Raw genomic sequence first — 60,948 nt, forward strand, 5'->3', positions numbered from 1 at the left:
GAGGTGATACCGATCCATCCGTATAGATAATAATAAAATCGGGAAACTGTATATTAAGATCGTTTGAAAAAGCTGCATTTACCATGGAGTAAGACATCGATTTGAAATCATTGGAGGAAAGGTCAGAAAATTGATGACCCAATTGAACATGAAGGGAACATAGTAATGAATCATATGGAAGCTCATAAAGAGGAAGTTTAACTGAGTTGATGATGAATTGGTGGAAACACGAAACGAAATTAGCGATAATAGATAAGACTGGAGTGGATTTGGGGACATAGCGCCAATTTAGATATAAAGAATAGTAAATGTCAAAAGTTAAGTGTTTACTATGAGATAATGATTTCAAAATAAATTTACCAGCGAGCCAACAACATCTAATATTGAAGGGCGGGCAAATAGATTCGACTTCAATGGCAGGGCATGGAGTGGAATCTACATAACCCATAATGGTTCTGAGGCAGGAAATTTGAAGTTTGTTAAGTTTTTTCCAATTAAAAAAAGAGGCTGACCCAAAAAGGAAACAACCATAGTCCAATTTAGAGCGTATAATTGAGAAGTAAATGGATAATAAGCATGAGGGATGAGAGCCCCACCACGTACCAGTTATTGATCTAAGAAAATTAGACCAACGAGAGGCGAAAATTGTGAGTGACGTAATGTGAGGTGACCGACGAAGTTTGGGATCAAGGATGATACCTAAATAAGTGATAATTGGTACAAAAGTTAAGAACTTACTAATAAATAATAATAAATTAGTATTAAACATCGGAATTTAATATACCTATTAAATCCTTTATTGAAATAAATATTATACACCTCAATTAAATACGTATTTATAATTTATGTAGGTACATATAAATACATTATGTCATATACACATGGTATATCCATTAAAACACGAAAATTCCATCATGACTACGCTATCATGTAAAATCTAAAAATATTTATAACAAACACAATTCTACAAAGCAAATGTATAAATATGAAATATTAATCCTATTTTAATTTATTAATATTATATTATATTTAATGTTAATTTTATACATATTAAATTATAATATTAATATTCTAAATTAAAACAGTCCTAAAATGTACTTTTAAACATGTGTTTATTTCCTAAAAATCTAATAATATGCATTTAAGTAATTCAATGAAACATCGTCTAACGGACATCTCCCAATAGCGGACACTATTTTAATATTTTCTTTTAATGACTTTTTTCCGAGTTCTATCCAAAAAAACTATGGCATTAAAAAAAAAAAAAAACATGCAGTGGGGTGGTAAAGTTTCGAATAAACGATTGACTGTACTTTTATGTAGTAATATCATAGGTGAGTTTGAACGTCCTCTCGTCATAGGTAAAGCTAAGAGACTGCGAGCTTTCAAAAATTTAGAAATTTATTCCCTGTCGACTGGTGTTGGAATAAAAAGGCATGGACGACACAGATTATGACAGACTGGCTTACGAAGTTTGATAAAAATACGACTCAATCGTACTCAAAAGATGTGCGTAAATAAAATAACGAAATTAATCGTTACTTATATTGAGTTATTTATTATATTTATTTATATATAATAAATGTATTACAAGTACTCCGATGTTTACGGATATAACCTACCAAAAAAAAAAAAAGTCCAAAAATATAAATTTAAATACGTAATGCCGCATGCATGTACAGTACAAGTTTATAAATAATTTTATAATATTCTGCTCCGAATGTATTCAGACAATTGTCAAGGTTATAACCAGTCGTCGAAATGTATGTACTTTTGCATAATAATCCATAATGTTTGTTTGTTGATTTTTATCCAAGAACTAGATCACAATTTTCAAAATAGATATTGTAGTTGGCTATTACGAACAGCATTTAATGTTTAATATTAGAATCAGAATAAAAACATTTCGTTTTATCTAGATCGCTCCAAACAATTTAAACATTTATGTTATAATAATAACATAATAATATTACTATTATATCATATGTTAACAGTATTATAATAATACTATTATATTTTGTTGTATTATATTATTATCTCATTATAGTCATATTATTTGTGACACCTGTGGTACGCGTTAACTATCGTTAATTCGCACAGAGTTCATTCGGGATTTCGGACAAATGTATGAAATGAATCGAAATAATAAAATTACTAAAAATGAATTAATTACTTTAAAAAGTAATAATAAAGTAACTACAACTCCGGGATTAAAAACATGCATATAAACTGCAGCTTAATGCGAATTAATATTTTCAGCGAGAATTTCAAAACGCCAAATCAACCTGTCACTTCAAATATTTATGTATTTTTTAAGGTCTTACGATTGACCTTAATTATATAGTGTTGGTAATAATAATAAAAACATAAACGATCATTATTTTTTTTTGCTGGTTTTCGCATTTCGTGCATACAACTGCCACGATTTAAACTAAATTATCACTTTCTTAAGTTATTAGATTCTGAGCGGAGCGATAAATGTATTGATTTTACAAAGTGTATGTTTTTTTTATTAAATATTTTTCTAGTAGAAAAAATTATTTAATCATGGACTTTGATTGAGGTTCCTGGTAAAAAATTGGATCTAGTTAGTAGTTGGTACTTATAGAAGGTAAAAATTGAAAATTCTCAGTACTTTTTAAAATAGGTAATGTTACAGTCGTAAATTAGGTAAAAACGTAAATGCTTAGCCAATATCATAAATTCCTAACATTAGTAGCTGATATATCGCCAATGTCTAGGCGTTAAGTGACAACATAGGGAAGGTTGTAAAATTCAAATTTTTTGTTAACACATTTACAACTATGACTAGCAAATGACAGACAATGTCGATAATTTTGTTTAGCAAAATATTAAAATTTGGTAAAAATTTAATATCGCATATAAGATAAATTATACTTAATATTTCATGAATAATGCATACCCTGCCAACCCCCTCCAGTGGCGTAGTCAAGGGGTGACGTGGGGGTCAGACCCTCCCCCATTGGCTTTTTATTACCTTGATAGTAAAAACTAAAAAGTTTTGAGAGGGTGGGAGATTTTCCAATTTTCCCTTACCATTTAGATATGTCGTTTTCTTTTTTTGATACCCCCCTTTCAGAAATCATGTCTAAACCACTGACGCCTCCTCCTAAATGACGCCACTACCTGTGACACTTTGAAGGTAGGTACTATAGGTAGATGTTAGATACATGTTGTGCAATGTGCTAGTAGGAATGCGTGTGTAAAAATATTATAATTTAATTAATATAGTTATTAATTAATTATTAGAAAAAATAAGTTATCGTGGTTTATATTGTATACCTATTATATAGTCATAGGCATAGATGACATATCACATATGTATTCGAAAGACTGTTTTATTTAATATTAGAGTTCACCTAACAGCCAGTTTACAATAGATTTGTGATTTGAATTGATTTAACATTTTTGTCAATTATGTCTGAGAAAGCCTGGAGTTATAGTAATTACCTAAGAAATATTTCTAAATGCATCATTGCCTTAAAATAATGGACAATAGCGTTATTTCCTAGTAAATATCGTATACTGTATAGTTTGATCGGAAATATCGTTATTAGAGAGTTTTTGCACAACGCCGGTTAAAAATAACGTATGAACCCGTTAATGTTATTTACCAAAACAAGCCTTTGCGCATGCGCACCAAATATCGGTACTAATATCGAATATTATATATCCGGTAATGCAAAAACTAAAGTTGCAACTATAACGTTAATATATCACCGTATAATTTAACCGAACGTTATTTTTACCGGCGTTGTGCAAAAACTCTCTATTAACGTAAATTCCTTAATTTACGTCTTTGTCGGTAACAATAATTATGAGCTGGCAGTCCATCTACGCTCAGAATCACTTTTCGTATGCAACGATTTATCATTGAATTCAAATTTAACACATACATTACAGTGACCTACTCAAGATGAGGTACACTCGACATCTATTTTACGAGCGGTTATCTACTCGACGGCTTTTACTTTTGAGGTTTGACCCTCCAAAGTACCAAAAACTAGATCCAAATTGCTACCAGAAATCGACCTTGAATTTTAAGAAGCTATTTTACTGCTCCTAAAGATGACATCACGACCAATAAATAAAACACATATAATATTGTAAAACCGAAACATTCATTGCTCCGCTCAGAATCGGAAGTGTTACATATTTTGTTTTTTTTTTCAGTTTATTTCTTGTACAATTTGGAATCTTTACTCGCACATTTTATTTGATTTATTTTAATTATGATATTTACTTAAAAATTAAAATACAAAAATGGTTTTTTTTCATATTTATTTTCTTTACAGTTTTGTTTTTATAGTTTTAGTTGTATTATTTGTAATGAGAAAATAATGCATTTTCCTACAAATTCACAGCTCTAGTATATAATATATAAATTATGTTGATATCCAGGGGTTACTTCCTCGACAGCTTTTTTTTTTTTAATTTGAACTTATTGTAGTGTTTTTTTTTACTTTTCATAACACAGATCTTAAAAATAAACACACGTCTTAAAGTTTTGTTCATGGAAGAACTAATATAGATCGTATAGAATAAAAAATATTTGAATTAACTTTGGGCTTCAAATATAATCTTTAATCCTATTATTTTGGTTTCATATAAACAAGAATGATTTTATGCACTTGACTATTAGGTAGTTGGGTACATAAATTAACATAATATAAAATATTATAAAAATTGAACGTGGTAACTGTTTACTAACTATAACATCATACTGCGTTTTGAAATAATTTATATTATTCTTATTATTATTATAATCAAGCAATACCTATATCTATATTCTACCTAAGTACTGCGATTTGACCACAATGTGTACAAGGTTACAAGCCACACATTCCGTCATCACTCATCTGCTTATAATAATAATTTTTACTATACATATAATTTATCAATCATTATCAGGTGGACGGAGTGGCCGAACGGACTAAGGTGTCGGTTGGGACGCACACCGGCGCTGGTTCAAACCTCGGTTCACGGGCGGCATTTTTCTTCGGGCAAGTCACGGTGTCCGGAGAGAAGTGCCGCCATCCCCCATCAGGGCTTGGCAGATACCCACAGGTGCCCACTAAAAAATCTGCCGAACCTACACACACGTGTTACACCTACAGTTCCCTCCCCTACAAACAAAAAACAAACAGCCATATAGTTGCCGGGCTTCACGATCAATAAAAAAAATAAAAATAATCATTACAATTATTATATTAAGTACAATAAATTACTTTAATTAGGTCGTGCCCAATGAAACCTAAATATATAATTAATTAAAAGACTTGTTATTATTTGACCGTATTTTCAATATCAATCATAATCTATTTCATATAATATGTATAAAGTGTTATACTTCTATACCTACTACAATACTAATTATATACCTAGAATACCCTACCTATATCATTTTTAAAAAACTTTTAAATGTATATTTTAGGGAATGTTTTAGTATTTTACTATTTTATGATGGTATTGTAAGTTATAACAAGATCCTGCAGTAGGTAATATAACACAGTTCGCAGGACCTCGTTTAGAAAATTTGAAGGTATAAGTACCCTAAATACGGTCCTGCAGTTTGCTCATCACTGTTATAATATATATTCAAATCTTTGAGCCTTGAGGAATATATTATTTATTAATTTTCTGTGGTGGGAGGGGAGAAGGGCTTAGGTTATTAGTGGGTCTTGAGTCATGTACCTCTAGAGGACTTAAGTCGGGCTTACAGAGATGTATAGATATTAATATGATAATAAATACTCATATTCACTGCACTCCAAGTCCCACTGATGTACACTTACATGTTTTTTCATTATTATTTACCTACAGTAGATTATAATATTGTTTAATGTTTATAAAACGTTTCACGTGAATCGAAATCGGAGCTTATACCCTAATGGCCAATTCCCAAACACTCGGATGTTATTATAGCCATTTAATATATAATAAGTTTCCTTTTTATTATTATTATACTTCGACGTCTTAAACTCCCAATCCGCTTTATTTTATGTAGGTATATGTATTTTGTGCAGATCACTTAAATATAAGTAGTTTTTTTGGTTAAGTACTGCAGACAATTACATATAACTAAAGTACTATAATGTATGTCTGTATTTTTAACCGACACAGTTTTTAATTGAAATAGTTTGTTTATTAAGTTATAGTGTAGATAATCACTAATCAGGTAGGTAGGTCGTAGGTATGCCATCACATTTGGAAGCAAAATTTGACGAATTGTTGAATGAAATCAGAAATATAATTCTCGTTTTGGCATCTACAAATTATAATAATATGTTGAACATTTTCAAGCAATCGTTATTGGAAATAGCGAAGCCATTATAATAACAACAGTTTTGAATGATGCGGGGAGACCGCATGTGTCTGCACCATATAAGTGTCACTCTCGATATTTGTTTTTTTTTTTATTATTATTATTATAATTTATACATTCGTACCAATATTATAAATATGAATAACACAACATACATACGAGACACGAGTACCTTTAGTATTGTAGGTATATGCTGATATATTTCAATACGATACAGAAATCGTATAATATAATAAATATTATATATTATTATGTTTCAATCAGCTGCCACACATATACATACCGTCTGCAATAACCCGCACAAGTGTGAGCTAGATGTGCCAATGACTTTTTCTATTTTTATTTTCGCAAATTTATTTCTGCGTTGACCGGCTTCATATTATTGTATAATATATTTGTATGGCGTTCATAAAAACCCATATAAAAGTTTCCTTCGATTACTTTGATATTTTAAATATTTTTCACAAATTATCAACTGCTTAGGAAATCTTGTTCAAAGCACCGATAAATAAATTGGATTTCCGATCATTATTATTATACATCTGTATATATACTTTTACCGTTTTTTTACCATCTAAAAATTGTAAACATACTACATTTGTAAACTGTAAACGAAAATAATAATTAATAACTAATTGTTTTTATTGATATACCGAGTGAGACGTGAGTGCAGCCACGGTGCATACTATAGTTGTCTCCTAAAATATACGAATTGTCACCCATCTTTATATTAAATAAAAAGATTAATATATTATATATTATACTCCAGTTGCCTCACATGATCAGATATTTCATAATTAAATACGAGTTGCCTCCCAAAAACATTAGTTTCCTCTCACATAGAAATAACTATACTAGAATTCAATTTCACGTGAAAATTTACCACGTAAATAGACGAATTTACCTATACATGATTTATGAATACATAATCGACAGGGTGTAACAGGAAAACCTAACAAATAAAAAATTGATACTAGTTAAACGTATGATGAAAATTACATGGATAATAATTAAAAAATATACCTACCTCAGATTCTGAGTAGAAACGTTGTGTTCTCCTATAAATAATCCTTGTATTAATTATATTAAGTAATCAAATTTAATAAGTATCGTAAACATTTTAAAATCAAACACTTATAAAAAGTTAATGTTCTATTCCAGTAAACTTATTTTTTTGTTAAAGGTAGACAAACTTGTGTGGATTCTTCTATTAAAATTCTTTATGTTAGCTACCAAAAGAAAAACATTTTATACATTTCTAATTAAAAAATAATTTGCACATTTTCAGAATTTTTAATTTTGCTGAATTTTGTCGAAATTTGAACTTTAAATGCATATAAAAAATAACCATATCTTTAATATTTTTGAAGTGTAATTAAAGAAATTTATGAAGAATTATACATTAAATTATCAAGCTATTATAAATTTTTTTTATAAAATTCGAAAAATTTCTCTATGGCCTTTACAATAGCTGAAAAAGATTTTTATAAAGAAATATTTTGAAAATGTATCATATATGAAAAATACTAATATTTGATGAAAATTTAAAACGTCTACGGTTATTAGTTTTTGAATTAGACCAAAAAAATAAAATACATTATTCAAATACATTTTTCAATTCGTAATTAATTCCCATTTTTCTTTCCTTTTTTTTGTATTTTCCTACGTTTTTGAAATCTTTCTATTTTGACCTCTTAAATTCCTAACCTCCCAAATGCACCATATATTATTCACATTTTTATCAGAAAAGATGTTGAAATCAGAGCATTAATTTTTCTATCCTAAATGTGGATGATAGAAAAAAAAACATACATAATTGTAAATACAAATATAACAATATACATTTGCTGCATTACGCTTGAAATCTAAAAGTTATTACTTGTAAGTTTCAAATTAATTTAATCTGAAAAAATAATGATATTTTAAAAATGGTAAAAATTAAACCACTTGACTTAAATAAACGTTTTTACCATCAAAAATTGTCTAAAACTTAAATTTACAAACTGCAGGCTATTTTGAATTTTTCCAAAACTAAATGTTTATAAAATTTAATGATTTCAGTATGAAAAAATAAAAAATGTTATCTTATTGTATCGCAAGCATCTATAAATTATATTATAGAGAAAAAAAATGTTTAAATATTAATAAGAACAACAGTTAGGTATATGTATATTTCGTTTGTCAGGTGTTTCTGTTACACCTCCTATTGTGACCTTGTATTATGTGTTATAAGTAATAACATTATAAAAATTATAATTTTACAGTATAACGCATATTTAATATAATATTACATTATTTGACAGGCAAATAATAATTATTCACGTAGAATGATTCTATAATATGATTGATGACTGTTTACCATTATAGTATAACAATATATGGATTAGAAAACGCATAACTATTGCCAAGCAAATTCCGTGAGTCCATTAGACATTAGTCGCCATTACCATTATTTATCTTTGAATGTTAAAGACTATTCATGCTATTCACTAGTTTTAATTCTAACGATTTATATCATTTAAATATCATTATAAACATTTCTAAACGCACCTACTACATAACATATATTATCTACGCGTAATTATGGTTAACTTGGTTGAAATCCCATTTAATTTATAACATCAAATGTCAACGTTTTTGAGTTCAATTCGAAAGTACCTACCGCGAGTATTGATCACCAGAAATTATTTCCCCATTTGGAAAAACCACCGCAAATAAATTTAAGATCGTAATATTAAGATTTGTAAGTTGTACAGTTTTTAAACATATTTAAATATGAATACTAAAGTCGGTTTTGATCAAATATTATATACCTAACTATATATCCTAACCATATATATTACGAAAAACAGTACGTTTATATTTTTTGGGAATATAAAAATTAGATTGTATTCAATAAATTGTAATATTATGCAAACATGCAATATAATTTTTGTTTTTAAAAACATTTAATAATATATTACTTTTTTCCGATATGTTTAAAAAATTACGTTAATTAAATATGTATTTATAAATGGTTATTGTAATAACTAGGTATATACACTATATGTAGCATGTTTATTGTATAGGTATAATAGATAAATACTACCTAAAAACTAACAATTAACTTATTTTATATAATTTCAAAATGTAATTTGAGATAAATATATTGTAATTCGTGATATCGATTTTGGTTAGTATATTATACATTTTTTGCTTTTGCTCGATCGTGGTCAATGATGTGTACAACTGTATACTTAGTACTTACTACCGTTAATAGCCAATATACAGCTTGTTTTGATTTATTTATTGTCTTAATATTACGCAAGAGGAACCTAAAATAAAATCAATTGAGGACTTGTCACGACTCATGCTTGGCCTCTTTGGTACCTACCTATACTAATAATTTACAATGGAAGACATAATCGCTTAAGTCCCAGAGAGGTAACTGTGTGCTTCATTCCAGATATTAAATTTAGAACTAGGTAAATCGTTCAAAAACGCCAAACGTATAATCTCAATCATTTGTCAGATCCGTCAGAGTTTTTGTGTTATAAGTGTTATAACATTATTATTTATATTGTTAGTAAGTACTAACTACTAAGTAAGCAATTGTGAAAGCTATACCGTAGGGACAGTTAAATTTTACAAAAAAAAATGTGCGTATTAAGTAGGTAGTTTTATGCATTTTGCTAAATGAACAAAAGTATAAACTTTTACAGAATTTTTAATATTTTAAAATACTTAGTAATAATATTGGTACAAATTATGCTTCGTTTTTACATTGTTTGCACTTATGTCCTACTGTTTTTGGTGCAAATGGCTTGTACTTTTCTGTTTTCATATTCTTTGGCGCATATGTCATATAGCAATAATTTTTATCTCTTTCTCGGCAAATGGTTGAGAGAGTATACCTATAAATGCAATTCCGGTCGCCTATTCGACGGTCGTATTGTACTTGAAAGTTCATGTATTTGAAAAATCGTGTCTTCAAAAAGTCATGTATTCAAAAAATTATCTGTTTGAAAAGTTATTTGTTAAATTAAAACCAAAACTGGTTATGTAATTGGATCTAGAACGTGGTCCGGTATTTCACATGGAAAACTGGTTTTTCATGTATATATACAGTAGAGTTTCAATAGCAAAAATCTCAAGGGGAATAAAAATAAATTCGACTTAAGTATTAAGACTTAAGTTATATATCCAAAACACAATTAAAAAACACTTCGAGGAGCTGGAAAAAAATTCAAATTATCGAGGTTTTTGAGTTATTGAGATGACTGTACCTATATATGTGTATAATTTGGTTATTGTTTGATTAGTATCGATAGTGGCGGGTCTTCAAAATTTTTCTGGGGTCCTAAAAATAATATGTATTTGGAAGGTATTATTTTTATTTTTATTAACAACAAGTATTGACGGTATATTTTTTGAATAAACATCATATCGGTGTCTAAGATGGTACCCCCCTCTCCCTCCCCCCCCCCCCCCGTAAATTCAACACTGAGTATCTATAAGTAATCGATAAGGAGGAAACGCGAGAAAAATGAGGTACAGGCATTTGAGAGGAAGACCAACAAAACAAACCGGCTGTAATCGAATAATATTTCCTTTAGAAATGTGGTCGGTAGTTGACCGTCTGAATCTATTGTGGTTTGTCAAAAACCTCGAACGATGCAGAATCGTGGCACAGGAAAATAAATTACTTTAGTTTCTCCAATCAGGTAATTTCAAACAGTTAATAGCGTAGAAATTAACTAATAAAATTACGGTTATTTTTTGATATTAAGCTTCAGCCTTGAGGTGTATTTATTAAACTCATTAAATTAATACAAAAAGTGCGAGATGAAACAGAAACAGCAGTCGAACAGCCAATACGAGTACGGACTTTAAAAAAAGTAAAGAGGAACGTCGATCCGTTAAATATATTTAACAAAGAATTTAGGATGACATTTAAAAGGTACATTGCACATTAGTTTATATTGGTTTACAATTTTACATACATAGTTTAGTTTAATAAATATATTTTAAATTCTGAGCGTAGCAATCTCTATCATCAACATTTGGGGTAGTAAAAACGCTCCCATTTCCACATCTTTTTTAATTATTAAATTTGATTATTACAATGACATTACAATCGACAACTACTGTACAACAGAACGTTATCCACTTGCAGTCCCCCTTTTTTTTTTAATGTTAACATTTATTTTATACATGTATGATCATATTTTAAATTTTGATTTACCTAGTACTTACCTATATAAATTAAAATTATAATTATAATAAAATTAAAAATTAAAATTATAATTTTATTAATATTTTATTTTTATTAGTATGTGAGTTTGTTTTATTATTTTTTTAGTAGGTAGTTACCTATTAATTATTATTTGTTATAATAATTGTTATTTATAAGAGTACAACAATTAATACATGAATACATGTGTTTTTGAAGACATAAATTTTCAAACACAAATTTTCCAGCACATGACTTTCAAACTTATGCGATTCGGAGAGTTCACTCACACCCCTATAATATAAAAGAGTTTCGGCGTTGGATCATTTTGCGTTCTTCCATACCTACAATCAACGTGATGATCAACGTTTTCTGATGGTCTCTTCCCATCGGAATTTTACAATAATATGTTTCAAATTATTGTTATATAGTATTTCCAAGTACCAACTTGGTAATTGTGATTTGTGGTACATCATAAACAGCCAAACATTCATACGTGCCATAAAATCATCTGAATAATTTAGATACAGTCAAGACCAGGGCTCATGGCTTATATAGCTCTAAGAACATTCACATATGAGCACTTAAAAATGCACTAAAAATACTAAAAAAATGTGCAAAAAAATAGTAGACATAAAGTTTAGTATGTAAAGTATGTGTCAAGTTTACTGGTAAAGTATGACATAAATTATGAAAATGATATAGATAGTAAATAATAAGAAACATACGTGAGGAAATTTCCAGAGAATATTTTGAAAAAAAATTATTACGTTTCAAATAAATTTACTCCAAAAAAATATTGGTATTTTAAAAAATGAAATAAAATTAAAATTCGTTTAATAATTAGATTTACAAATTGGCTATAGGTATAGGTATTTTGGATTTTTTAAAATAAAACAATTTATACCGTTCTAGTAGCGTAAGTACTTATCTATAAATTATATTTATTAAAACAAGTTTTTAAACATTGATCAGAACAAAAGTTATTTCATTTGTCAAGTCATTATGTTACACTCTGTATATGAAGATATATTATATACGGTTATATGTCTTGCATGCACTATTTACAAAATATACAATTATCTTTAACTAAACTAAGTCGGTAAATTATGTATATAATATTCACATACAACCGTACTTATACATAATGCATAGAAAATGATACACCGCAGTGACAATATGGTATAATATTTTGTTCACATCATAATAATATACTGTAGGAAAACAATCGTATACCGTATGGAAAGGAAACAACATTTAAATTGCTGCTGTTTATTAAATATAATGTCAGATTCAATTAATGCTCCGTACTTGATATTATGTTAAAACCGAGACATCTGGACGTCTGGACTCCGACTAATGAATTCCGGAGTACCGTCTCAAGCATGTTCATTTTCAATAATAATTATTGTTGTAATTTTATAACGACATTGCAACACAAATGAAAAAACAAGCCTAATCGTAAACTAATTTAAAACATAATAATCTAAACGCCTGACTGTATTGAGGCTATGACTAGAGCTTGTAAAATTCATTTTTAACAACTATAAATGTAATCTTGATTCATCGAAATTATTCCGAATTCTACAGACAATAACTTTAATTATACAACACGAATTTACGGTTAGTTATTGGTGTAATCGAATGATTAATGAGCTCATATAATATTATAATTAATTACATAAACTGTTTGGAATAGTTGTAGGTATTTTGTATGTATAATATATATATTATTTACTTATATTGCGTTTGCGTGTAAGTAGAGAAGTAAGCGCCATACATTTTACCGAAGTGTTTTTAACCGTTATTAAAATCGAGTGACCCTCATATGTCATTTTAAATATTTTGACAAGTGTATAATAACCAAATGTTACGACTATGAAATACACAGACATACTGTACTTTTATTTACACATTTTGAAAAAGTCAACACTGTTTTAAACACACGAGGTCAATATTATCATAACTTATTTCCATCGTTTAAATTTTAAAATATACTTAACTTTTATACATTTTATATTTCACTGTTTTGTTTTTATAAATGTTATCTATAAAAAGATTACAATTTATGTAATGATGCGATTTATGATATTGAAATTATAACATTGTTTTATAAAAGTTGTAGTGTTTGTTTTATGAATTATTTTCTTTTTGTGATTGAAGCAATAAGCTGTTTTTAGTTTGTTCAATGATTAATAATGAGTTTTTTTATCCTATATGATGAATTTTAGAAATAGGTTAAGTAGTTCTAAGGCAGTATGTTAACCGTTAACGTATATAGTTAAGTAATAAACGAGCTAAGTAAATTTCAAACTATTGGATTATTAGGAGAGTTAACCACAGCCCTAAATTGATACCATAATAACTCTCCTGAATTTTAAAACTCGTTAACTTTCCTGGGTCAACATGTTTATTTGAAGGAAATATTATGTTCACTCTCCCGAGTTGTTTTAAATTTAATATTATATTTTAAACATTAAATTTAAATATATATTCAATTTAACTAATGATTTTTGATTTTATTAATATTCAGACTATAATTAATTATAGCTCGTAAGAGTCACAGTAATATATAAATTGATTTTTACTATTTTTTTTTAAAAGTTTTTCTATACTTTATATTATGCTTGACTTTTTAAAAATGTGTATATTATTATAAACATAAGATTTTAATGATATAATAATAATGTGCAAAGGAAGTTACAGACTCGGGAGAGTTTACATACCTATACGTATCTCTCAGGTATAGGTACTGAAGTTAACCATGGAGAGTTTACAGGTTATTAAAGTTGGGAGAGTTTACTGTCACCCGTTATTTACTCTCGAATTTATTGATTTTTCAATTATGTGTTTTTTACCAGAAAGTATAGTGCTCGAATTGGGAAAAATTAAGTAGAGGAGCTCAATCTAATGATTTAAAAACTGCGTTCCAAATGCAAAATCATTCAACACTGCAGACAAGTGGGGGCTTAGTTATAGCATTTTAGCTTAATGATACTCCAAATATACCTAGGCAATATAATATGTAATCATTGAACTATATATGTAACATGTAATTGAATGGGGGTGTATATTCAATCAATTTCTCGACATTTTTTCCATTTACATTTCATACTTTCAGTCATTTAACAAAGATATTTTTTTGTTTTATGTATTAGAATTCCAATTTTGAACGCAATTTAGCAATACATACATATTTCAGTAGGAAATAAAAATAAAATAATTATCAGTGATGTAGTATCTTAATTCGTGGTTCAGACGCATATGTCAACTGTCAACACAACCTAGTACACAGTTTATTGTACAATGTACATATCTGTGCACTACTGCACTATAGGCAATGGATAAGCGTGATATGATATAAACGAACTAGCTACAATAACTAAAGTAAAAATAGCAAGAAATTATTAACTAGAAATTCGTTAAACTAGATCGGTTTATAAAAAAATTCCACATTATCCCTCGCCGGCATAATGAACCATGCAAATGATATATGATCCAAACATCCCGGTGCATTATTTTTCACACAGGCTTAGCCTAGCGAATTTCTAGACAGTCTAAACCAAAGAAAAGATAACAATTTAATATCAATATTTTTGATATTTTTAATAGGTAATAAAAATTGTAAATTTCATTAGGTATATCATTGACAACCAATTAAAACTAAATAGTTGGGGTACAGATTAAAAAATAAAAATAGTAGAGGAGCTTCACCCCCTGCGCCCCCCCCCCCTCCACCAATTCAAGTACTGAAAAGTATATTTTGGAAACTTTAAGGTAAAAACTAATTTTCAATAAGAACATTTTTAAATATTGATTTTGAATCACCATTTTAGGGGAGCATAAAATAGTAACTAATAAGTAATAAGATTATTGTTGAATCAAAAATCACACACTTTATAGTTACCTAAAAATGGATTTATTTTTAAATAAAAATATATTATTTAATATTTAAATATTTAAATATATTTAAATACAAAAATGTAAAAGAAAACAAATTTTTGTCAGGAGTCCAAAATATGTGAAATATGTTTAATTAACTTCAAACATCGTTATCATTACGTTTTATATTTTTAATTTAAAAACAATAATAAACTGAGGTCTGTTTAGATTTATTTTTCAAATGTGATAACTGATAATATTGTAATGGTCCCTTTATTATCCACCATTGTGGGCCACCGCCCACCAACATGTCAAAAACATCCACTCGTTTTTTTTAAAAATAATTTAATTATTCTGATAATTTTAATTGCTGCCTCAGTGCCGCCTACTAATTATAGTTATTAAATATAATATTAGCCTATACTAGATTATATTTCTATTTTTAAGTAGATCTCTCAATAGTGTAATATATAATATAATATAATAAAGACGGCTAAAGTGAATAATTCAATTTTAAACGTGTATATAATATTTACTCAATACGATTTGACGATATTCCCTTGATCTTATTACATTTCAACTGAATGAATGAAATATTACGAAAAAATAAACTGTGTTATAAAATGTTTATATAATGCACCTATACCTATGTATGATATATAAACTATTTAAAAATGTAAAAGAAGTTCAATATTTGACCAAATAATTTACGGTACATTACGATTCGCACTACATTATTATTTAGTATTTAGTTAGACATATAATATCATCAACAATTATTTTAGGTTGACATGCCATGCAAACGATACCTTAAAAAACGATGATGGAAGATATTTTAACTCCCTGTGGTCATTATAAAATATTGTATAGCATATTTTTCAATTTGCAAAAAAAAAATAAAAAAAATAATATTATTACAGAAATGCATGAAAATTGATAAAACTTTTCAGGTTCATCAAATACTACCTAAGTGATTGTTAAAATATTTTAATAACAATGATATTATGATGTGCAAAACTGCAAAATACGGGCATATAATATAATATATGGATATTTAAGTAATAAACATAATCCGAGAGGTGTGGTTTGGTAGTTCATATTAGTCATTATACTATTTACTATTTACCAGGCATTTCGGCTGCGTATAGTTTCATCATTATAATAATATGAAGTAGGTTATGCTTAAATTTTACCTCGCGAGAAAAGATTCTGAAAAGCACTATATAATATTATAAGCACGTTTCACTTATAGAAAGTTGGACAGAGCACTATTAATTATGCAAAAACTATGTTAAAACTTTAAACAATATTTTGTCGAGAAATTTAAAAATATGTTTTCTAGGTACATTATTTTACTATTTTACAATAACATTATATAATATGTAAGTATAATATTATATGATTCGTGGACATTGTGGTGAGCATGCTTAGTGAATCATCCAGCATCCTTCATATTATACTAGTTATTATTTAATATTCATGCTTTCTACAATTTGAATTTATTGGTAATCGTTGTGCACATCAGGGGCGTACCCAAGGGGGGGAGTCGGATCTGGACCCCCCATTGATTAACAAAATTTAAAATTCTTAAGGTGCAAATTACTTATTGTATACTTTTTAAATGTAAAAAAAATTTAGACGCCCCCCCCCTCTTTAAAAATTCCTGGGTACGTCCTTGGTGCACGTACTTATTTAAAATAATAGATATTATAAATGCGAAATATCGTAAGTCGTAGATACTTCATTGGGCCATTGGGACGTTGAAGTCTTTAAGGTTAGGAGCAGCGATGGAAATATATTAGTGTTTAGCCTGTTATAGGTAGTTGTTATAATCATGCTGTTGTAGTGTTGTGCGATTTTCTTCAATAAACATTAAAAAGCGATAAACAACTGCAACGTCTTTCATACCTCTCTGTTTTTTAAACTAAACACAAGAACTTGGAAATCACCAGTTTCGATATTTTGGGGAGATAGACTATATTTTATAAGACCCAGATCAGTTTAGTAGGTACAATGTTATCGGAGTGTATCAAAAACTATTTAGTTATTTTTTTGGCTACAAGGCACGAAGGATAATCAAGGAGAAAACGCGTAGAAAACGTTGGTCCTTACCAACCTCCGTGTAAGTTATTCATATTTATTAACATAAAACATTTATTTTATTTTTTCATAATATGAAAATACTACATCTACTAGGTAGGTATTTAGATTTTTTTTTTTCAATTGAATAATATTAATATTACAGTTCACGCATACACGCATGTTTACGAATAATTACAGGTAAGTGCTTAATAATAAGGCATTTAAGCCATTTTTTTTCATTCAATTGAATAATATTAATACTAAAGTTTACGCCTTCACGAACACACGCATGTTTACGAATAATTACTTATGTATTGCCACTATTGCCTATGTTTTCAGAAACTAAGTTTGCAGGTATTGTAAAAACAAATAATGTTAGCTAAGGAAATTTGTTTGTATTTCTCGCTTGCCATGGACGACACACAAACAAAATTACTCCACTAAACGTCTAAAGTCTATGTATACAGAACATTTGGATATTTATAGAATCGTATACTAAAGGGACAGCGCTGCAGCTGCAACGGAGTCGTTGATGCATTACCACGGCCGCACAGGAGTGTGTTGTATACTTGTATTATATTTGTATGTATATTATATATATATTGACACAATAGAGACAGACATATTATTTGTACTGTAAAAGCCGACCGCTGCACTGTAATACTGCAGCGAGCTGCAGCAAACATTGACCAGACAACAATTATTAAAAAAACAATAAACGAAACAAAACATTAACTTAATTGAATTTAGATTTATAGGAATTAGACACAAACGATGTTAAATTAATTAATTAATCTATTTAGATTATAGGTTGAATGTTAATAATATAAATACGCAAAGTCGTAAATTGACGCAAACGCCAAGGATAGCGCTACTCTATACGAACGTTTTTACATTTTTTCATGTAGTATCATTGATTTTAAATACTCATAGTTCTAATACTATTGTCTATTACTTATAGTATTTATAATCAATGATATTATGTATAGGTATTCTCGTCATTCCTACGTAAAAATATTTGATTAATTTACAAATATTATTATAATTATATTAGCTGCAGATAAAATGTCTAAAGTAAAAGTTTAAAACAAGTATATTAAATTTTTGAACTAAAAAAAAACGTCGACTTTATTCAATAACGACCTGACTTGCATTTATACAGGGCGATTCACCAATCATACTCAGTCCCCAGACTTGGGGGTAGTATTCCGAATACTTTTTTTGAAAGTATTCAATACGGTATTTTGAATACTTTTTATAAGTATTCTGAGTACATTATTCGGAATACTTTTTTTCTTATATAGGTATACTCTTATACATTACTAATTATTACTTATTAATTATATTAATTTGAATATAATTTATAACTAATAGTTAGCCAGATAGGTGTGTATTATCGAGATTAGAATAATGTTCATTTTTAAACACAGAATTGAAAAAATAATATTTTTGCTATTAAAATCTAAATCTAGTAATCTAAGTATTCAGAATATATATTTGAAATACTTTTAATAAGTATTTTACCCAAGTCTGTCAATCCCTTTTCCTTCAATAATATGCTCAAAATTTGATTTTTGGAATTTTTAAAATTACTAAAGACCATATTTTCGAATTCATGAGATTTTATGTAACATAAGAATCACCCTGTATAAAGTAAGTCGAGGATAGTTACCCCTACTCAAATTATTCACTCGCCATGTGAAAAAATTCTACACACACCTATGCCTACACGACGTGTCTGACATAACCGTTTCGGATTACAATACTATATATTATCATAATATAATACAGTCCCTCCAGACTGTAATAGAATAGCGACCGACCCTTATAAAAATAATAACATATGACGCGAATGTGCTGTGCATGTGTGCACAGAACTGCATTGGGTTCGAATTTTGTTTTTCTTCAACTATATCATCTGTATAATAAATATTATATAAATCTGTAACCGAGCGACTGTGCAGTATACAGAATGATTCGCAAGCAGGCTCACCATTTTTAAGTTAAATAATAAATTAATTTAAATTCTGATCTTTGGAATTTTTTACCTGTATGAAGGAGTGCCCAGAAACGATTTAATTTTTTTTCTCAGAGGAAAAATCACCTTTTAGATTCCGAGCGGAGCTATGAGTGCACTGATTTTACAATAATGACGTGTGTTTGTTTTGTGTATGTACACACGATAATTTATAACAAAATACATCGATCTTAAACTTTGAGGGTGGTTTCTGCTAAAAAAAAATCGAATCTAGTTACCACATTTAAGAGGGCAAAATTAGAAAATTCGCCGTATTTTCAAAATAACCTGAAAAACAAAAAAATATTATATTATTATATAGACTATGATAGTAATAATATTATTATTATATCACGAGTAAAATTACTATTATCTAACGGTTTTTCTTACCTATTTTAAAATTCAAAAACAAGATTATAGTACTAGACATTTTCACAAAATGGTTATGTTGTCATTTTTTACTCATGGCATAATGTTTATAATATTTTTACTCTTATTCAGCTATTTATAGACATTTCACGTTTTACAATTTTTTTTCAATAAATATCGATAAAATATTTTTCATTCAGTTAAACAGTTTGATAATTTATTACAAGATTCCTCATAATTTTTTTTCAGTTATTTAAAAATATTAAAGTTGGATATTATAACCACCATTTTTTTTTCAAATTTTAAAAAATTTAGTGAAATCACGAACATTTGCAAATTATTTTACAGCTAAAAATGTAGTGTTACATTTTGATAACAAAGGCTTAAAAATCTAGTACAAGGTTAAAATCTCAAAAAATAGGTATATAAACTTGATTTTTCTATATTTAAAGTTCGAATTTAGAAGAAATTCGATATTTAAACGAAGGATTACGATTTTAGTTATTTTGTTATAACTCAAAAATATTTTTTGTGTAGATTTAAAACTTTTATACATAATATTCATATACACAATGACATTTTGAAAACATTTAGATTCATCTTATGCTATTGCCTATTCTATTAATAATTTATACTGCAGTAGCTGTTGTATTACCTACTAAAAGTAAAATAAACTACTATAGGTACCTATAATAATTTAATAAAATAATAATGTATCGCCACAAGACTGCACTCCTTAAATGGTATAAATGTCTAAATAATTTCACATAATTATTATACCTATACCATAGTCTGTACTTAAAAATTCCAAAAATAAAAAAATAGAATAAATCCATTATTATAGGAAAAAATGGGGTTAGCATACTTGGTGCAAATCACGCTGCGTATAGATAGATAGTGATCGAATTACTCGAAATCGTTTTTTACGTAAATATATACATTGGCGCAAGTATAGGATAAAAATTCTGGTAGGGCTTCGGCCCTGTCTAAAACTATATACATATGTACCTATACCAACAAATCAGTCGGGGATTTTCACCCTTCTGCAAAATATTTTGGAAGAATAAAATGTACATACAAATATAGCAATCACTCGTGTGCCAATGTCACATAAATTATTGGTTTTATTGCTTATTATTATACTTCTGCTGGAAAATAAAATAGAATAAATACGAACTAGGTAGATAAGAATCATTGATATAATCTTGCTTTAAGTTTTTAATCTTTTGACACTAACTAATAACTATAATATATTGTGATGACAATTAAATAATGTAAATATACGCTTTAATATTTTATTATTTCCTTGGTTTGAAAAAATTAGGCATTTATCTCAAATTTTCAGCATAAATAAAATAAAAATATGTCTTCGTTCATTCACGTGCAAACCTTAAAAGTAATATATAATAAAGTATGAAAGTATGCAAATATGCAACATAAAGGTACATTTCAAAACGAATATTCAATATTATGGAAATTATTTATAAATGACATATGTTATATAAATAATAACTACCTACCTACTGATCTTATCTGGACGACTGGACAAATATTATTTAAATATAATCTTATTAGATAAAAAAAAACTTAGAAAAATGTATCTACATGAATTTGATCTAAGACGCAGAAAATTAACTATTCATAATTTTGATGAATTCAATTTTGAATTTTTATTAACAAACTACAATAGTGGTAAGTGAGAGTTGTGACCATCAAAGTGTACAAACTCAATTATATGGAAGTGTGGATGGAACCACAGATATATTATAATACATACATTGTATATATCTGCGACTTGTGAGTATGATGTTACAGACAGTTGTGCAGTGGCGTAATTTGGTCATTTTTTTTTTTTTTTTTAATTGATCATTAAGCCCGGCAACTATGGCCATTAGCTGTTTGTTTAATTATTTATAGGGGAGGATACTGTTGGTTGGTAAACACGTGTGTGTAGTTTTTGGCAGATTTTCAAGTGGGCACCCGTAGGTATCTGCCATGCCCGGGTGGGGGGATGGCGACACTTATTCTCCGGACACTGTGACTTGCCCGAAGAAAAATGCTTCCCATGACCGAGGATTGAACCCGGGTCGGCTGCGTCGCAACCGACGCGTTGGTCCGCTCGGCCACTCCTTCCCCCCTTGATCATGTTTGTGGAGGGGGGATTGAAACATTTACACCCCCTCCCACGTTTTGTTGTTTCTATAAAAAAAAAAAACACTATATCAGTAGGTACTTATAAATTATAATATTTATACAATTAAATAAGTAGGTACATATGGCATGTATTATATAGCCGTACTTACAACCAGTTGTAATAATAGAAACGTTATTGGCATAAGTTATTGCAGATATATAAGTTGGTGTATTGGAACTGATTAGTTGTGATTGATGTACCTATTGATATTTGATAATATAAACACCTATAATATACTTAAAAATTAACCAAGCATCGTAGATATTTTTATTTTTATTTAACTAAAATAAATGCAAATATTATTCAACAGTTGCATTTTGGCTGCCATATAGCATCAAAATCATGTAGTGGTGGTATTCGTGCTTTAAAAATAATTTACTTTTAATCGATACCGACATACTGTATATAAAGTAGATACAAATGTTTGAATATGAGAACTGTGAAATTAGGTTTTTAGTAAAAATAACTTAAAATAAATCTAAATATTTTATAAATTTTATTGTGAACAAAAAATAATAATATACGAAGAATTTTAAGACCCAACGATTAATATTGTTTTAAGTTTTAAGTTTTATACACATGGGTGCCGCCATTAGGTGACTTCCCCCTCTCGCCAATCAAACCACATCAAATTTACTTATTGTATAACGTGTAAATACAGATTGTAAATATAAATTTTTGTTCAATAAAAAAAAAGTTTTAACTACAATAAAATAACTAAAACTATTAAAGGAAAGATTGTTATTTTCCCTTAAAATATACAATTTCGTCAAATCTGGGACATTAAACACTTGTATAAAATGTGCGTGTGTATTTCCGATAATTTTCAATCGCTATAAGAACAAATTACGAGAAACCTTGTATTACATTTTGAAACATTTAAACCAAGCATGAAAATTGCTATCAATAAAAACAAAGACTTTAATGCTTTAAAAAAAATCATCAAATATGCATTAAAAAATATGTACCTATGCATAAGTGCTCTTATGATTCAAAAAATGGTTGTAGTTTAGATACTTAGTCATAGAAAAGGTCACTGATACAAGTGTGTTAAATTTGAATTAATTAATAAATCATTGAATAGGAAAAACGATTCTGATCGCAGACGCACCATCGTCTCTATTTTAAAGTGATATATTTTTTATTAATTTAATTTTTAATTTTTTATGAATGTATCAACTATAATAATATTTATTATAGATTCTGATTGGAACGATACATTTCTATAAGTATATTGGTCTTACATTGATGTATGTTTTTGAATCATTTTTTGTGCTTGTCATCGCGTTTTGGACCAAAAAAACATGCTCGAAAAAAATAACGATTTTAATCATTTGGTCGCAATTGAAAAAATATTAATCGTTATTCGTTGAAACTTGCGACTTTTTGTCATAACGAAAAGTATTATTTTATATTCTGTACGCGCCTTTACAGTATTATACAGTACAATTTTAAAAATATTTGTACCTACTAATTTAAAAATATTGTTAAGCCAAATCAGGAACCTTTTCATAACCGTTCTATATTGTATAGGTATACGTCGCCATGGTACTCGCTATTGACTTAGACGCAGTGATGCTCAAGTCTAAATTAAATTTTGCAGCAACAGGATTTATTTTGAAACCACCCACTCGTTTATATAAATGACTGTTGCAGTCAACAGTGCACATTTTCCTTCAAATATATATATATATAATATATATTATGAACTTAATTTTGTCTCCTAAATAATAAATGCTGTAACGGCTAAACCGCATGAGCACCACTGCTTATAATAAGTTAATAGTTATTGTACAGTATGTGCGATGTTTTTGGCATTAATTAGTTCAACTTGCCGTGACTAGTGTGTTACTAATTGAAAAACAAATTGAAAATAAGTAATATAGTTATTTGTGGTGTACCCTGGATTTTTAAAGATAAGTACAAATAGTTCCTTTTTTCATTTTAAATTATTACCGTTGTATAATGTATAATAATTGTATACTTATACTAGTATTACCTAATACTAGTGCAGGCGTAACTGTGGGTGGTAAGGGTATTATTTTGCCCCCCCCCCCCTCTACCCAGGTATTACAGATAATCCTTCTAAATTAAAAACGAACGCAATACATTTATAACATAAATGTATAAGATAAATATATTTTTTCCTTCAAATTATTGCGTATACATTTTTTTCACGTTTCTCCTCTTGTATAATATGTTGACGTATTGTCAACGGTATCGCATTATCTGGGTTGATAAATTACCAAATAATATTATTTCATGAATTATAATTTCAGGATTATCATCACATTATTTTGTTCAAACAAGTTATACCTTGCAACTTTTTTTATGAACTCTTATATAGGTAGTTATATTATGTATATGTAGGACGTAGGTACTTACTTAATATTATTTAACGATATGGGTACCAAGTACCAATACGATTTGTTTATAAGTCATAAAATTAGTTTTAAGAATTGTTTAAAAACAAACAGTTAGGTTATGGTTTCGATTTTGATAACAATCCATTCCCCTACCCCCTATCTTTTACCCAGTTACACCACTGCTTATAATACAATAAAATATAATATATAGATAAATGGTAGTTACTAATTACTATTTTAAGTTAGGTACATGATATTACATAGTTTGAGTACGTTAAATTATAACATTAATTTTTATTTATTATATAAGTATACAATTTTATATAATTATTTGGTCTAATTATTTAATTGAATTCTTCTGGGCATAATTCTTTTGGAAAATAATGTAATATGATAAAAATATATAGGTCATTAGCAATTACATAAATGATGATTTTTTTATGTGATACGCTATGGGTTCATTATTTCCAAAAACATTAAAAATGTTGAAAATATAAAATCAACTATTGTTTTTACTATTTTTGAATGACTATACAGTAAACATAATCATTTTCAATTTCAAATTCCGAAGCTGAATATTGTTCAGTGTATTTCGATGCATAAAAATCAAATTTCAAACGAATAGTTAATAAGTTGCAACTTGTAAGTACCCATATTTAAAGTTTATATGAGTTGAGTATGATAGACTATAGTTCAATGAACACCTTGCTGGTTTTTTAGGTGAAGTCCCCTTAGCCCTCCCACTGGGTTCGTACACCACTGTTAGTTATATAATTTAATAATTATATAGAACTTTTAATTAACTTGGAAATAGATGCTGACACACCGCTCATAATCATTTTTCGCATACAATGATTTATCATTGAACTCAAATTTTTATTTCCTCGTACAAAAAAGCACTTCGACACTCGACATATTGCACCAAGCAGATCGAGTTCCATGAAAACGATGTATTCAAAATTAAGTTTTACGCCTTTATATATGAAATAGTGAGTTTGATTCAATGAGCTATCATTAGAACTTTACTTAAATATTTAATTTACACATCAAAACAATTAACAATCATTATAAAGCACCATTGTTTATAAAAAAAAAAAAAATTAAACTTATCTATTTCATTATCTAGATGAGAATGCTGTGGTTTTTATTTTTATCCAGATAAGTCAAATTGTTAAGATAATTATAGTAACGGTATACTTAAAACAGTGGGCCACAAATATTACACAAGTCAAATGATAGCAATATTATTACCTATAACAAGTTTTGGGTACCACAATTACTACATAAAAAAAAAAAAGAAATGCCGTGATCGTTGGCCTCCCAAAATCTCCCCAATTACGTCACTGACTACATATTATTATTATTACTGTGGTAAAAAAATGCATATGGCACTCCGCCGCACATGTCAGCCCGTCTGTGATTCGTCCGTCTAACAGCCGTCTTTAGTGAGTTCAACGCGTCTATAATACCTAAACCGGAAACCTATAGGTATATCATATTATCCTTGTGACGCGTTTGCGTGTGTACCGTCGTCCACAATTATTTATATTCCCTCCTCTTGCCCACACGTCCGTTCTTCGTACCGTCGCACGGTCACCATCGGTCTGCCGGTGGGGCGGACGTCTGCGGCAGTAGTTGAACGCATCGTCGCATCGTGTAATATGTATAATAATAATAATAATAATAATAATAATATAGTGGTCCTCCGATCGCATGATGTATACGCGTCACGTCTTGGGCAAACATCGGCTCGGAGAAGGAAGAACGAAATGAACGAAAAATAAAAGCAAAAAGTACGAAGAAATCTAGTATGCCAGCTGCTGCCATTTACAAAACTCGTTTCACGCGGACAATGCGGACTGGACTGGCCAGTCGTCGTCGTCGTCGCGTGCGTGCGTGCGTGCGTGCGTGCGTCAATGCGGGTGGGTGGGTGGGTGGGTGGGTATAACGACGAAATGCAACAATACAATAAATACAATAAATATTATGTACACCTGCAAAACTATGCAACGGTTTACGTGGGTTTGTAATACGTGATGTGTTTACACGTTCTTTGGCTCGGAGTCTCGACGTAAAATTAAAAAAAAAATCTGATCCCCGCCTTACGCGTAAGGTTGCAGTGGGCATGTTCCAACCAGTTGCGTCAAATTTGACATTTGTATTATAGCGCCAATATTGTGGTAGACTGATCCTATAATACAAATGTCAAATTTGGCGCAACTGGTTGGTCCAAACCCGTTGGACCTGCACATAAGACGGGGATGCAATTTTTTATTTAATTTTACGCAAAACGTCGCAGTGTACTGCAACATTGGCGCTCCTTGTACTTAACAGCCAGTCCTAAACCTTCAGATGTGAACCATTGAACATTAATTACGTTACATTAATTACACTAAACAATGTACATTAAAATAATTGAAAATCTCAGGTAATTTCAAGCGCAATTATTAAACTCCCATAACTGCAGTACGTAACTTCGACTGTTGTATACGCGGTTTTCGGACGAAAACAATGCGTGACCACCGGTACCCATATCGCCCCCAGGTAACCTACTGGGTAGTAGATGGGTACACAACTATCGAACATTCAGTCGTCTCGCAATCCGTCGTAGAATAACAATAATGATATGACAACAATAACACAGGCTGGCTGGCTGGCAGAGCGACAACGACGGCGTCATGACCAGCAGCAGCAGCTGTGTAGTCCCGATGCCGATTTTATTATTATTATTTCGGTTCCAGAGAGTATAGTAATAATAATAATAATAATAACAATAATATAATGTGTAAAGCCGTTCGTCGTACGTAGTAGGTAGTCTCCGCGTGGAAGAGGTAGTGGCGGTGGTGGCTGATGATGAGGGGGAGGCGGTAGTGGCGGCGGTGGTGGCGTCGGCGGAGGAGAGAGAGACACCGTCCTCGGCCGGCGACCAGACAGTGCAGCAGCAGCAGTCGCGTACGCCGTACCGCAGCCGGCCAGTTACTTCGGCACCGCTCTTGTGCAAGGTGTATTCGCCACGCGTCGTCGTCGCCGTCCACCACCGTCCGACAGTGCGCGCGCGAGGCAGACCACCTCAAACCGTGAGTACACCTAGTAAAATAATAATAAATTATGAAAATATGATTTCTGCCTGTTGATGAGACACACGTCAATTCTCCCACGTTTTCAAAAAATAGGAAGTATATTATGTTTGTGTTCTTCGACGTGCAAGAACAAGAAAAACCGTTCACCCCAACGAATAAAGTGCTAAATGACGTATAATAATATTCGGCGCACACTACAGTTAGATACCAAAAGAAAATAATATTCCATTTTAACAGACTTAGGACTGTCTGTTGGCATGGGTTAAAAATGTTTTTTTTTCTTTTGCGTGTTTTTTGTTAAATTTAATTATAAGTAGGTAATAGCATTTTCGTGAACTTTTGAAAAGCAAACTTTCGTTGTCTGGTTAAATACTTACATAATTATTTCATTTTATCTTATGATAGACGTTGGACACAAATATCGTGCACGGTACATACTACATAGTATTATTATTGTATATTATTGAAAGTTTGGCGCGCAACAAATTGTCAAAATGCAAACACGACCTTGAGCCGGGTTCACAAATTTGCGATTTTTTCAAATCTAATTATAATTGCGTGCATGTTTTGTTAAGCTATTGCGAGCTTGTGACGGGTTGGAGTCGTACAATTTTCTTCTAACATGAAATAATTCATGCGAGAAAAAGCGAGCGAATATTGCATAGATGTGAATTCGGCTTATGGCAGCTATAATAATAATATTATACAGCCATATAGTTGAAAATTTGAATAAAATTGAATACAAAATTGAATACACCTGTGGGACAGTGGCTAATCTAGGAACGAAAAAAGAGGGTTGTAAAATAGCACCTATATATAATTAAAATATGTAATATATATTAATTGAAATATGTATAAAATATCGTAGGTATATAATAGTACTGTTAGAACTTGGAGACTATTGCTACACGGTTTTTGTATAAATTAACTAAAATATATAGACAAGAGATAGGGCGTATTTAATAGTATTTTAGGGAGGGGGCTTCAGCCCCCTTAGCTATAGAGAAATTCTCAATTGTGTCCGTCCCGTTTTGCCCACCAAAGTTGAAAAAAAAGATCATTTGGGTGACATATAACATAATTTATAAGTTTTATAAATTATACATCACATACAAGTCACAGGTGGTCGTTTTCAGTATAATAATCGACGCAGTCTTTAAAGGTACATATAATCTAACCTTTAACTGCTGTAGCTTCCGCCATTTCGCATTCGATGTCAACCACTGGCGGCATACTTGAAGACTTTGAACGTAAACAGGCAATAAATAATAATTAATAATAATAAGTAATAACAATAATAAATAATATTAATTATATTGACGCTAGGTAGAGGTAAGAGTCCGGTACGATGTAACACTATAGGACACGGATTGGGCACGTCCGATGAAAGTCTATACTATAAATAAACGCCAAACGGGCCCGACTATACCGCGGTTGTAAATCCATCGTTCAAGTACCTACACACACATTTAGCTAAGCTAACACGTCGCAATATTATCCGGAGTGTGTTATTTAATTTATAGAGCAACGAAATTATAATGATACCACACTGTGTCCATGTACCTAGGTGGTAGCTGACAGGCGGTTATCGGTTTGCAAATTATTACAAACTCAACGATACCTACGCATGATTACGGGTTTGATTTTCAAAACAAAATTTATGTGGTTACATGTACATAGGTTTTATTTTTATGGATATATCATGTATAGAACGTTTTTTTCCTTATCAATTATGATTTAATAAATAACTGTTAGGTATAATATTATATTATTTTAAGTTTGAATGGGTTTAATTCATAATTGATGTTAATTTTACATGATTTACCGCGTTACATTCAACAATAATTATTATGCAAATAGGTGCTTACAACTTGAAGTCAAACTATAAAATGTACGCCATTAAGACTAAACAACAGTTGTTATATATTTTAATATTTGAATGAATATTTTTATAAACTACTTGTTTATGGGTTGTAAATTGTAATTATTGTTACATTTTTTATTTAAAAATAATTATTTTACATATACATAAACCGATTTAAAATGTTCGGAAATATAAATAATAAATCGTTAAATGCTCGTCTTTTTTATACCTGTCAGACCAACGTGTATACATATTTAAAAAATATACTCATGTATTATGTAACACACTTTTGTTTGATTATAGGTGGGTACTTTATGTATAATTTATCATCGGTGTTCATTTTACTTACCCAACACAAATCAATTAACAATTTCATTATACGGTTAGTGTTTTATATTCGATTCATATTCCATATAGCTTACATTCAAAACTCCTTGATACATTACAATAATTTAAAATACACAACAATGATATTATTATAATATAATATACGTAATATAGGTAGGTATAAACGGTCTAGGTACCTACTTGATATAATGTATTAGATAAGGATCAAATCCCATATGAAGGCAGTTTGCATTTTACATTTTTAGTGTCTATTAATGTGTATAAATGTGAACTCGCACTCAGATAGCCCGGTATTCTTTTATGAGTTTTACCAGAACTCATAACTTACAATAAAAATATTTTTCTGTATACCTATAGGTATTTATATTAAAATGTACATAATAATATGCATCTGAATAAGTTTATTATTTATAAAGCATGTATAAATGTATAACTTCTCATATGCAAATATAAATAAAATATTATTTACTTTATGATTTATTAAATTTAGTACCTATATTTTGTTGCATTAGTTAGCTCCAAATGCAATTTCAATGCATTTTTATAAAACATAAAACTTCTTCATGTGTGCCATTTTAGATGGTTGTATGCTTTATTTACAGGAGCAAGAAAGTCATGAAAGTTCGATACATTTTTTCAGAGAATATATTTTTACGATTTAATTTTTTAGATTAAACAAAGTTTTTCTATATATTATGTCCATCAGTTACAAACAGCATGTTAATACATTTAAACATGATTTTATTAAGAACAATTTTTCGAAATAAAACATCTGAATCAATTAAATTATCGTTTAAAAATTAACCATACCGTACTTTTGTTCTAATTAAAATGAATGTTTGATTTTTGTGGTTTTGACAATTTGTTTGAATATTAATGTATTAATTCTTTATAACTTTATAAATATTTTGTTTACAAATTTCAATGTGGTAAGCATGTTTCTAAGAACTGTGAGGAAAATACTCTTTTTTCTACTTTTTTCTATAACTTTTAACTTAAATAGTTAAACAATGTACGTTTAAAAATTACTAAACTTATGAACTTAGTTACTTTTGGTTTAATAATTTTACTTAGTTATTTTTTTATAATTTAATTTAATTAAAAAAAGTTGTTTTCTTATTTTTATAAAACTAGTAATTATTTTAATTAAATACATGGAAACTGTTACATGATTGTCTTAAAAACATTTGTAAAATACAAAATCACAGTTCCATCAAGTGCTCTTGTAGTGATGTACTGGTATTGATGGCTAGCTGCTTTTGCGAGAAAGATGGTCTACAATTGTCAGTTAACTGACCACAACATAAAAAACCTTCATTATTCAAAATATGTAATGAATGGCTCTTGTAATTTTTCAATTGTGTTCCTGTTTATTTTAAATTTCTTTATTATATAATAATATAATCAGTTAGTAGTTAACCTACACAAAATGAGGGCGAGTTATTTAAAAAAAGCAGCTAAACTTTAAACTTTACTTAATTAACTTTTTTTAGGATAACGTAAAAAGAAATGGTTAATTTGACCAAATATATAAAATATTTTACAACAAATATAATATTTCATTTAAAGTTTATATTTTTATCGCGTTTACTATCTACTCTAAATTATAACAATACATATAATATTATACTTACATCGTACGACACTATGATGGCCTCAGCCGCGAAATATTCTGCTTAAAATCCCCTATTTTGATTTTTGATCGTTAAATTGCTGATGAATTGTAAGTATATAAGCTCAATTTCAGCAATGATTACGTGGAATGTATCTGGGAACCTTTAATGGGTATCCACAAACTTTAAACTAATTACCCTTAAGGATCTTAAAACATCGGTTGTATGTACTTTGGACAATAATTACGTTACTAAAAACATTTTGTAAAGTAATTTCTGATCGCTTTTATAGTTATATAATTATAGAGTTACATCTCCATATTCCATCGTGACTATTAGTCTGTGATTTAAATTCAAACCAATACAGTTCTATAATATTTATGGGTGGTCATTGATAAATATCACGGTTCTCCTCTATATTTTTACCTCAGTTTAAAATTATTTTGTAAAATGTACCTATGTTTAAATTATGAAAGTTTGTGTAAACACGAGATCGAGCTTGATATACATTACTTCATTACCAATGTGCCCACTGTCCATGCGAGATTATTTACTGTGATTCGTAATCATTGCGACGTCACATAACTTATATGAGTAATATGCGAGTATTTTAGTATTTCTACGTATATTCATTTGTTCTGTAGATCATTGGGAGTTGATATTACTATATTTCAAACTATATTATTGCTCATGTTCTGTTTATTTAGAACATTTAATTTAGGTTTATCATTTTTTGTCAATCATGTCACTAAACATGTTTAATTTTACAAAAGAATCTCATAATTAAACCTCAGTTTGTGCACACAAGATAAGACTTATAAGTATTTTATTATAACAAAATGTAAATATGTTTCATGTCAGCAACAATTATTTTTTACTCAACATCTGTTCCAATGTGTTCGTATATGACATACAAATAGTAACTGGTCGCATAAAAAATGACAAAAAAGTTGTAGAACTAGAAAGAAATTTTGGAACTATTATCTGGTATAGTCGCCTATATAGCGATGTACATAACCCGTGTGGCCTATAAAAAACTACGGGACATTACTCTCATTATACATCTTATCTGACCACATCTCGTTTGTATATAGAACGGAGCCGTGATAAATTTATGAGGATTTTGATGACCTAAACTACCGTAAAAAACTGAAAAAAGTTTTTATCATAAGTATATATATATATACTTTCGATAATAATTGTTATTAATATGTTTTGATTTCTTATTATTTTTATTATAAATAGGTACCTACAGCTAAAATATATATTTCTATGATTTTTACACTGGAATAGAAAAAGTATAGATAGATAATAGTATAATAATATGTCAAGTTTGGTTTATAAACATTGTTTTAAATATACATTTAATTGAAAAAGAATAATGATAGAAAGATAAGTATAGCATAAATTATCTTTATCAATCAAAAATATAGACCTGTAACTTGTAAATTCTCAAAAATTTTAAAAACTTTATCTTATTTATTTTATTATAAGTATTAATAATATTTAAAATAGAACTTATAGAAAAAATCAGATGCATAATATATTTTAATTTATTTCCATATAGGTAATAGCCAGGTATCTATAATGCGTGGTACCTATGCATATGTAAATGCGGTTTTACAGTTTCATACAATATAAGAATAAGAACAAGTGGTGCTGGTGCATATTAAAAATAAGAAGGCAGTAGTATAGGCTTGTTTGAAGAAACCATCCATTATTGATGGAACTTCATGAAGTGGAAAAGTGGGATTTGGTCAGCAAATAACAATAGTATGTAATATATGATTATTACAAATTAAAAAAAAAAAATTAAATGTCGTCTAGACTGTTACACATGTAGTAAAAAACATTTTGAAATGAACACTATTAAAGGTATGTGAATACCAAACGAATACCTTGCCTTAAAGTATACGATAAAATTAATGTACATCGCAGAAAATGTAATTGCTGCAATTAAATTGGCTGATTTCGATTATAAATATTGGCTCTCGGTTCTTACCTATAAATTTACAGTTGGCTTATAAAATATGAATGGAAAATTCAAAAAATCAATATATATTTAATATAAAACCATACAGTAATCAAAATCAATTACAATAATCTAAAGAAACTCTTATAACTATTGTAGGCATTAACACTAACAACGTAGGCTTATATTTTGAACTATTTCAATTTATTTAGGTACTTCCACGATCTTCAAACGTTCACGTTTAAGTTATGTTGTCATGAATTTACCTTGAAGCAAATTTCCAAAGATTTATCAACCTATGTTATGGTTGTTAGATTTTCTTTTGATTTCCGAGGTTATAAACTGAATACGTGCTTTTATAATCTTGATGTAGGATTGTAGGTTAGGTTAGGTAACTTAGGTAACTATTGTAACTGTTTTACGCATACCATTAACAATAATATATATATTGTATTAATTGTCAGTAATGAATATAACAATTAAAACCAAAATGTATAAATTAGTGAATTAAAATCGGTGTTTATACAAGGTAATCCACATCGCTGTTACAAAGGTAATATGTGTAAGACGTAGGTGGCTGAACATCTCCCACAATTTCGTTTATTTATTTAAATGTGAAAAGTGTAAAAGACTGTAACGCCTTAAAATGTGTTTATATAACCTCTTGAAATTTGAATTAAGTGTATAATATATTTTAGTATTATGATTTATGTAAACGCGCGTACTTATCGGTCCATAATCCATATTGGTCTATGGTCAATATATTTATCTTATATAACCGCAAAAAAAAATATCAGATCATCGTATACAGGATGGTTGACCAAGCATTCAAGCTTTTATAATGAATACTAAATCCAATATTATATATATTTCATATTTTTCCATTTTTAGTATTATCCTTTGTAGGTATTAACATTTTAACAACTGACTAACTGAGAAACTATACTCGTTTGAATTTTGAATTTGGTACATCAACATTTTCAAAAATATTACCTTTTATACCTATGTAATTTAAAATAAAAAAGGAGGTTTTCAATTGAAAAATATAAGTTTGAATTTCTATAGGACACTTCTTAAGTAGGTAGTATAAAAAAATTCAAGAATTTGAAAATACGGTCTCTAAGTACATTTAAAAATGCCAAAAATCAGAATTTGAATAAATTTCTTATCAAATGAATAAATGGGTGTGAGCATGATTGGTGAATCACGCTGTATTATTATATAGTATTAGGTACCTTTTTTTTTTACGTGATATCGAGATCCACGAAGGAACTGCTGTTGGCATTGTTTCTCTTCCGGCCCAAATATATATTACCTATACATAAATCACGAGATTTGCGCATTGGCGGAAATCCATTAAAATTTCAGGGGGGGGCTAACATTACTAGCATAATTGTGAGCGGAAGGATTCGAATCTATACAAAACTAAAAAAAGGAGGGTGCTTGACGGACTTTTTGGGGAGGGGGCTAGGCCCCCTCAATCCCCCTCGATTTCCGCCAATGGATTTGCGTGTTATCGTAAACTAATAAAATAAGCAATAATTGACATATTATTTTTGTAGACTGTGCAACAGGTGACGTGTAGATATAATGATTTAATACCATGGTATCGTCACGACGTCGAGCGCAGATCGATCAAATACGAAACATATAACAATATAGGAAATGGCGTTGACCGGGAGAGAGAATCCGTTTATTAGTTGTTGTTATTATATTACCTATATAGATCTATTATATACGATTGACGGCGGCGGTGGCATATAAGCGTGCGGGTCAAGTGAGAGGGACTTCAATTACAATTACTACATACCTAGCTAAATATGATATATATACATTATACGCGTGTGTCGGTGTTTAACTGCAGCTGATCGGACGGACATTCTTGGCGTAAGTATCACTGCCGAGTAGCATAATCGTCCGCCGATATTATATTATTATAAGGACGATCGCGGTACTTGCGGTTACTGCGCCAACAATGAATATCGGTTCACACGTACTTATATAAGTTTAAGTTCCGGGGTTTTATGCTGTTAAAAATAAGTCAAATTATGATGCTATACTAAAATATTATTCTCTTGAAAATAACGAGAAAAGTAATCAAAAATAATCGTTAACTTAAAAAAATGCAAATCAAAAAATGTATTTTTTCGACAATAAAAGCACAATCAGCACTTGATAGAATACATATTATTGCGTGTGTATCAAAATTATTGGATGCACAAATTGATGTTACCGACTAAAAATGATTTTCAAACAAGAATGTTATAGGTACAACTTACTTATTTCAAAGTTAAAGTTGATTGCAATGATTGAAAACTAAAATAAATTATATTGTTATTTTCTCAAATATTCCAAGATATTATATTCTATAGGGCTCTAAAAAACCTACTCTTGTGTTCTATTATTGCTGTGCATTCTATAATATTATTATTATTATTATTATTATTAAATAATTGGCACACCGAGAGTCTGAGAATCATATATTTTATCGGACAAAATGTGTAGTTTATAAGAAATAATGTGCGTATTAATGTGTGCATCATACTATTTTGGTATACATATAAACCATACATATACAATCAAAAGGGAATGATTATTTTATCGTAAACAGTAATCGAAAATTCAAAGAAATTTATTTTTTTCTGTGAGCAATTCGATAATTGCAGAACAATTTTAAATACCCAGGTAGTAAGTTCTAAAAACAATATTATTCAAGATCCCTTCCTAAGATATTGTCAAGTTCACTCTCTGTATACCTTTGTTATAATAGGTATAAGCGACACATTACATGCTTTGCAATCCCTAATTCGCTGATTACATTCTGCATAGACCGCAGGCGTATTATTTATAAAGGGTAATGTTTCAATGTCCTCCTTTGAAATGTTGAGAATATTCATATATAATATATCACACATAATGTATTTCACAGCAAGTGATTACAATAATAATAGGTAACGTCCAAAAATTAAAATACGTAAAAAAATCATGCTCAACATAATATGTTTAGGCATTAGTAAATATTATGTTCGTAGAAGCACTGGCAGAGCAGGAGAAATACGTGTTGCATTATATTGCATTAATCACCATAATGTGGTTCGTAGTAAATATTATTATTATTATTATTTAAACATTTTTTATATTGTCCGGGCATTTAATATGACGAACGATTAATCGCGGGGAATGTGAACTTTTAAAAAATATTCCTTTACTGTTATATAGATATTCGTCTAGATAAATGCGCTTGTATAGCATAGATAATATAAGAATGACATGCCTATACCAGTTTCATATGGGGCCGATGTGCTTTTTTGGGGAAGAGAGAAAGACAATATGGGGATTTTTTTTAAGGTTATGTCCAAAAACTGTTTACAACATTTGTCAATTTCAAATTTGTATTTTGATCGTTGTGCCTGAAAATAGAAATAGAAATACTCAAATTACTCTAAACTTTGCGTACATAATTAATTGTAATTATAATATAGAATAATATAGATGGTTAATTATGACTAATTAATCATAAATGTTATTTATTATCATTTATCAATTATCATATCAATATTTGCCTCATATAACATTAAAAATGTATCACTAAATTTTCTAGTGATAAGTTCTTATGTCCTATCCATTCTTATATTATCGATGTTGTATATAAATGACCTATTGAAATACTATTCGTGTTTAATTTACTCTTTTAGTTTATATTACTTATTAAAACTTGTAATCCATATCGATTCGGCATCTATAGCCGATGGTCGATAGCTATATTATATTATTATATGTCGTCATGACAGTTATTCATGTCGGCATATCGCAATGAATAATAATAAAATATAAGAACTTTATCTTTTTTTTAAATGTTCGATTTAATACCAAAATACCAAAATAAATACTATACTTAATTATAAAATAGTTTTTTTTTTTTAGTTTTTTGTTCTCTTACTATAATTTATTAAAGCGTGTTTAATCGATACAATGAATGTGTACCGGAAGGTTTTCGTTTGAACATTTGTGCAACGTATGTCCATTGCCCGTAGAATATTAACATCTGGAATTGATTTTCATATCGTCAAAAAGAGCGATTGATATCATGGGTGCAATAATGTGGTGGAATTATTATTCTACACGTATATATACACGCCCAGTATAAGCGGGAATACATTTTACAGAACTATAATGATTATAATAAACGTAGTATCTAGGTTAGGTGGGTAAATATGCACTTAAGGGCAATCACTTTTCATCTTATATATAGTGATCAGAAACAAATGAGAACATTAATGCCCGACGATGATGGTAATAATAGTAATAACACTTATAGGAAACTGATAAATGATAGCAGGTAATAATTAATATAGCGATACAATTATTATTTTAGCATATTACTCGGGCTTTGTATAATTATGACATTTTCTGCGTGTACTTACCTATATACCTACTTAGTACCTACTTGGCAGCTATCTAGTACCTTTACTATATGGTGTAGGACACGAAATCATACAGGATATAGGTAGTATTGTATATATTTGTTTTAGCCTAACCCGCTGTTTAGATATAGTAAGTCAGATACTATTTCAGCATTGTAATACTCGAAATCATATTTAGGATTCATTATTTGCAATTAATAATTTTAGTGTTTGGATTCCATTGGCTTATGTCGTATTTGGAAAAATTGTTTAAATCAAATTTTGTATATTATTACTATAGATATTATGACTATATACAGTGTCGTACTCATCGTATATAACATAATATGTGCTTATTATTATATATATTATATATTATATCTATTCACGTTATAGTACATTTACCTATACACAATTTTATTCTGCAGATGTATATAGAAAACTGTGGACCATGTCGGTTTTTTTTTGCTACGATGCACGTAAAGACAGATAAAAACGAGCAACACTACGCTAATGACGTATATATATATATGTAGTTGACATTAAATTCTTTAAGCACGTCTCAGGTACTGTTGCTCGTGTTTTTTGTAAATTTTTATCGCGCTGGTTTTGCAGTAGGTACCTCGTACCTATATATAATAGGTATTATATTATATTATTATAGTCTCCGTCTATTCCGTTTACGGACTCGCAAACCAATTGGACCGAGGAAAACTATATGATTTACACTAGGGACATCGACGTTAAAATAATAATAATAATAACAATAATAAAATAATAATAATTAGAACATGCTTTTACTTGTATCCGCACAAGGGTTGGTAGCAAAGGAGACATCAATTCCCTAAACCAACACGCTGATTACTGCTAGAAAATTTTAAATTTGGGGAAGTTATGTTTTATTATTATATTACTATAAATATATTATAATATATATAATTAAATTATAATATAACACATACTACATAGGAATTAAATCTATTAATATTTAATATCATTTATGCTGTTTTACTCAGATTGTAATAATCAAGAAAGTTATATATACTTAATAATATGTAAAAACAAAATCAAAAATGACCTTATAATATATACTTGTTCTTATTATTACCTACTCATTTTTGATGGTATAGCCACTCCACAACCCCCTCCCCACCAAAAAACCCCAGTTGGCCAGACCTAAAGATTTTACTTCCATGTCAGCAGAGGTAGTTATCAAAAAAATTTTACCCCTATTTAGATTAGTAAAAATAGCACGCAAACACGCGGCCCACCTTATTAAAAATCATTTTGTTTTTTTTTTCATTTAAAAGAGGGCATGAATAAGAAGGTAATTAAATTTTAAACACTCTTATTCGTTTGAATAACTCATAATTTAAAGGTATATTTATCTGATAAATAAAGAAAATAATTTATTCATTTTTACCAATATTCTATTTCTATACATAATTATTTATGAAACATAATATAAAATATCTCCCTAGGGTTGATCAACACCGCTATACTGCAGGGTTTAACTGACAAAATATGTTATTAACTATGTAATAACTTTCGATTTTTCGTAGATAAATTGCGTTATACTGCTCATTAGATGGACGGGTATCACGTCCTCTTAAGTATATTTATTTAATGTGTGTGTGTGTGTGTGTGTGTGTGTGTATTATTTTTTTGGTGTTGTCATCACCACCGTATAGTCTGTCGCCTCATTTCCCGTCGGGTATATAATGACCATGGGTATAAAACTGAAAAGCATAAACTATAGTATACATTATTATTATATATAGGTGCCTCCTATGGGACGACGATAAAATATTATTAACGCATATTATATCGTCCTAACCTAAACCGAATTGGTTTAGGAAATAGTGAAATACGTATATTATCATCATCGTACGACCCTACGACGCCATCCGTCCGGCAGACAAAAATGTGCTAAACATTACGAAACACGAGGGAGGGTTTGGGTGACGTGCTGTGGCATTCTATTATATAGTAATAAATAATAATATAATATACGCACGGACCGAGGCCACGAAAATGTGTATCATACAGTTCCATCCTTATTACGCACCATCGATATTTTGTTACGAGAAATATAAAAATATTATTTATTATTATTTACACGGTGTTTGTTAACATGTACATAACATGATTCTAGACGATCAAAATCCGATAAGTGTTAAAAAGGCTGAAAGAAAAATTATTTAAAATAAATATTTTTTTATTAGAGGTTGTCACCATTTATATATTATATATTTTTATTTTTATGGCATAATTAGGTAATTGTAAACAATTTTCAGGACTTAAAAATTAATGTCTTTCACAAAACCAATTATTTGCATAAGTGATATAACTTAAATCATCGTTCATAGCAAAAGCCAAAAATAGTAGTTTATCAGAACCATATCTATGTCATATTATAAAAAGCGTTGATTTTTATACAAAGTCCTGTCACCTGTAATACTTACTACTTAGCTCAGATAAACTTTGAAATTCTTAGAATACGACTTCTCTATAATTCAACAATATCCTTTTTTGCCATCGGACTTCTTTTCCCCAGACTTTTCCTCGTAGTATCGTCGAGCCGAAGTCTGTCAACGAGCGTTCAGGAGTTAAAGTAAATTTTACATGAAAAAAATTACAAATTTGTACATTATTCAGGGCTAAAAGTGGGGTGAGTATCACTGAAGAAGAACAATCACTGTTTTTACACTTATAAATTACATATATATATAACTATATAGTATATTTGGAGACATTTGTCCCCCTGGAATTTTTTCCCACTTTAAGCTCTGAACGTAATATTATAATGTGTTAAAATTTGTTTCATTACAATAGGTGTTACATTGACCAAATGTGATGAGCAAAAGTCTAACAAATATCAATATTAATATATTTCTGAGAATTTATAACAATTTTGTTTTTGAATATAGTAAGTGTATTATCTGGTGTAAAATATATATACCTCATATCAATAAGCATAGAGACCTATGTGTAAGGTACTTAGGTACTCAGGTAAAATAATGTACCTATATTATACGTGAGTAGCCGTTTAGTCGTATTTAAGACATTGCGGTCATCGAGAGAATAAAATAATATAAGATATTATGTATTAATATATATTGTAAAAATAATCGTCATCGTATTCTAAATGTAAAAACTGTTCTTATTCTATCTAGGTTATAATATAATATAATATGCCATTGTCTTGCGACTTGCGTTACGAAAATTAAAACACGACGAAACCGTTAAGATATATACAATACCTACGTATTGGTAACCGCATTATATTATTATAGAGACGCCGTTATTATGAATATGCATATATCGTTAAATCCAATTCGTTTTCTACAATAATAAAAATTCAACAGATCAAGTGCAATGCTGTCGTACTACCTGTTATTAAATACCAAATAATATTGTATACTATCATTAATATTATTCCATGTACAAATTACAAAGGATTTCCAATTAATGATGCAGTTGGACCGTGAGGGTGCCCAGTTTTTTCGAATCTCGGAACTCGGTGGTTGTTTGGGAGGGGTGAAATCCCTCAAGACTACCCTTAAATTTGTTACGTGAGTGGGTGGGACAGAGCTTACTATCTCGATGGCTCACAATAACTCGTGTGGGATGATTATTTCCGTAGTCAAGCCCAGAGTACAAATTGTATTGACGAATCGAGGCCAATCTTCTATTGTACGTGAAAATATAAGAACAACGATTCGATTTTCTATATCTTATCTGGCGTGATATGACATATTATATTTATATATTTTTCAAATTAACCTAGTCATTCGAATAAATATGTTATAAAAATACCCATAAGCATACGAAACAAAGAAATATTAGAAAAGGCACATTTATTTTATATATGTACAAATTGAACCCTATGAAATTACAGTTATAAATTCAAGTATGTTTAAAGTTTCAAACAAGATTTTGAAAGTAAATTAACAACAAATTATAAAAATAATTAATTGACAGTCATAATTTTTTGAAACAAGAGGGATTTTGATTTTCAGGATCAACTATAGTAGGATTTCTAAGAAGTATTAATTTGGACCTAGACTAATAAAATATAATAGGGTCAAAAAACTATCCAAATGTGTAGATTCCCTCTAATTGGTCTTTAATATAATAAATTCACAATTATTTGAAATAATTAAATTCGAATATAGATACACGACGAATATTTCCAATAATAATTACATTTTTTATATTGTATTTACTTTCTAAAGTGACAATAAAAAATATGTATTATTAGTATCCCTTGGAGAACTTAGATCCTAACTTAATTGAACACCGTTTATATTTTCTAGACGATTATAATATCTTTAAAATTAATATAATTATTATATAATTTATAATATACTGAAATATAGTTTAAAGCAATATGTACATTTACAATTTCGCATTCTGTATATTAATTTATATCACTTTTATTATTTATCTAATCTATTTTAATATTAAATACAATTTTCGAAAAAAAAAATAATAATAATATTTGTAGCTCATTTTAGATTCCGAGCAGAGCGGTAGGTATATTGGTTTTACAATGATATTTTTTTTTTTTGGACGTCATCTCATTTAGAAGCAGGAAAAACTTAAATGTTGAGGGTGGTTTCTGGTAGCAAATTGGATTTAGTTGGAACTTAGGATTTAAAGGGGTAAAAGTAGGAAACTTCCAGTACTTTTCATTTTTCAAAATAATTGGATAAAATTAAAAAACAAATTTGGAAAAATGTACGCAACAACGGTAATCACAAAATTGATTACCTTTTTTTTTATACAACTCAAAAATGACTGACCGCAAAGTATACTTGAAATTGTCACTAAATATTAAGATTGCCATTTTAATGACATGATATAATTTTAGCTCTTTTAAGCTATTTCATATTTTTAAATTGTCAACTTTTATAGTTTTTTTCTCATTTATATATCACAATTCTTTTTTGTGTACCTATCTGTTACTTAACTCAAAAACATTTCATAATTCATCGTTTAGGTACATTTTCATAAATAATGAAACTGACGATAACTAAATAAGAATAACAAACATATACACCAAAATACTTAAATTTCGTTATGATTCTATGAAAATTAGCTAGTATTTCAAATTGTTATGGCGGTCTGTTATATTATATACATGTGATACAGTTTAACAAGTTACTATACAATATATTAAGTAATTTATTTACAGTTTGTAATTATTTACACAATACCTACGTAATACAAATAATAGTTATAGTGTAATAACATGATATGAGAAGGAATAAGAGGCTGAACCACACCTTATTATTTATTCTATAATTTTTGAATGACTGACCCGCTGTATTTAAGTGAATGTACCACAGTACATAGCTTTAACACCTCCTTCTAACCTAACATGATGTGTTATCTGGTGTATTGATAAGAAATATATTTTTAGTACAATTAGGTTTGTATGGTTTTTACGATTTTTCATGTAATTTTGTATATCGATTAATTGCTAGCTCTCTCACAGTTGGTAACTGAAGGTCTTTATGTATAAGGATAGGTTTGTAATATATATACCTGCAAGGAGTATTTGTGATAAGCCTCAACTGCTTGGAATGCTCCTATATAGTGGCACGTTGACTGGTGTTAAGACGTTATAAGTTATAATTATTAGCGTGAGACGTGACTCACATATTTACATTCCTGTTGGATATTATTATGTGCCTATAGTGGGCAGTGGCTATAAGTAAGGTACATTATAATTGTTGATTTTGTGAATATATAAGGTACCTAATAAAATCGCATAGCTAGTTAATTTCATTCCGAGACAACTGAAACGTAATAATTAAAACGGGATTTGCTATAAACATCTTTCACGACATTTACATATACGCATAATATTATATATATTACTATACGGGAGGAGGATGCATCAACTGCGAGGTGTGCTATACGCTCTTGTATCTATACTTCTCGACCTTTTGCGGACGGTTAAGTCGCCGTTATCCCGCCATTAAAAAGTATTATTTCAAAGTAAATTCGTGGAACACCCAAGATTCGAAGTTTACAGAACCCCGTCGTTCCGGTAGCAAAAAATTGTCAAATGCCAACGAACTATATCTACTTTGTACCTATATGTAAATTGTTTACAACAGACAATTTTTTTTCAGTTTATTGGAGTAGTGCCAAAACATTAGCTTACATTCCATTTTATTCCAATTGGTACATTGGTGAAACAATATATTTTACTGATTTTCCATCACATAACCATGCACACACAACACATAGTAGTATAATAGGTAGTAGGTATCTATTATAATAAATTAATATATTATAATATTTCCTTGTTTGTTTAGTACAAAATGATAATAGCAGCTGTGTCGCTATGATAAACGAAAACCGACATATAAATAATATGGAATAATAAGTGAATAACGGAATAATATTTTAAACGAGCATTTACTCTAAATGTCACATCCCGTTCTTACCCATACAGCATAAAAATATTTCCCAACTATGGTAAAAATATTTTCAGGAAAATAATATAGTTGTCAAAATATTTAAAAAAGTTGCGTAAATAATTAGGAAATATTTTAGTTATATTCTTTAGCCCAAAAAACATTTACAAAATATTTTAATCATACCTATATTTTCAAAAAACATTTTTACGGAAACTTTATAAAAATATTAAGTCAACATTTTTATGCAATCATATAGTACAATATTTTTTTATCATAAGAAGAAAATATTTATAAAATATTGTTAGTCAAATATTCATTATTCAACCACTTTAAGACATTCACAAAATATTATCATTTCCCAAATTCTGTGTGGGTAAAAGAGTCAATATTATCTGCTGTTTTAGTTCATACAAAATAAGAAAAAATACACGACAGTCTAATTAAACAACATGTAAACATTTAAAAACCAATTTCTCGAAATTCGACCATGGTGTAACTCGATTTGTCGTGATTGATTATTATTTATTAGTTTATTTCCCATAAACATGGAAATAGAATCTCAAACAAAATATTGTTTACGAAAATGCATGCGTACGTGTTTGTGCACTCCAAAATATGTTGAACAGTATTGACTATAATATTTAAAATATAAATGCTCGACGTGGCAGTTAATTTCCTGCATGTTAACTATTGCACTATATATACATAATATTATATCCAGGATAAGGTCAAGAATACCAGTATTTTGTTTTTGTTTTTATGTTAATAGCGGAAGTCTTACCTGTTACTAATATATTATGCATATATTGCAACATATTATATGGACACAAAATATCTTTCAAATGGTAGAAGTGTTTAAACGTAAAAAACTGATAAAACGTTTATCATAACTATATAATATGTTATTAAATATGAGTTGTTGTTAATAATACATCTAAAAGATGCAATTTCATGTTTTTTAACCTGAATTAGAAAAAAATTATAAATAGAAAATACATGAAAAGTTTGTTTATTGGAACACTGTTATTTATTTTCTTATAACTTAAAAGCACTAATAATAGTTATTATTCTTAATAAGTACCAAAAAAATAAAAAATTAGATGCATTATATATTTTGTTTTAGATTCTGAGCGAAGCGATGAATGTATTGATTTTACAATAATGTGTGTTTTTTTATTTTTTTTTTATTTTTGTGTCTGTCATCACCTTTTTGGACAGGAAAAGTGCTTTGATTTTCTTCAACAGTAACTTTTCTGATAGGAAAGTGAATCTAGTTGGTACTTTGGGGCGTCAAAAGTAAAAATTTCCCAGTAATTTTCAAAAGCGACATGAAAAACAAAAAAAAAATTAAGAAAAAACGGGAATTTTTACGTAAAATCTGTTTTCAAAAAAATCGATTTTGGTTTTTGGTGTAACTCTATAACAAATGACCGTAGGGACATGAAATTTTGACTGAATGTTTATAATTGCATTTCCTATACACCATAACATTTTCCAAATATTTTGACTTATTTTGAGCTGTTTACGGACATTGTCAATTTTCATTTTTTTTAGTTTTTTTTTCTATAAATATCATTAAAATTTTATTTGTGGAGTAAAAGAGCTTGAAAATTTAATAGAAGGCTCCTAGGTGTTTCAAAGGCAGATGAAATAAATTAAAAATCCTTAGTCACAGTTTTTATTTATAAGCATTTAAAGTTCAAATTTTGACAAAATACGGAAAAATCACGAAAATTAGCAAATTATTCTGAGTTGAGAATTCATAAAAATTTTTCTTTTTAAATTTAAGATTTGAAAATGTAATATAAGATTACTCATAACTCATAAGATTGTCTACCTTCATCAAAAAAAAATGTCTACAAGAAACTTATAATTCAATTTTTATGAGCGTCTGAAATTTATATTTTTACAACATTTGATATTCACTCGATTTCTCATGTAACAATTTTCTTATTTTATTGTAATTAAAAAACGAATGACTGTAGATACTTGAAAATTTCACTGAATGTTTATATTAGCATTTTCTATATACCATAAAATTTATAAAATATTTTGACTCTTTTTGAGCTGTTTACGGACATTGTCAGTTTTCAATTTTTTTAATTTTTTTTTTTCTATAAATTCTTCTTTTATTTGTTGGGTAAAAAAGCGTGAAAATTTAATATAAGGCTCCTGATATATCGTTCTAATAGCAGTTGAAAAATATTAAAAATACATAGGCACAATTTTTTTTTATAAGCATTTATAGTTCAAATTTTGACAACATTTATCAAATTTATAATTTATTAATTATTTTGTAGTTAAAAATTTATAAATTTTTAACTTTTATGGCTAAGGATTGAAAATTTAAAACAAGGCTCCACGTAAATAGGTTATATATAAATTACTTTATTCACAATAATATCATCAAATATACTTGGTAATATCATAGGCTGACTGACCGTTTTCGCTCAGAATCGTTTTTCTTATACAATGATATTATATCATTGAATTCAAATTTAACACCATCCATTACAGTGACCCACTTGTAACCTACTGTACAGCAGAGTGACATCCACTTATTCACCTTTTTTTTTTTTTAATATTGATTTTAGTCACGTGTTTCTTCTCGTATCACATCGGCGGTTGTTGGATCACGTAATTTTGCCTCGATTCCGTTTCATCTCGTGCTACTTTGGCGCGGACGTGGGAATGAAAATTACACTCGAATATGTCCAATACGGCAATACAATATATAATAATATAATACCTATATTGCAGGAAAACAATATTACAACCGCAGTACATAAAAAATAAAAATATATTAATACCTACCGCGAGTGCGCGAGACGTATATTATTTACTCGTCACGGAAGGCAACATGGGTACGATCGCAATCGCATCTTTTCACTGGCGAGCCGGAAACCTATATACCCAATAATAATAATAATATCATGTATTTCTCCGTTTGTCGTGTACGTACACAAGTTTTTTTTATGAAATAATATGAAACTATATGAACGGTATTCCTAAACCGACATTCTTTGAACCTCCTTATTCAGATCGTACGACATCGAAGATATTATTGTTACGCAATATATATAGACGCGGATAAATGCCAATAAATATTTTTGTCTATAACGACGATCCGCTCGTCGTGACCTCGGTTCGGCGAATTATCCAGTCGCATCGAACAGATGTTTGTTGACAATATTATAATCGTTCGCGCGGACCGAACCACTGCGATCGCGCCGAGCTATACGATAATAATATTATTATAACATTATTATTTAGAAAAAAAAAAAACAAAACAAAAAATTGCATCTCATAATGATATTCCGGACCTCGACTTCTGATGAACCACTACGCGCCCGCGGTCTTTCCGATCCACGGAGAAGTGCGACGCCGCCGTCGAGCAGGTCATATAATTATATAATATTATTATATTTGTATTTGTAACCTTCGCGCGATGATGTTTATTTATTTTTTTTTCCATGACGTACCTTCTTACTACCTACGCATGACGTGTACGAAGAGTCATATACCTATAGGCTATAATTATTATTACACGCGATTTTTGTGGTTTAAAAATCGAACAAAATAACGTCCATGGCCGATGCGGAGACAATACAATGCGCGGCAAGTTTACAATATTTTATCAATACTCGCGCGTATTATATTACATTAGAATATTTGATTATTTCGCATGTGTAACGTCCGACTGTCGAAATGTTATTATGTTTACTACTATGTTCTTTTATCATATTGTAATAGTCCAGGGGAGTGTACAGAGTTTTATTTCATGGTGGTGGGGGGGGGGAGGACTGGTAAAAATATTGAATAATATATATTATTATGTGGTAATGTGGTATACGTCATATTCTGATAGGTACTCATAACGAATATTGAAAACAATTTAAGGGGATTATGATACCGTGATTTTCTGTTTTTGTCTAACACACGCGCGACATAGTATTTTAGACGTGTTTTTTTCCAAACATTCCAATTGATCTATTGAAGCGATAAGAATTCTGAAAACAGATTTGAATTCGTCGTCAAGTCTACTTGAAATCAACCTTGCCACATTTTTGATATTATCCCCCAAATTCCAGAAAACGTCATATTAAAAAAGAGTATTTAAACATTTTTGGAGAAGCTAAAATTCAAAATTCAAAACTGTGGGAAAGTCGATTTCAAGTAGACTTGACGACGAATTCAAATCTGTTTTCAGAATTCTCATCACTTCATTAGATCAATTGATATGTTTGGCAAAGGATCCGTCAAAAATCCTATGTGGCGCGTGTGTTAGACAAAAACAGAAAATCACGGTATGGAATCCCCTTAAGAAAATAAATCAGTATGTAAGTATATTATTATATACATTATACACTGGGTGATTCAGAAAAATTAGAAATCGATTTTTGAATTTTTTGAATTTTATAAGTTTTGATTTTTGTTTAATTTCCAGATGATAATAATGAAAAATTAATTACACCACATTTATTTACTCAAAATTATAACATAAAATCACGTGTGACATTAGTCTTGTAATTTTTGGCACCATCAATAATATTATCTATAATGGTACTCGCCAGACCGGCTTAAATCTGAATATAAAGAAATTAAAGCATACCTACCTTAGAAATGCCTGCAGTCCCCACAGCCACCCTATATTATACAGTGTGGTTATGTGGTCAAACGCTTTAATATTATACTAGCTATACCATCACTGAACGTGATTTATGATATTGTGTTTTGCCATTACGTTTTGCTGATTGTATGATTTTATCAAAACTATAGAATAACTATGAATACTATTTGTAGCTCGAGGGCCAATTATTTACACACACTCATAAAAATATTGCGGGCCAGTGGTGTGCTCAGAATTTTTTTAATGGTTGGAGATATTTTACAATATTTTATTACAAAGTTTACCGCATGGTCGATGCCCTCTTACCACCTCCATACAATAATAACAATAGCATATCCATTAAATCTCAATAAATATTATTTTTATTATGACTTGTATTTAAAAAAAAATGTAATATATAAAAGTACATGGGTACATCTTTATTCCAGTGTTTCCTAATAGCGGACAAAGTAATGAAAACCTGCACGCGAATTGCAACACAAATATTTCCCTTCATCACTTTTTCAAGACTTAGAAAAAAATACCAATCAGAGTATAATACCTAGTACTTACCTATACTTTATTTTGTACTGAGTCGTTAGATTTAGTTAACAATATGCTGTATTGCGTAAAAGTAGTCATAATCTTCTGAGTTTACTAAAATCACCTAAGTAAATAAAAAAAAATTTGTAAATTCACAAAAATAATAATTTAAGTTTTGTCATCTTTGTTTTTAAGAAACATGCTGAATTAATTTATATACATATATTGTTATTTCACCACTAAAAAAATGTCGATATCGAACACACGATAAAAAAAAACGTTCCTATACCTATATTCTCGTTAGTTACCAATACTTACTTATACGTTACATATACTTCACGTCCGCAATTAAGATGTCTAAATCAAAACCCGTGTCCGCCATACTGTTGCGTATTTCAAAAATAATGACCTTTCGGAATTTCGTCCGCAACCAGTATAGGCAGCCAATTTTTCTTGATTTTCAAGACTTGACATCAAGAACCTCTTCGGGATCAATAACCACTTCTCCGTGGATGATGGCCAACAATATTACTCGCACAGTTCTTTAATTGCATTGAATTCATCAAAACTAAAAAGTCATAATACTATTAGTAAATATGTTCACCTTATTTCAGTCATTGTGTTTCTAATAGATATAGGTTTCAATATTTTCATGTATTAAAATATTTTGTCAAAATACTGTATGCTGAATATCGTATAATATTATTTTAAATAATTTTTTGTTAAACAAATGTAATGATTACATAAACGTAGTGCGCATCTATATAGCTGTTTAAGGAAATTTACGATTTGATTTCACTTTTCCTGCCATATTCTTAGTTCAGCAATTATAGCGGTTTGAAAATCAGCTGAGTCGAGACAAACAGTTGATAATTAAGACTCAATAAAAAAATTATGAAAAAAGATATGCATTTTATGATATCAGTTTGTCACATACGCTGTAGGCGCATGTAATAAAAACTCAAACTAAACAATATCAAAAGTACCAGTTATTTAGGATTATAATAAAAGTTCCTCGTGAGTACGCCCGTGTTTCGTTAAACGGAAAGAAAATTATTATTAATTTTTTTATAAACATAATATACAATTTACAAGTTAACGGTAGGTAATATAATATAATTATGATGATTAGGCAATTAAATATGATGAATGGCATTGTTTTTCAGAAGCCAGTTTGTCTTTTTAAATCGAACAGTGCAGGTGGACAATCCGATGCACGATTCTAATGATCGGAGTTTTTTATATAAATTGTACAAATTATATTTCTTTACATTATTAATTAATTAATTACTTAATTATTTATTATAATTCATGTATCCATGGGCCAAAAAAAGGCTTCGTGGGCCGTGGGATGGATCATATTGATGTAGGTACCGCGTACCTATAATATTATAAATTATAATACACTTATCTATTAGAAAGCCTATATAGAAAACACGAACAACTATTTGTTTATCTTTAAGCTCTTAAGATGTTATATTATAATTTTTATTTGTTTAAATGTTTATTAGTAGAACATTAGACCTAGGTCTTAAAGTCTAATGAAAAACATATTTTTTATATTTGTCGTTTCCCAAAATTATTGCCTGGTTCCCAATAACAGAATCGCCCTGAAATAGTAATATTATTAGGAGTGTTTGGATATTATTTTGGCGTCATTTGGACCACGGCGTGTCGCGTGTGAACTGCGAAGTGTATATTTGCGTATTTGCAATTTTCTGTAGTATATTGATTGGCATTTTGATCATCTGGTCGGTTCGAATTTGCAGTGTTCTTCAAAAATTGAACGACCTGCCATAATTCCTGCTTAAAAAGCCTATTTGCTTCAACCAAAATAAACATAAATACATGATCAAATATTTGTTTGGTGACCGTCCGACATAGTTAGCAATTGTGACCTAGTATATATTTTAGGCGCGACTTATAACGTATACACGATTTGTTATTTTGCATATCTATATTTTGGTTAACCGTTATGGGTTTTTATGTAATTTACTAGAAAATGAAAAACACAGGTATAGTGGACAACAAACGCTGACGCTTGACAGGATGAAGATTATTAGGTTAAGGTATTAAGAAAACGAATTATTGCATTGTTATGAGTGCAGTACCTACGAATATTTATAGCATGTAGAAACCAACTCAACAGATCGGAACGACAATTAATAGGTATACGAATAGGTAATCTGCAAATAATGAAGGACGAGTAAAAGTGCATCCTTTGGAACAAAATAACGCATTTGGTTTTAATAAATAAAATATTTAATTACTAGGTACTTTTGAAATTGTTAATGAAAGAAAATTGTAAAAAAAAATAACACAATTGTATATTTTATAATGAGTACCTCCTGCTACGCCCTACGTTTGGTTATTCAACGATTTGAATTATTATTATATTATTGTAACTATTTTTAAAAAAATATTTAATACGGTATTGAAAGCTGTTCAATAGGAAAATTAAGTATTACAGTCAATAGGAAAATTACTTTTTCTGAATTATAATAAGTATACGAGTTGGCTAACAATAAATACAAAAGTATTGAACGGTTCACTGTATAGTTGTAATTTACTTTTCGTTAACCTGGATTTTTAGGTATAATGCGTTATTATATAATTGTTGTGTGCTTACTAATTAGTAATTGTCCACAGTCAACAACACTACGAGTTAAATATTACACCTACCGATATTACTAAGTACAAGCAATAGGTATAGAGTTGAACATGAGCACTTACATTGAAAAGTGAAAATATTGCTTATTGTTATTTATACGATCTGCAGAGGTGATGCAAACTTTCTTGAGCCCATTTTATATTATTTCTCTTCGATCTGTACATTGTGTCGTATTTATGCCAACTGCCATTGGTTCCTGCAGGTAGATAAAATAAATCGTATTATTATATCATATTCCGATTCTAATGCATAGAATAAATCTCCATTTGTATTTTTTTTTTTTGTTAAGATATACCTAAGCTACCTTTAACTCGATGGTAATGAACTGCACGATGGTTATGATTCTTTCACCGTTACCTAGGTGCTAAACCATATCATATCCCACACTTAATTAGAAAATAATTTAAGTATTTATAATCAAAACAATTATAACGTAACTATATTCAAATGAAATGTGTATGTACGAAAAAAAAGTAAAAGTATATTAAAAGTGTTGGATATAATAATTGGTTGCCGAATTAAACGTTTACCTATACCTAGTTATACCTATACTGTATTACTGTTTACTATATTATGAGTATGAGAGTGCAAAATATTGTATAATGTAGATTTATTGTTTAATTGCGATGCCGATCAAAAATCTTCACCGGTGAAACGATGATGATCCGTCTCCGAAGAAAACTCTCCACTGGCCTGCACACCATGTTGAAATTCAGTACCTATACCTAAAATTTTAATGTCTATGATGAAATATGGATGTGTTATTAATTATACTTATCGTATTTCTAAGTACTCACTACCTATATCGTTTAATTATATAGGTAGGTAGATACGTATTATAATACCTACTAGTATTTCAATGGCATAGGTATTGAAAACCTAAAAAATATTTTCATATTGCACAGTAAATTGCAGCCGTCTTCAATATCATAGGCGTTTGAAAATAATAAATTCTGAAGAGCACTATAATAATAAATAACTAAGTAACTATTCTAATAACTTTTGTGTAACACAAATTCTCGAAGGTTCAAAATCGTTTTCTCCGTTTTTTATCTTTCCAAGTTTTAAGTTGAAAGTCCACGGCAATCTGATTATGATGGTGTATTATTGAATTTCAATTTAGAATCATTAAATAAAAGGAGAAGTTACTTTCATTCCGTATTTTTACATATTAAATAACTCTATATATTATGGCCCTTGTTTGTTGGACCGATAACTACATTTTTACTTAATATGTAAACTTAAATATCATAAACTTAATATGAGTATACCTACTCTAAATCAAGACATATTTTTAATTAATAATCTTTCTAAGACTTATTTACTATCATTATCTGCAAATATACTGATGGCAATATGAAATACTAATATACTGTATGGAAGTTAATTTTAGTTGATTCTTTGATAATTAATTACGCCATTAGCCATTACGGTTATACAGTTATTGAATTATATATAATTATACACGTCAAGTTTATTTTGTTATATTTATGGAAAATTAATTTTAATATAATTTGTACTAGCCATAGGTTTTATTGTCATTTTTATATATTACACGTTGTGTACATTTTATAGAGATTGTTTTATGAATGGACTTTTTCCGTCAATAAAGAAAGAATAATAATTAAATAATAATATCCATATTGTATACCTACCTATTATACTTTCCACAAAATTATGAATGGAATCTTTTATATTTTCCAGGTATGGTTTGGTCACTCTAACGTCGTCTCATGAGTACGGAAAGCACAACAACCCGAAGCCATGATCAATTCTGTAATTATTGTGCGTGCCAAGAAATCTAGTTCCAATAGAGAAATCCATCATCATCATGTGGAAATAACGAATAAGCGGTAGCAAATACTGTTTTAGGTATATAAACTATTATTATTATTATTGTGTATTTGCGTATAAACAACTAGAGACTATAGAGTATATAATATAGACTATTATATAGTATACCAGATACCTAGTGTATTAAATGTACAAAGTAATTATTAGTTATTACACATTTACATAAACAATTAATTATACTCCCAGGCCCTTATGGCTTATGCATTTATAAAATACTTCAATATTAATTTTATTAAGTAGAATTGTACCTATATATACAATTATATTATTTATGAAGTGTAGTAGTATAGTAAAGTTGTCAATAATGGTGTTTGAAATTCAACCTACAATATTAGATTAATTTTAAATATATTGCTTAGTATATTTTTATAAAGTTTCTATCACAAGATATGACTGAAATACCTAATCTTATAAAATAATAATTATAATTAGGGCAGAGAACTTGTAGCCACAAAAAGTCGCCAAATATGCATTCATAAAAATATACCTAAAATATGAATTTAAAAAAACACAATTTAATGCTGACAATGTCGACATCACATAGTAAACGATTTTCTATATATTAATGACATTTTATTAATATACGACAAATTAATCTTATCGTCTTATCGACGATCTTCGAGCTTTTATTGAAAAAACGTGCGTCCGCGGACAGTTAAGAACCATATTATACGACGAAAACTATAAATTAATTTATGTTTTGCTTGTATTGTTTAAAATAAAAACGCGTTAGTGGACAAAAAATTGACAAAATTATTAATTATGTTAAAATACGTCTCCTAAAGTATAAATAATAATTTAAGAAATTAAGGCCTTACAACAAAAATAACTCAAAATAATAAATATGCATTTAGGTATATGCAAAATAAAATTTCAAAACTATCTTTGTGAAATCATGCTATGTATTCGTTTCGTAGTCTGCTAATTTTTATGACTGTGTAAAACAAATATGCAAATGCTACAAGTCCTCTGCCCTAATTATAAACTATTCTCGGAGGATGACCAAATCGAAAGTGACCATAATATAGTGGACATTTTCAAACAATAAAAATGTGCTTGAGACACGAAAATAAACCTTCTTGGTTTTATTATTATCTTGATAAGTTAATTTAATAGGTAAATATTTTAGTACATCTTGACCTTATAAGAAACAATGTATAATTAACTTATGTATGTTACGGTCAAATACGTTATTCGAACAAAAACGTCATTGACTAAGAATGGCCAATTATCTACCAAGCAATATGAGAAAATGTTGTTAAAAATCAAAATTCTAACTGCAAATTAAATTTTTGACCCGTCAAAAATGCCACTGCCTAGAATCCTAGGATGATGGCCTATGATGATAAATGAAATATTATTATATCTTATTATTTATTTTCACACGCAGAGCTGTAATCATTTAACTCAAATAATTACATTATATTAATTAAATACAAATTTGATACAGTATACTGTTTATATATATCATTAAACTAAAAAACCAATAGACACCTACTGTAGTACTTATATCCGTTTATACTTTTTTTACAATAGATTGGTGCAGTGCATTTTTCCCAGTTTACCATAATTATTATTAATTAACGAATGAATAGAACGCTTTTCATTTAAATAAATTCAATAAAGAAAATGGTAAATTTAATAAAGTTAGGTTAAATTAATTGTATTATGTAACATAGAAATATATTATATAATATATATAGTACATCTTCCGTTGGTGAGACGAATTATATATATAATATATATCGAATATTGCTATGCAGTGCGCTTCAACAACTAACAAGTTCCATACCACAAAAGGCATTACAGATTACGATTACTACTTATACTTTATAATATTGAGTGAAGACATTATATACCTATAGGTATATGCAACAGTTGAAATAAACGCAATTTCAAATATTACTTTTTAAAATAATGACTTATGATAAAACCCAACAATACAATATTATATTATATTCCGATTCCTCATAATTTACGATTTACATGATATAAAACTAAAAAATAAATATAATATATAACATACAAAATATTACTATTACATTTTTATTCGATCAGATCAAGTTATCGGTCTATGACCAGTAGCGTAGACATGATTTCTGAAAGGGGAGAGGATTAAAAAAAAAACGACATAGCTAAATGGGAGAGGAAAATTGGAAAATCCTCCACCCTCTCAAAACTTTTTACTAAGTTAATAAAAAGCTAATGGGGGGATCTGACACCCACCTCCCCTCCTTATTTACGCCACTGTCTATGACGTTGTATTATAATGGCTGGATAATTTGATGTTTCATAATTTTCCTACGTTTAGAGTAAATATAAAATTTCTCATTAATTAACGTTATTTTCCACATTGACCTACCTACCTAACATATTTTATTAAATTATTTATAAACAAACTCCGTAACGGTATGTTATGCTTTAAAGTTTAAGGGGATCCATTAAAGTGGTCTAGTGGTCTACACTCGTTATTTTGAAAAGTTTTAACTTTTTTGAAAATATTTTTTATACATAATTTGATATCGTTGCAAAATAACATCTTTGAAAATGAATTATATTTATGGCATCTCGTTATCATTTAATATTTTTATTTGTTTGAACGACCACATACATATTTTATTTCGTATCCTTATGCAGAATATTTTTTGGAATATTTTGATACATAAAATTCGAATTTTGTAGTTAATTACTTATCACTTATAACTTATAAGTATTTAAATTTTAGACGAGCGGTGTAGAGTGGCAAAGGGTTACCCCGCAAAATGTTGGTCTACCAGTCCGTTCATCTAAACTTTAAATACTTATAAGTTACGACTAACTAACTACTCGTTCGTAATTCGATTTTAATGTATCGAAATTCTTGAAAAAATATTCTACTCTCGGATATGAAATTAAAATTATTTGTTGCCATTCAGTAAATTATTACAACGATAAAATTTTTTTTATTTGTTATTATGTATACACAATCTGTACCATAATAAGAGTATGAGCTACATAAAAAAAGAAAACATAAAAATTTGATTGAAGAAGCCACCTATTGACGATACTTTCGTCTTTTAATTTTTAATTTTTAATTATTTTTTGTTATTGTTAAGAATTGTTATCTTTCATCGTTTAAGCCATTTGCGTTTAAGAAGACGAGGAGGGTTTCCTGGAATGTCTAATGTAACTACGATAACAATTTAAAAAGAAAAATTAAAATTTTTTTCTGAAAACGTTGTTTTGCAATCATATAAAATTCTGAAAAAAATAATCTGTTTACTTACTGTAAAATTGGTACTCGTTAAGTATGCTACCTGCATCGTAAATTTATTTTGTTAATACTACTTATCTACAAATTTTAATATTATTATGATAGAAATATTTTTAATCAAAAATTACTTCATTAAAAATTTGAGCTAATTAAAACAATATTTGTCAGCTTTACGTCACGCCAAAAAAACGACGTAAACACAATATCAGTTATGAATGTATTGGCCACCTTGAGTGTCGCTGAAGTAGACTTGTTACTCCCTTTGTCTTAACTCCATATCATTGTTTTATCAACTTCTATAATAAATCTATATTTTGTATTATCCATTTTATTATTTTATTTAATTTACCATTGTATACGCCGCAACTAATTAACACGATAATCAAAAATCACGATATTATATTTATTTATACATTGTTCTAAGCTTCGAAACACGTAAGTAGTAGGCACTAAACTATCAAAATATAATAACTAGTCATGTAATAAGTTATTAATTTTGTGGATATTAAATATGCCTGTAGGTATAAACAAATAATTGTAGGTAACATACTTAACAAGTAGCGTTATATTTTCGTATTTTGGTCTGCGGGGTTAGGTGGAAATTATAAACATTTATTTGAAATTATTGACAATAGTGTATTGATGATGTTACAGGGATGGCTGCGTTTATCGGGATTGGCGTGTTGAGGCATATGTTATACCGTCTGATATTTTGGGCGGCTATATTGTTATGCCTCGCACAACTGTTGTTAACGTTATGGAGATCAGACCGGCCGATGGCAATGAAGTCGAGCAACATCAACACCAGGATGATCCTGCAGAATATGATAGATTTTCATATCGCACGGACCACAACACCGCCCTACGAGAGCCTGTTGACCGTCGAGCCATGGGTGGACAAGCTGTCTGTGCAATCGGAACAGCTGATCATGGACCAAGTACAAAAACGGCTGCCTAATCTGCCCGTTACGTATTGGAACCAGAATAAGAACAAAGCAATGTACTACAAAAACGAGAGTTGTGCCAAGTTCCCGAGTATATACGAATTGGAATTCAACAACGTGTACTGGCAGTCGCTGCAGACGTCCAACGGGTCGTTTCATCTCTACAGCGCTTACTACGACGTGCGTAAGCTGAGCAGGATCGGACCAGCGGTCCGGATACTTGGCATGATCAATCGGATCGAGCCGACGGTCAAGACTCACTGTCAGTTTTGGTTCGACGACCACAAGCAACCCGTCATCGTGAAAATTATGGAATACAAATACATATGGTACAAGAAGTGGGGCAACTACAAGCAGGGCATATTCCAGCCGTACCTGATCGCCTGCCAGATACCCAAGTCCCACCACCACGCCGTGCCCGCGTCCGTTTCGTTGGTGGAGAACGTGTGTGATAAGGCCACCAACAATCTGCGCGTGGTGTACAACCGTCCGGCTGTGAAGAAGGGTTTCGCGGTGTGCGTCAAAGGCCTGGACTTCCTGTACGAAGACCTTTCGGTGCGGTTGGTCGAGTGGATCGAGCTGCTGCACATCCTGGGCGCGGACAAGATATTCTTTTACCAGCTGCAAGTGCACCCGAACATCAGCAAGGTGCTCGACCACTACGAGTCGGTGGGCCGCGTGCACGTGACGCCGTTGACGTTGCCCGGCGGCCAGCCCAACGTGCCAGGATTCCAGCACCTGTACCTGACCAAAAAGGTGAACCACAAGCGGCAGAACGAACTGATACCGTACAACGATTGCCTGTACCGGAACCTCTACTCATACGACTACATAGCTCTGTTGGACATCGACGAAGTGATAATGCCGATTCGGACCAGGACGTGGAAGGAGCTCATGGAAACGGTGATGGTGAAAGCGCTGGCGGCCAGGAACGAGACTCGCGCTTCGTATAACGTCCGGAACGTTTATTTCCTGGACGATCTGATCCACACTCACGGTTGGTTCAAGACCATTCCCAAGTATATGCACATGTTACAGCACGTGTATAGGAGCAAGAACTACACGAAACCGAATCAGTACGTGAAATGCTTTCACAACCCCGAAAGAGCGTTGACGCTGCACAACCATTTTCCACTGGCGTGCCTGAGCCAGGGATGCACCTCGTACGCTATGGACACGGCGGATGCACATCTGCAACATTATCGGGCTGACTGCGTAAAAACACTGAAGAAAACTTGCACGGAGTTCAGACAGAACAGTGTGATCGACACGACCATCTGGAGGTACAAAAGAGATCTCATATCCAGGGTGTCGAACACGTTGTCGTCACTGGGTTTTTTCCCCGCCATATGACGAAAAACAGATAAAAAAAAACAAATCATTTAATATCGTTATATACCATATGTCCACGAAAGCAAGGTACACAGAAGTTGTTGCGCAAAATACAAGAGTTAAAAAATTGTTAGTCATATGGGAATTTATGATCCAATATATTGGATAAGCTATAGTTTCGTCTCACGTCCCGCTAACAAAATTCAAAAATATGCATACGGTACTGAGTAATATAAGTAACTGAGTCATACAGACATACAGTCTACCCCGCTTTTGTGAACACACGGTATATTATATAAATGATAATAATTAGACTATTTTCATATAACATAGATAGGTACTTGAAAAATCGTACCAACACGTGCGATGACGTTTCATGAAATTGTATATAGCTTATTACACGCGCGTCACACCAACAGATATCTTAAATTATTATTATTGAAATAGGACGTACCTCTATTTATACCTACATATTTCATAGTGAACAACAATTAGAACGTGAATGCTCATTCACCGACAACTGAATAAATCGACTTACGCGCTGCAAAGACTGGGCCCTATTAGCGAGTGCAGTCTCGTGAAATTCCGAATTTTATACGACTTACGAAACTATATTTTTAAATTGTTTGATGGGACAACTTTATACAATTATATTATTATCACGTTTTATTTTTCTATAATGATCCAATTTCGATTCGATCGGTTGTTTTCGAATATTAGAATTTATACGTTTCAAATGCCAAAAGAGAAACAAGCAGGATTTAAGGTTCCAAAACATTAATATTTATAAACAGGTACTTCTTAATTTTTTGAAGATTCATTTTCCTTCGAATCGTATAATATAGAGTTCACCATTTTTGAGATCCCATACTCTTCGTGTATCCTTATGGTATTTTTATGTTTATACCAACTATTAGTAGGTACTATTACGGTTTAGTATTTTTGTACAGGCTTAGTACGATTATACACAAGACATTTTATTGATATTTACCAAATATTTTATTATTGATTTGCCAGATGTATTATTTTTACTTTAAAATAGTACTCAATTATATTAATATTTCTGTAATTATTTACTATTATATACATTATTTGTTTATTATATTATGTGTGTAGTATTGTATTTGTATTAAATTATAATTTAAACATATATATTATGTATTGTATAATCATGTTTATTAATCGTATATATATGTATAATGTATATCATATTTATAATATATTAACTATCGTACCTTGTACCTACATTTTGTTAAAGTATTATTAGTTTTACAAATGTTACGAGATAAAGAAATCCAACGAAAGACGACCGATGTATTCATCATAGGAGTTCACACAAACTTTATACTTTAAGTGTCTAAGTACGCATTACATCAATTTTATTCAATGTAAATAAACGAATATAAAATTAAGGAGTCCATTAATAAAATATGTAAGTTAAACTATAATATTAATCTTAGCCCAAAGAAAATAAACATTATAGACTTATAGATAATAATATAATCAATTTACACCAAATGTATTAGCTTTTGAACAAATTGCCAAAAATATATTTAT

The 60,948-nt window shown here is 29.5% G+C and overlaps 2 protein-coding genes across 2 annotated transcripts in view; one reads left to right on the plus strand and one right to left on the minus strand.

Annotated features, from left to right (window-relative positions):
* The window catches only part of LOC132946084 (uncharacterized), a 3,940-nt gene extending 833 nt beyond the window's left edge, over positions 1 to 3,107 (minus strand). Inside the window, exons 1-2 of the mRNA XM_061015909.1 lie at positions 3,058 to 3,107; positions 1 to 737 (exon numbers count right to left, since the gene is read on the minus strand). The exon at positions 1 to 737 is cut by the window's left edge and continues 833 nt beyond it. Of these exons, the coding sequence (XP_060871892.1) occupies positions 1 to 737; positions 3,058 to 3,107 (787 nt within the window). The remainder of the gene's footprint in view (positions 738 to 3,057) is intronic.
* A 24,280-nt stretch (positions 3,108 to 27,387) lies between these two features.
* On the plus strand, positions 27,388 to 60,632 carry LOC132935432 (uncharacterized). Its single transcript, XM_061001978.1, has 3 exons — positions 27,388 to 27,545; positions 53,713 to 53,880; positions 57,770 to 60,632. The coding sequence occupies exon 3, from the start codon at positions 57,772 to 57,774 to the stop codon at positions 59,410 to 59,412; it is 1,641 nt and encodes a 546-aa protein (XP_060857961.1). The 5' UTR covers positions 27,388 to 27,545; positions 53,713 to 53,880; positions 57,770 to 57,771; the 3' UTR covers positions 59,413 to 60,632.
* The last annotated feature ends 316 nt before the right edge of the window (positions 60,633 to 60,948 follow it).

This window comes from Metopolophium dirhodum, chromosome 1 (assembly GCF_019925205.1).
Source record: "Metopolophium dirhodum isolate CAU chromosome 1, ASM1992520v1, whole genome shotgun sequence".
NCBI classification, from domain to species: Eukaryota; Metazoa; Arthropoda; class Insecta; order Hemiptera; family Aphididae; genus Metopolophium; species Metopolophium dirhodum.

Coding starts and splice junctions, on each gene's coding strand:
- LOC132935432 (XM_061001978.1), top strand. CDS start 57,772: ATGGCTGCGTTTATCGGGATTGGCGTGTTGAGGCATATGTTATACCGT.